Below are 72,089 nucleotides of genomic sequence, written 5' to 3' on the forward strand. Positions count from 1 at the left end.
AATAAAACAGTCTTTCCCATCCAGGAAAGGAAAATACAGATAACACGAGTACGTCAGTCCAAACTCACACTGAAGTCAACTTCTTTACCTCGTTAAAATGCTGGTCACCTCTCAAAGCCCAGGCTTCGGAATGAACTCCCCAAGTTCTTTCCTTCTCTGACAATTATTTGCTCATAAGGTTTACTACGGTCAAACCCAAGGGCACTGTCCCTGCTCACTAGGATTAGAGTAAACAGCAATTAAAGTCCAGTTCTTACATCCTTCCACTTGGCATTTTCTCCTGCCAAAGAAATAGCTAAATAGTAAGCGGCTGGGCATTTGTTTGGACTGACGTACTCGTGTTATCTGCATTTTCCTTTCCTGGATGGAAAGACTGTTTTATCTACCCCAGTGCTTAGTACAGCGCCTGGCACATAGTAAGTGCTTAACAAATACCACTAAAAAACAAAACAAAACGAAAAAACAGTGGCAAAGCCAGGATTAAAATCCAGATCACCTGATTCCCAGACATGGGCGTTTTCACTAGGCCATGCAACTGTCAATCCTTCATTCAATTGTATTTATTGATCACTTACTGTGCACAGAGCACTGTACTAAGCACTTGGGAGAATACAGTACAACAATAAACATACATTTCCTGCCTGTGAGAGACTGCAGTGTTTGAATCATGCTGGAAAAGTGAGTTTTAGTCAGTGATTTGCCCAGCACAGGGTTCTGAAGGCGGGTGAGGTAGATGACCTTCCCTTCCCCACAGCACCTGTATATATGTATATATGCCTGTACATATTTATTACTCTATTTATTTTACTTGTACATATCTATTCTATTTATTTTATTTTGTTAGTATGGTTGGTTTTGTTTTCTGTCTCCCCCTTTTAGACTGTGAGCCCACTGTTGGGTAGGGACTGTCTCTATCTGTTGCCAACTTGTACTTCCCAAGCGCTTAGTACAGTGCTCTGCCCACAGTAAGCGCTCAATAAATACGATTGATGATGATGATGACCTTCCTCTTTTCAAATTCTGCCCGAGCCTCCTATTTTTTCTGCCCCATGAACATGCAGTAATCAAAGCCTGCGTGTTCAGATCCCACCCTTCTCCTGCCTGTTTCCCATCAGAGTAGGCATCACTCCTCCATTTCTCCACCGAACAGAACGGTCGCCGCAGCGGGGTTTTTATGGACGCGTCGCCTTTTAACTGAAGTTTACCAAGCTGTACTCTACAGGTTAAAAACGCCTTCTATCCACCACAGACTCTGCTTCCTTTCAACTCCAGTTGAGATGCACTTGAGAGATGAATTAGAGGAGAAATGTTCTTCTGGGAAATCAAATGAAAATGTTAACAAGTCGCAGGCCACTTTCAAAAACCATCCGGATATTCACGCAGCATGACTGTTGGTTAGTTTTCGATCTCTCTTGGACACATCAAGAGATGGGAGGGAGAGGTTGGGGATGGAAGTAGCGTGGCTCAGTGGAAAGAGCCTGGGCTTTGGAGTCAGAGGTCGTGGGTTCGAGTCCCGGCTCCGCCACATGCCTGCTGTGTGACCTTGGGCCGGTCACTTCACTTCTCTGAGCCTCAGTTACCTCATCTGGAAAATGGGGACTAAGACTGTAAGCCCCGTGTGGGACAACCTGATCACCTTGTATCCCCTCAGAGCTTAGAACAGTGCTTTGCACATAGTAAGCGTTTAACAAATGCCATCATTATTATTATTAAGTCAGCCAGCGGCGGGTATTGGGTTGAGTGAGCAAGGGGACTTGGGAAAAATCTGGAAGTGAAAAAGCAGCAAGGTCAGATAGGGTCAGCTCAGTCCCGGCGTCTGTAGTTGTAACAGAGAAACTCTAGTGTTTTCCTCTGGGTTTGAAACTGGAGAACTGTATTATCTGTTCCGTGATTTTATCTGGGAAGCCTACAACTATTCTTTAGCAAACCTGCTCTGAATAATTCCTTCTCCACTTACTTCAAGGTGGGATTGTCCATCGAAGATTATACGTTCCCTGAAGGCGGGGAAACCAGGTATTCTGTCGCTCAAGCACTTCGCAAGGTGTTCTGCATATTGTAGGTGCTTAATAGGTTGGCATTTATTAAGCGCTTACTATGTGCAAAGCACTGTTCTAAGCGCTGGGGGGGACTACAAGGTGATCAGGTTTTCCCACGTGGGGCTCACAGTCGTCATCCCCATTTTACAGATGAGGTAACTGAGGCTCTGAGAAGTTAAGTGACTTGCCCAGGGTCACACAGCAGACATCATCATCATCATCATCAATCGTATTTATTGAGCGCTTACTATGTGCAGAGCACTGTACTAAGCGCTTGGGAAGTACAAATTGGCAACATATAGAGACAGTCCCTACCCAACAGTGGTCTCACAGTCTAAAAGGGGGAGACAGAGAACAAAACCAAACATACTAACAAAATAAAATAAATAGAATAGATATGTACAAGTAAAATAAATAAATAAATAAGTAGAGTAATAAATATGTAGAAACATATATACAGATATGTGGCAGAGCCCGGATTCGAACCCATGACCTCCGACTCCAAAGCCCGGGCTCTTTCCACTGAGCCACGCTGCTTCTCGTGCTTCTCTATCTTCTTAATAGATACCGTCACTTGTTGGTATCAGTTGTTGGTATCTCCCAGCACTTCTATAAGTGATAATTGTGGCATTTATTAAATTGTGTGCCAGGCACTGTACTAAGCGCTGGGGTGGATTCCATCAAATTGGGTTGGACATGGTTAGAGTCCCACATGGGGACAGTCTCCATTTTCCAGATGAGGTAACTGAGGCCCAGAGAAGTGAAGTGACTTACCCAAGGTCACACAGCAGATATGTGGTGGAGCAGGGATTAGAACCCACAACCTTCTGATTCCCGGGCCCCGGCTCTATCCACTAAGCCATGCTGCGAGGATGTGTGAGGAGGTAGCCCCACCCTTCCTGCCAGAAATGGAGATGATCTACATGTGAGCTACAGCCAGCATTCTGCTGGATTTGTTCACGATGAACTTGAGCGCGGCATTTATTAAGCACTTACTACGTGCTAGGCACTGTAATTGGGTTGGACACAGTCCCTGTCCCACAAAGGGCTCACAATCCCAATCCCCATTTTACAGATGAGGTAACTGAGGCCCAGAGAAGTGAAACGACTTTCCTAAGGTCACACAGCAGACAAGCAGCAGAGCCGGGGTCCTGCTCACTCACAGGCCCGGGCTAATTTCAAAATCATGATCAAAGCTTCCCTGATTTAGATCTAACGATGGGGAAAGCTTTAATTTGGGTGGGTTTGTTTAGCAAGGCATTTCCCAAGACAAAGCGAAACCAAGCAACACAGTCCCGAAGCAGGACCCTGTGGCTATGTTATTTTACTCCCAGGGTGGTGTGATGTGCAGGGCACTTGGAAGGGTCAGGGGAAACTCTGGAAGCCATCATCATCATCAATCGTATTTATTGAGCGCTTACTATGTGCAGAGCACTGTACTAAGCGCTTGGGAAGTACAAATTGACAACATATAGAGACAGTCCCTACCCAACAGTGGGCTCACAGTCTAAAAGGGGGAGACAGAGAACAAAACCAAACATACTAACAGAATAAAATAAATAGAATAGATATGTACAAGTAAAATAGAGTAATAAATATGTACAAACATATATACATATAAAGGAGCTCACGAAAACAGCTCCCGACTCATTTCCTTTTAGGACGAAGAATTCGGTAACCGACGGGCTCCAAAACCATCCGCATAAGCACGGCCGGCACTTTCAAATCATTGAAAATTCTGAGTGGCAAAGTCATGGCCCAACCCTGTGGTTCCCAGTCACAGGGAAGGACTAATCAGCACCTAAAAGAGGAAAAGAAAAAGGGTTTCTGCTGAAAATATCATTCCGTAGTTCTCGAATAAACCGATTTGTGGGCGCTGGGGAGGTGCAGGGTGGGGGGCAGCGTATTAAAAGATTTCTTAGAGCTGTATAATCCTTCCTTTATTACCGTGGCTCCAATTTAATATATTTTTTTTCCAGTGCTATCTATACTTATCCCACTAGTCAGGAAGCCCAAGTTTTCATTCCAGCTCTGCTACTGGCCTAATGTGTGACCTTTGGCAAGTCATCTAACTTCTCTGGGCCTCCGTTTCTTCGTCTTTAAAATGGGGGTAACATTCTCCCTATTACCTAGTCAGTCGACCAATCGTATTTATTGAGCACTTACAGTGTGCAGAGCACTGTCCTGAGCGCTTAGGAGAGCACAATATGACAGACGTCTCTATATCTACATCCTATTCCTTCTGTGGGACAGGGACTGTGTCTTAGATGATGATCTTTTATGTATCCCGATGCTTCTCATAATATTTGGCAGGTGGGAAGTTTTTTTTATGGTATTTGTTAAGTGCTTTCTAGGAGTCAAATGCTGTTCTAAGCGCCGGGGTAGATATAAGCTAATTAGGTTGGACACAGTCCCTTCAGCGCTTAGAACAGTGCTTTGCACATAGTAAGCACTTAATAAATTCATTATTATTATTATTATTTCCCACATGGGACCCATAATCTGAGTCGGCAGGAATCCAGAAGAACTAAGGCACAGATATAAGTGAAGTCACTTCCCCAAGGTCACACAGCAAGCAGTTGGCAGAACCGGAATTAGAACTCAGGTCCTCCGACTTCGAGGCCTGTGCTCTTTCCACTAGGCCTTGCTGCTATTCAGTGACCAGAACAGATAGCCTTTTAACATATGTGGAAGAACCTTCCTTGTTGTTGTTAAAACTCATCCAGGGATGGAAACCCTCCAGTCAACAACAAGAACTTCAAACACAAAGGACGGTGACATCCAGGGTCAATCAATTACCTCGGATTTCAGGATCCTCTCTCTTACCCCCAGAACAGTAATTGTTACTCATGTCTGGAAAGGATGACGATATCTCCCAGATCCAAACTGAATTAGGAGAAATTGCACCCAGCAGTAAGATAAATGCTTTGTAATAAGTGTGAGCAATCGAGTGGAGGGAGCAATTACTTTTATCTTTGCTACTGAGACTGCGTGCTGCCAAGTGTATTTATGCCGCTTGGCAAAGGCAGGATTTTAATTTCTTGGCAGAAGACAAGACTGCTCTTTTATAGCATCTAGTAAAAATATCTTGTTTTATAAACACTTACTCTACAGGATTTAACAAGCTCCAGGGGAGTTCAGCACTCTTGACTTTCCATAATTCTTCCAAGAAGAAATCTTTAGGTGGAGAGATGGCTTTTACATTGAAAGGGTCTTGGGGTCAAATCACTGTGGTTTCTGTACCTGGACTGGGGAAAGACAATGTGTTTTTGTTGTTTTTTTTTTTTAATGGTATTTGTTAAGTGCGTATTATGTGCCAGGCACTGAACTAAACGTTGGGGGTAGATATGAGATAATCAGGCTGTACATGGTACTTGTTAAGCGCTTACTATGTGTCAGTCACTTGTTGTAAGCACTGAGGTGGATAAAAGATAATCAGGTCAGGCATCATCCCTGTCGTACATGGAGCTCGCAGTCTAAGTAGGCAGGAGTAGGATTTAATCCCCATTTTACAGATGAGGAAACTGAAGCACAGAGAAATTAAGCGACTTCACCAACATCACAGAGCAGACCTGTGGTGGGGCTGGGATTGGAACCCAGTTGAACACAATTCACATCCCTTATGGGGCTCATTCTGTGTGTGTGTTTTGTTTTTTATATGGTATTTGTTAAGCGCCTCATGTGCCAGGCACTGTACTAAGCGCCGGGGTAGGTTACAAGGTAATCAGTTGGAAACAATCCATGTCTCGCATAGGGCTCACAGTCTTCATCCCCATTTTACAGATAAGGTAACCGAGGCCCAGCGAGGTAAAGTGACTTGCCCAAGGTCACACAGCAGACACGCGGCACTAATGCTTAGTGGACAGAGCATGGGCCCAGGAATCAGAGGACCAGGGTCCTCTAGTCCTGCTGTCTGCTGTGTGGCCTTGGGTAAGACACTTCACTTCTCTGTGCCTCAGGTACCTCATCTGTAAAATGGGGATTGAAACTGTGTGCCCCATGTGGGACAGAGAAGATGTCCAACCTGATTTGCCTGTATCCACCCCAGCACTTAGTACAGTTCCGGGTACATAGTAAGTGCTTAACAAATACTATTATTATTATTATTATTATTATTATTACAGTGGAATTCTGGATTCAGTTGGTCCCTTGGGTTTCCAGGGGATGTTGTGCTTGCAGACTTAGAGAAAATGGTGACACCTGTAGACTGTAAGCTTGTTGTGGGCAGGGAACACATCTGCCAACTCTGTTATATTGTACTCTCCCAAGCGCTTAGTACAGTGCTCTGCCCAAAGTAAGCACTCAATAAATGACACTGATTGATGGATACCTCCCACCCCCTTTATCTGTCTTCAATCGCTCATAAATGGTGTGCATTGAGTGCTTACTGTGGGCAGAGCATTGTACTAAGTGCTTACCTTCCTATTCAGGAGGACAGCGAGTATATTCAGCGGTATAATCACTCAGAAATGCTGGGGTGAGTGATTCGTAATCTTAAAAAATGTTTTTCAGTAGGGAGGCCAACAGACCAGCTTGTAAGTGAGTCTCTGGCAAGTTGTGCTAAACAGAAACAAAACCCCAAGTCCTAGCAACAAATGACCTTCCCATAAGAGAAAAAAACACTGAGCCTGGAGAGATTTGCTCCTCAGACACTGATCTTTGTTTGAGGGTCTAGTTCCCTCCCAGGCCTGGCTCTTGGCTGAGAATTAGGGGGCTTTGAAGGTAGGGCATGGATTGGGAACTGAGTCACAGCATGGCCTCGTGGCTAGAGCCCGGGCCTAAGAGTCAGAAAGACATGGGTTCTAATTCCAGCTCTGCCACTTGTCTGCTGTGTGACTTCGGCCAACCCACTTCTCTTCTCTGGGCCTCAGTTACCTCATCTGTAAAATGGGGATTACGGCTGTGAGCAACAGGTAGGCCAGGGACTATGTCCAACCTGATTGGCTTGTATCTACCCCCAGCGCTTAGTACAGTGCCTGGCATTCATTCATTCAATTGTATTTATTGAGCGCTTACTGTGTGCAGAGCACTGTACTAAGCGCTTGGGATGTACAAGTTGGCAACATATCAAGCTAATAACACTAATTATACTATACTAATCAAGCGCTTAGTACAGTACTCTGCACATAGTAAGCGCTCAATAAATACGATTGATGATATAGAGACGGTCCCTACCCAACAGTGGGCTCACAGTCTAGACACATAGTAAGCACTTAACAAATATTTATTAAAAAGCCTTTCCTGGGTAACAACAAGGGTCTTTGAAGATAAATGTGCCAGGTCGTTAAGGCCTGGTGCTAATTCTGTCATTTTAGTTAGGTTATCCTTGATTCATTCATTCATTCAATCGTATTTATTGAGCACTTACTGTGTGCAGAGCACTGTACTAAGCACCTGGGAAGTACAAGTTGGCAACGGTCCCTACCCAACAGTGGGCTTACAGTCTAGAAGGGGGGCTCACCGTCTAGAAGGGGACTGATAACCTGGTAACCACTCATGCAGGCTGTGAGGTTTGGTAGCCTAATTGAATACTTAGCATCTCAAACAAAGTTCTAACTTTAAATAACAGTCTAAAGTAGTAGCTCGGTCAGCTGTGTGGACAGACCCTTGGTTAGTGGTAGAAAAGCACAGTATTACTTAATTCCTTGTCCTCAGTTAGTACTTTGATTAATGGTTTGCAATGAATTTACTAATCTAACTGAGCACTCACTTGGGCCAATCTCTTCCCTTTGCCCATTTCCCCGCAACCCCTGGGTAAACATAAGTGGGGAACACATCACTGGATTTTATTTGCTGGGACCAGATTTGCCCCTTGATTCACCCCTGAAGAGCTTCCTGGGACAATAGCAAGTTTACCTCAAGTGCTGGAAAACTGGTCCTAAAGTAGGCTTTCATTCATTCATTCATTCAATCATATTTATTGAGCGCTTACTGTGGGCAGAGCACTGTACTAAGCACTTGGGAAGTACAAGTCAGCAACATATAGAGATGGTCCCTACCCAACAACGGGCTCACAGTCTAGAAGGGGGAGATAGACAACAAAACAAAGCATGTAGACAGGTGTCAAAATCATCAGAACCAATAGAATTATATCTCTATGCACATCTTTAAAAAAATAAATAGAATAGTAAATATGTACAAGTAAAATAGAGTAATAAATCTGTACAAATATATACAAGTGGGGAGGGGAAGGAGGTAGGGCAGAGAGGGGGATGGGGAGGAGGAGAGGAAAAAGGGGGCTCAGTCTGGGAAGGCTTCCTGGAGGAGGTGAGCTCTCAGTAGGGCTTTGAAGGGAGGAAGAGAGCGAGCTTGGCGGATGGGCAGAGGGAGGGCATTCCGGGCCAGGGGGAGGATGTGGGCCGGGGGTCGATGGCGGGACAGGCGAGAACGAGGTACGGTGAGGAGATTAGCGGCGGAGGGTGCGGGCTGGGCTGGAGAAGGAGAGAAGGGAGGTGAGGTAGGAGGGGACGAGGTGATGGATGGACAGCCTGGAAGCTGAGAGGGAGGAGTTTTTGCTTGATTCGTAGGTTGGCAGGCAACCACTGGAGATTTTTGAGGAGGGGAGTGACATGCCCAGAGCATTTTTATCATGGAACACTTACATGCTTGATAATAATAGTAGTTGTGGTGTTTGTTTAGTGCCGACTGTGTGCCAAGCACTGTACTAAGTGCTGGGGTAGATACAAGATAATCAAGGTGAACACAGTCTAAGTAGGAGGGAGAACAGGTTTTAAATCCCCACTTTGCAGATGAGGGAACTGAGGTCACAGAGAAGTGAAATGACTGGCCCAAGGTCACAGAGTAGACAAGTGATGCTGCTGGGATTATTATTATTTTTATTATTATGGCATTTGTTAAGTGCTTGCTATGTGTCAAGCACCGTACTAAGCTCTGGGGTAGATACAAGCAAATCGGGCTGGACACAGACCCTGTCCCACATGGGGTTTACATTCTCGATCCCCATTTTACAGATGAGGTAACTGAGGTGCAGAGAAGTTAAGTGACTTGCCCAAGGTCACACAGCAGACAAGTGGTGGAGAAGGGATTAGAAACTATGACCTTCTTACTCCCAGGCATGTGCTCTTTCCACTAGACCATGCTGGCTGCATGCATTTAGTACATTCTCAGGCCCTTAGGACAGTGCTCAACATCATCATCAATGGTATTTATTGAGCACTTACTGTGTGCAGAGCACTGGACTGAGCGCTTGGGAGGGTACAATACCTCAGAATTAGCAGGAATGTTTCTCACAACGAGCTTAGAGTCTTGAGGGAGACAGACATTAATATGAAGAAATAATTTATGATATACAACTTATAAACATGTACCATAAGTGCTGTGGGGTTGGAGGTGGGGCGAGTATCACATGTCCACACCAGTGATAGATGTGGTTCTCGGGCATTGTCTGCTCTGTGACCTTAGGCAAGTCACTTAACCCAACCAGAAGTCAAATCTCACCTTCTGAGGAAAGACACAAAGAATCCATGAACGCTTTATTCCCGACCCCTTCCACCCCAAAAAGTAGTCTTTTTTTTTTGAGAGCAATGTATAAATGCAACATTTCAGTTTGCCAGGGCGGTCTAGACGACTAATGCACCACTCAAGACCAAATTCTGAACCGTGACAATAGAAATCTCTCATCCCTGCTGCCAGGATGTTGTAAATTTCTGTAAAGGGGTTTTTTTTTGTTATCCAGAGGTGAGCAGTTGCGACCCTCAGTCCAGGATCTTCTCGCTAGTGAACGGAGATGGTATTTTCTCTCTACTGTGGCCAGACAGTGTGGGGGAGTAAAGTTTTGAGAGAGTGGGAGGATGGATTTTAGAAGTACTCTGAGGAGACCTTTTTCATCTTGATGGAGAGGAAAATAGCCAACATCCTGGAACAAGAAGGCAGTGATCAAATCCGGCTTAATCTCGCATGTGACACACTGTAAACTTGTTAGTGCTGATCTGCGTGTAATGAATCGTTCTAGGAAATCAAATCTCTTTGTCGGTAGCGCTTGCAGCTGTGTCCTGAAGCAGAAGTACTGTCTGTCTCATAGAGTGTGGATATTAAAAGGATTCCATCCCGTGTCGTTTGCCCAGGGTCTGAGGGCCGCTATTTGGGAAACTTGGCTTTGAACCATGGGAAACTGAAATCCTAGCTATTGTTCTCTCCGTGTGGGGTATTACTTCCTGACCTCTACCTCATAAAAGGGTTTAACGAACATCACTTCTGCCTTGTTAAAACCCATAATACCCAAATACCGCATATTTTCCGGTCTCCTTGCGGGTAGTAACAGAATGAAAATGTTCCTAGCAAAGATTCTTGTCAAAGGTTTCTTATTTGGTGGTTTACCCAAGCTGTACTGAAAGATCCAAACTTGAGTTTGGCTTTAAAACAGCATAAGTGGGATTGTAAGTGGGATCATCATCGTAATAATTGTTATATTTATTAAGCTCTTACTGTGTGCCAGGTAGTGTACTAAGAGCTGGGGTGGATACAAACAAATAGCGTTGGACACAGTCCCTGTCCCATGTGGGGCTCACAGTCTCAATCCCCATTTTACAGATGAGGTCATTGAGGCCAGAGAAGTGAAGTGATTTGCCCAAGGTCACACAGCAGGAGGTGGCGGAGCTGGGATTAGAACCCATGACCTTCTAACTCCCAGGCCCATGTTCTACCCACTATGCCAGGCTGCTTTTCATAGCCTGGTGTGCCTGTATTGAGCAGGGTTGGCTAGAAATGATGATCGGGGTCTGGGTTTCTGGTTATCTGCAGGGTCTAGCAGCTTTGATCGGCACTGCCTTTATGCTTAGGAGGAAGGTTGGACAATCAGCGTTCATTGGGAAGCAGCATGGCCTAGTGGATAGAGCCCGGGCCTGGGAATCAGAAGGACCTCCTACCTCACCTCCCTTCTCTCCTTCTACTGCCCAGCCCGCACCCTCCGCTCCTCCGCCGCTAATCTCCTCACCGTACCTCGTTCTCGCCTGTCCCGCCATCGACCCCCGGCCCCCGTCATCCCCCGGGCCTGGAATGCCCCCAATCCCTCTGCCCATCCGCCAAGCTAGCTCTCTTCCTCCCTTCAAGGCCCTACTGAGAGCTCACCTCCTCCAGGAGGCCTTCCCAGACTGAGCCCCTTCCTTACTCTCCCCATCGTCCCCCTCTCCATCCCCCCATCTTACCTCCTTCCCGTCCCCACAGCACCTATATATATGTATATATGGTTGTACATATTTATTACTCTATTTATTTATTTATTTTACTTGTACATATCTATCCTATTTATTTTATTTTGTTAGTATGTTTGGTTTTGTTCTCTGTCTCCCCCTTTTAGACTGTGAGCCCACTGTTGGGTAGGGACTGTCTCTATATGTTGCAATTTGTACTTCCCAAGCGCTTAGTACAGTGCTCTGCACATAGTAAGCGCTCAATAAATACGATTGATTGACCTTTGTTCTAATCCTGGTTCTGCCACTTGTCTGCTGTGTGACCTTTGGCCAGTCCATTCACTGCTCTGGGCCTCGGTGCCCTCACCTGAAAAATGGGGATGAATAATAATAATGATGTTGGTATTTGTTAAGCGCTTACTATGTGCAAAGCACTGTTCTAAGCGCTGGGGAGTCTACAAGGTGATCAGGTTGTCCCACAGGGGGCTCACAGTCTTAGTCCCCATTTTACAGATGAGGTAACTGAGGCACAGAGAAGTGAAGTGACTTGCCCAGAGTCACACAGCTGAAGACTGTGAGCCCCAAGTGGGACAGGAACTGGGTCCACCTTGATTAGCTTGTATCTACCCCAGCGTTTAGAACAGTGCTTGACACATGTAAGCACTGAACAAATACCATTACTATTGTACTATTTTGGGGCCTGGGATCTACAGGCTATCTTGAGGGGCAAAACCAACTCTTAAAACTGGAGTCTCTACTTTGGGTCAGTGAACTGTCTGCTACCGTAGGATGGAGTCGTTCACTTTGAGAGTTGCACCCAAATGGACCTAGGAAAGAGATAGTCCAGGCCACCTCCTCCTCCCCTTGACCCGAGGCTTGGAGAAGCGGGTGGCAGGCCTCTGCTTCTCGGCCACTCCCTTGCCACGTGGCCTGCCATGGCCCTGGATAATGTCTTTTCTAATGCCAACCTACTCCCTGTGCCTCCGTCTCATCTGTCTTGCCGCCGATCTCTTGCCCATGTCCTGCGTCTGCCTGGAATGCCCTCCCTTTTCCTAGCCAACAAACAATTGCTCTCCCCTCCTTCAAAGCCTTATCGAAGGCCCATCTCCTCCAAGAGGCTTTCCCTGACTACGCCCTCCTTTCCTTTTCTCCCACTCCCTTTGGCATCACCCTGATTCGCTCCCTTCAGAGTGAAGCAGTGTGGCTTGGTGGAAAAAGCAGGGGTTGGGAGTCGGAAGTTGCGGGTTCTAATCCTGGCTTTGGGCAAGTCACTTCACTTCTCTGGGCCTCAGTTACCTCATCTGTAAAATGGGGATTAAGACTGTGAGCCCCACGTGGGACAACCTGATCACCTCAGCGCTTAGAACAGTGCTTGGTACATAGTAAGCGCTTACCCCACTGTTGGGTAGGGACTGTGTCTATATGTTGCCAATTTGTACTTCCCAAGCGCTTAGTACAGTGCTCTGCACATAGTAAGCGCTCAATAAATATGATTGATGATGATGATTAACAAATACCATCATTAGTATTTAATCACTTCCCTCTCAGTCCTACTCCACTTATGTCTGTATCCATAATTTATTTATTTCTATTAATGTCTGTCTCACCCTCTAGATTGTACAGTGCTCTACACATGGTAGGTGTTCAGTTTGATTGATTGATTAAGGGAGGAAAGCACTTGGTTTTAAAATTCAGAGGGATGCAGAGAAATGTCCTTATCCATAGTGTCGTAGTGTCTCCGGCATACGGAGAGAAGATTCTTTCTCTTCTGGCAGGAGACGAGGGATGTTTCAGGTTTGTTTATTCCTGCTTAACCCTTTGGCAATTTTGTTGAAGAGCAGTTTGTTTCTGCTTTTTCTGTTGAATAATATCTTCCGTCCACACCACAAAAATCTTATACGCCCTACTCTGAAATCATGGGGTATATATATTACAAAATTGCAACATCCAAAAAACATATAAAAAAAAATCCTGAAGGATGACATATTCTTTAACTGAGCTGAGACCATAGCATAGTGAGGTGTGCATTTAAAAAGCAAACAGAAACAATATCCACTCCTCCCTAAAACAAAAATCAAAAAAAGAGATTGTTCTATCAACCCAACAAAGCACAAATAAAACTAATGCGTGGCCATGCTTGTGGATGAAAGTTAGGCAATTCTTCTGAAAACAGCTTTGTGCAGCCTTTGATTCTCAAATCTTTTGTGTGGTTTGATTCCCAGTTTTCCATCTGTCCCCTCACTTAACTTTCTGTAGCTCTTGGCCAAATGATGATGGAAATGATGGTTTAAATGTTCATATGTGGCAATAGCTAATTTCCCCCTCAAATACAAGTAGAGATGGTTTTAAAGTAAATAGAAATGAAGTGCTTGTGCTACCAAACAGCATTTTCTAAGGGAAAAAGACAAAGCTACCTTCAAAGAACTTTTTCCTTTCCACATTGTAAAAAAACTTAGAATTTACTCTGAAGAGGGTAGAAATTTTCCCAGCTGTTCTTATTTAACTCCTGTGAAGTAAGTCCTATCTGCAAATTATTCTAATTATTTGTCTCCCCTGCTGAACTGTAAGCTTCTTGAGGTCAGGGATGGGATCTGCTAACTCTATTTTACTCTCCCAAGCCTTAGTACAGTGTTTTGCGAACAGTAGACTCTCAGTACTATTAACTAATGGATTAGGTTTGATCAGGAACTACTAACTCCATTTCACAGAGAAAATGTTTCCTCTTTGAGGCTCAAATCACTCTGGAGTTGTAAGTTAGACACTTAAGAGACTCAGGTCATTTCATTTTAATAGGTTTTAGCCTCTGAGAAACTTTACAGTTCATGGCTTACTTTTAAGACAAAATTGTTACGTTCCTTCTCCTGTTATGAAAGTTCAGAGTTCCAAAACTGCCCCTGGCAGCCATTCAGATTTAAGCCGCTTTCTGGGTTTGGTGAATAATCAGACTAATGGAAAGTAAAGTTTTCATCATAAAACTGGGTTGTCTGGTAGGCCATAATTAAAAGAATGAATTTCTGAGGTAACACAATTTCCTTTTTTCCTCCCTAAAAATAAACCTAAACTATGCGTGTCTTTTTGGCCTTCTCACATTTATCCTACTCCCCTGGATATTTTACCCAACACACTGCTGATTTCCAAAAGCAATAAAACCAAAGGAAACAGGCAGTTCTTATTCCCCGCTCTGAATTTTGAATAACATCATAAGGGAGTCAAAAGTCCTTTCTTAATAATCTTTTTTTTATTGAAGAAACTTTGTCTTGTTTCAGTCACAGATGGACCAATACCTCGATTCTGTACAGTTTTTCATGGAACAGAGGCTAACACTTTAAAATCCACCAATGAGATGTGCATTATGTTTAGGGTCACAACATGTCACTGACTTATGTAAAAACAGCTGCCAAATCTCAAAGATCGACATATCAGTAGGAAAGGGCAGGATTGCACCATATGGTTTGAATCCCTGAATGATGAACCATTTCCCAAAAACCGAGACCTCAAAGGGAAGCAATCAATCGATGCATATATGCCAGACCACCACTCTCTCTACTTTCAAAGCGTTGTTGAGATCACGTCTCCTCCGAGAGGTCTTCCTTGATGAAGACCGCTTTTCCCCAGCGTGTTCTCCCTTCTGCGTCACCTATGCTCTCGAATCTGTGTCCTTTGTATGTCTGATATGCATCCCACCCCCCAACCCCACAGCATGTGACAGATCTTTAAATTCTATGTTATAAATTACTTATTTAATCATATTAATGTCTGTCTCCCCATCTACACTGTAACCTTATTAAGGGCAGGGGACATGTCTGCTAATTCTGTTGTATTGTACTTTCCCAAGCATTTAGTGTGGTGCTTTGCACAGAGTAAGTGCTCAGTAAATGGTTTTTGAGCGCTTACTGTGCACAGAGCATCATACTAAGTGCTTAGGAGAATAAAATACAATAGAGCTGGTAGACACGCTCCCTACCCACAACAAACATACAGTCTAGGGGTCTAGACAGTCTAGATCTTACAGTATAGAACGCTGTCAAATGTTAAAAAAAGGTGTTTTCACATGGCCTTGCCACAAATCCACGCCAAGCTTTCCCCTCCTTCCACTGGACCATAGCTTCCAAAGCAGAAACCAGCTTCCTTCCTACGACCAATGTAAAGTGCCACAGGTTAGGGTAAATCGGCACCCAGAGAGAGCTTCAGCATTCCTTGGTGCCTCAATGTCTGACTGTTCACCCTCCCTCCTTTGTCAGCCCCTGGTTTACAAAGCACGAGGATATACTCTTATCCCAGGGCTCCACTTGAAAGAGCATTCTTCCCCCTTGTTATTTTCCTTTCTAACCCCAAAACACACAAGGGATGAAGACACGCGTGAGGGATGAACCCATCTAGTTTGTAAAAAAGAAAGTTCCTTGCATTCAGGCTGCGCCGTTCATCCTCTTGATATTTGACGCTTGTTATTTTCCACTGCTCAGGCTGTCAGTTTGCTTAATAGAGATTTACAGAGCTGTCCTTCGCATCCAGAGAGGAGAGACAGCTGGTACTAAATTCCTTTTGTGCGGGCAGGTGGGGCCGAAGAGGCGGTTGCACATCGAGACAGATCTTGGTCGTGTCGACGTTTTTGCCATCCGTGGTGCTCTTCCGTCCACGGCGTTCGGCTCTGTTTGCGAATCTCCCGCTCCAAGGCAGCAAGGACTGACCGGACTCCCACAAATGTGGCTGCTGGGCTGCTGCTCTCCTTCCCCAGAAGTCCACTGTGAGGTTATAATAATAATAATAATGACGGCATTTGTTAAGCGCTTACCATGTGCGAAGCTCTGTTCTAAGTGCTGGGGGATCCAAAGTGATCAGGTTGTCCCACATGGGGCTCACAGTCTTTATCCCCATTTTACAGATGAGGTAACCGAAGCTCAGAGAAGTTAAGTGACTTGCCCAAGGTCACACAGCAGACATGTGGCGGAGCCGGGATTAGAACCCACGACCTCCGACTCCCAAGCCCGGGCTCTTTCCATTGAGCCATGTTGCTTCTCAGTGTTACTTAGGGCCTTCCTTCCTGAGGTTTCTAAAGTGCGTTTGCCCTCCTTACTTCTGCAGGACTCTTCAGCTTGCTGGGTATCCTGTCGTCATCCGTTCTCATGGGCATCACCCAGCGGAACTGTGTAATGAGCTTTGCTTCTAGGACCTCTTCGTGAATGGCCCTTGACTTGTCATATAATGCAGAGTGTGGCTCGGAGGTGGTGAGGCTGATGAAACGGCTCAAGAAGCCAGTGGGCCTCTTGAGACTGGTCTGGGTCGCTTAGCCAAACAAAAGATTGGGCATTACTGCAGCTTTGTAGACCTTTGGCTCGGTGGGAATCGTCTGCCTCGTTGTCACCAAACTACCAATAATGACGATCATTGTAAAGTGCTTTCTAGGTGCTGAGCACTGGGGTAGATACAAGTTAATCGGATTGAACACAGTCCCTGTCTCACTTGGGGCTCGCCATCTAAGTGGGAGGGAAAATGGTATTTAATCCCCATTTTTCAGATGAGGAAACCGAAGCACAGAGGAGTTGTGACTTTGTCCAAGGCCACACAGCAAATGACGGAGCCTGGATTAGAACCCAGGTCCCCTGACTCCGAGGCCTGTGGTTTTTCCACTACGCCACAGGGCAATCTCCTAAAAACTACGCTGGGTTACTATTTTTTTGTCTATCTGTGCGTCGTTAGATCATATTCTGCCTAGGTTACGGTATTCCGTGATGGGATTGAGTCTTCCACTGCCAGTGAAAAATATTTGATTGCTTGTCTGGATTTCCACATTTGGGCAAATACAAACTTCAGTTTTCTTAAGGGATATCAATCTGGAAGATTAGGTACTGACTCTATGAAGCAGTCTGTAATGATGATGGTATTTGTTAAGCGCTTACTATGTGTCAAGCACTGTTCTCATCTGCGCCACATGTATATTATCAAATATGGGATGATGAAAACCAAGGGAGCCCATTCTTTCTCTCATTATGTAATGTGGACTGTGAGGGTAGATGTAAGCCTTGAGCCCAAAAGAAACTAGCTCCCAACCTCACCAATATACAATCCATCATTTAACTCTAGAACAGTTAGGCATCTTAGAGGAGCAAACCTCATTATTACTCTGAATACTGTCATCACTTCTCCTTTGTGATTCTCATGCAGTAATTGTAATAATAATAATAACTGTGGAATTTGTTAAGCACTTTCAAGCCAAACACTGTACTAAGCGCTAGGGTAGATACAAGATAACCAGGTCGGACACAGTCCCTGTCCCATGTCGGGCTCACAGTCTAAGTAGGAGGGAGAACAGGTACTGGATCGCCTATTACAGATGAGGAAACTGAGGCACAAAGAAGTTAAATGACTTGTCTCAAGTCACACAGGAGGCAAGTGGCAGAGTCAGGATTAAAACTCAGAATCTCTAACTCCCAGGCCCTTGGGGGGAAAGAGAGAGATGTGGGAGGGTTTACTTGCAGAATTTAAATGTCACCTATGTGAGTCCTACTAATGGGAAATCCCCAAATTTAAATCAACTTTGAAATTTTATGTTCAGCTATTATCTTTGAGCCTAACAATTTCTATTTTTAAAACTTGAGACCCGTCCCTGAAACTCGGCTTACCCAGCAGTCGTTTCAGATGCGTTTTCACCTCTAAGTATGCACCTTTGTTGTTTTCTGTCTAAAAGATAAGGACAATATAACCTTTCATGAGCAGTTACAATAAATCATTATCAAAGAGAATTTGCCATCTTCATGATCATGGGCTTGGCTGGGAAAAGTAAAATTCAGGAGCTGGATGCATTCTAGGTGAAAGGAGGAAGCAGTATGGCCCAGTGGAAAGAGCACGGGTCTGAGTGTCAGAAAACCTGGGTGTTCATTATTCCCAGCCTGGAATTTGCATGCTGGGTGACCTTGGGCAAGTCACTTAACTTCTCTGTGCCTCAGTTTCCTCGTCTGTAAACTGGAGATTAAATGCCTGTTCTCCCTCCATGTGGGACAGGGACTGCATCCAAGCTTGTGTCTATCTACCCTGGTGTTTAGAGCAGTGCTTGACAATCTTGGCAATCAATCAATAGTATTTGTTGAGTATTAACTGTGTGCAGAGTACTATACTAAAAATTTGGGAGAGTACAATGCAACAGAGTTGACAGACACGCTCTCTGCCCACAGTGAGCTTACAGTCTAGGGGACAGAATAAGCGCTTAACAAATACCATTAAAAGGGGAGTTGTAAGACGGAGGAGAGGGCAGAGATGTCTTCTCTCTCCCTACCTCCTGGGTAACACATTACCTGGTTCGTTGGAGAGGGTGAAATCCAGTGTCTTCAGGATGTTCCTCAGAGTTTTGGGGGGCAGGAAATCCATTGTCTCTGGGTTACTCCTCAAGGTTTCAGAGAACAGGAAATCCATGGTCTGTGGGGAGTTCCTCGGAGATTGGGAGAGCCAGAAATCCATTTTCTTTGGGGTGTTCCTAAGAGTTAAGTCTCATTATGAGTTGTCTTGTGCCCATGTCCCCATTAAGCTCACCGTGGACAGGGATCAACCTCTATTGTACTCTACCAAGTACTTAGTAGAGTGCCCTGCCCAGAATACATGCTCAATAAATAATATTAATTGGTTGATTTAGAAGATGTCTCTCACACCCGCTCTTTATCTTAACCACCAAGTCTGAATTGGGGAGGTTGCGTTTTTGAATTTCGGATGAAGTCCAACAGCAAAATGCTGAATCTATCAATGACTGGACAATTCTAGCAAACCCTGTGGTTATCGGGAATGTAGATGAAGACTGTAGTACCAAGTTAATTCCCTGATATTCATCTAGAACACCTACACAAACAGGAAAGCAAACAAGGCATAAAATCATCTTTAAGCCTTGTTTCTAAATGCTGTAACAGTGATAGAAAGACACACTTAAATACAAAACACATTCATTTAAACACCCCCAAGGTGTTTCCACAGATAAAAATGTCCACTCCTAGATAGTCCGAGGTTTTATATACAACAGCTCTGATTAAATATATCTTCTCTCATCCGATTGCACACATTGTTTCTAACTGTAGCAGCACAACAGGTTAAGATGGAACAGCCAGTGACTATTTAGAGTTTTAAGCAAATTACAGGACAATATGCATTCTTAAGTTCCCACAAGAAGCTTCAGAATGGAGAGAACCGAACCTTGCTCCTGTGTATCTGGATCCTTAGGTGTGGTTTTCTGCAAGGCCTCGTAATTCCCTCGCTGTAGAAAAATTTCCGGGATCTTTTTGATGATTTTCACGCAGTGCTTCGCCCGGGAACCGTAGCCCATCCCGTTGCTTTGACCATTTTCTTCCCCTCAAGAGGGCTTCAGAGCGCATTCTCCCAGTAGCCTTCCTGGATCTCCCTCCGAGGAACCCCTTCAAAGGAGTCTTCCCGAAGTGTCTAAGAGCGCTTTGGAACTCCCCTCTTCCAGGGGTCATTCTGCGGCTTTGGACTGCACGGGGAGGGAATTCCGGGGGGCTTCTTGGGGTCTAAATGAAATCTGACAGCACAGCACAGACCGCACCAGGCGTAGCACGGAGGGCCGGAGGATCGCAAAGACCCACGGGTTGATGATGGAGTTCATCGATAAAAATCTCAGCACTCGCAAATCCCAGTTTCCCTCCTTTATGGAAGTTTTATTCATGTAGGCGTAAATCTGTAAGAGGAAAGGGGAAACACGGAGATTGTTCAGGGGTCGCTCATCAGGGGGGCCCTGGTGCATCTTGTGACAACTTGGGCCCTGCAGTTCAGGAGGGTCCCCGGAGTAGTAGGGGGAGTTTTGACATAGCAGGGGGGCTATCTGACATAGTAAAGCCTAAAACTAGAGGAACAGCAAAACCTCGGCTTACAAAACCACCTCGCTGTCTCAGTTGGTGTTTCTAACTGGTCGGCTAAACCGACCAGTCTCCCACCCTTTTATTTTTATAGTATTAGTTAAGGGCTTACTCTAGATCAAACACTGTTCTAAGCGCTGGTAAATTAGATCCCGGCTCCGCCAACTGTCAGCTGTGTGACTTTGGGCAAGTCACTTAACTTTTCTGTGCCTCGGTTACTTCATCTATAAAATAGGGATTGAAACTGTGAGCACCCCCGTGGGACAACCTGATCACCTTGTAACCTCCCCAGCACTTAGAACAGTGCTTTGCACATAGTAAGCGCTTAACAAATACCAAAAAAAAAAAAGATACAAGTCAATTAGACTGGATGCAGTCCCTGTCTTACATGGGGCTCACAGTCTAAATAAGAGGGAGGTTACACGGTCATCAGTTTGTTCCACGGGGGCTCACAGTTTTAATCCCCATTTTACAGATGAGGGAACTGAGGCCCAGAGAAGTGAAGTGACTTGCCCAAAGTCACCCAGCTGACAGTCGGCGGAGCTGGGATTTGAACCCATGACCTCTGACTCCAAAGCCCGGGCTCTTTCCACTGGGTCACGCTGCTTCTCCAATTACCACTTAACAACAGGAGAACAGGAGATTATTAATAATAGTAATGATAATAATAATAATCGTAGTATTTGTTGAGCACTTACTATGTGCCAGGCACTGTAGTAAGCACAGGTTGGATACAGTCCCTGTCCTGCATGGGATTCACAGTCTAAATGAGAGGGAGAACAGGAGAACAGAGTCCCAGAGAAGTGAAGTGACTTGCCCAAGGTCCCACGGCAGACAAGTGGCAGAGCCGGGATTAGAACCCAGGTTCTTCTGACTCCCAGGCCTGGGGTCTAGCCACTAGGCTATACTCCTTCGAAGGTCCTGGGTTCTAACTACCTAACAAACAGCATGGCCAAATGGACCTTGGGCAAGTCACTTCACTTCTCTGGGCCTCAGTTACCCCATCCATAAAACAGATTTAAGACTGTGAGCCCCACGTGGACTGTGTCCAACCCGAATACCTTGAATCTACCCCAGCTCTTAGAGGAGTTCCTGACACATAGCACTTAATAATAATGGTATTTGTTAAGCGCTTACTATGTGCAAAGCACTGTTCTAAGCGCTGGGGAGGTTGCACGGTCATCAGGTTGTCCCACGGGGGGCTCACGGTTTTAATCCCCATTTTACAGATGAGGGAACTGAGGCCCAAAGAAGTGAAGTGACTTGCCCACAGTCACCCAGCTGACAGTCGGCGGAGCTGGGACCTCTGACTCCAAAGCCCGGGGTCTTTCCACTGGGTCACGCTGCTTCTCCAATTGCCACTTAACAATTGCCACAATTATTATTATTATTATTCCTAGGCCCGTGCTCTTCCCACTGGGCCATGCTGCTTCTCTGCAGTGCTCTCTGCCGACATCTGGCACTGGGGAGAGAGAAAGGGCCCCAGGAGTTGCCCTTCCTCTAAGGACCAGGGCCAAGAAAGAGCGGGGAGGAAGTCTGAAGACCGGAAACAGACTTGGCCAACGGCCGTGCCTTAGTTCCATCATATGTCACCTCGGCGGCATGTTGAACCAAAACACAAATCCTTCTCTGACTGCTCTGTCCCTGCTCCATCGCCCCCGCCTCTCCCATGCAGCCTGACGAGCATCATCTTCCTCTGGCTTTTCTCCTTCCTAACTCCCCCTCCCATTTTTCAGACGGCTCCGGCCACACGTGAATGAAAGCAGACATAAAACACAGACAACATAAGTTTTTAAAAATCCCCTTTCCAGGAAAACTGTTTTATAAACAGTACTGCTGCATTTTTTTTTTACTATGAATCGTTTGTGTTTTGGAGGTCATCTGTAATGGACAACTAAGAGAACTAGAGAATCAATCAATCAATCAATTGTATTTATTGAGCGCTTACTGTGTGCAGAGCACTGTGCTAAGCGCTTGGGAAGTACAAGTACAATAAATACGATAAGTACAAGTACAAGTACAATAAATACAATAAGTACAATAAATACGATTGATGATGAAGTTGGCAACATAGAGAGCCAGTCCCTACCCAACAGTGGGCTCACAGTCTAGAAGGGGGAGACAGAGAACAAAACAAAACATATTAACAAAATAAAATAAATAGAATGAATATGTACAAATAAATTATTACAAGCCAACAGGTTGGACACAGTCCATGACCCACATAATTGTAGTATCTGTGAAGTGCTTCCAATGTGCCAAGCACTGTATTAAATAATGTGATAGGTAGAAGATCATCATGTCCCACATGGAGATCACAATCAATCAAGCGTATTTATTGAGCGCTTACTGTGTGCAGAGCACTGTACTAAGCGCTTGGGAAGTACAAGTTGGCAACATATAGAGACGGTCCCTACCCGACAGTGGGCTCACAGTCTAGAAGGGGGAGACAGAGAACAAAACCAAACATATTAACAAAATAAAATAAATAGAATAGATATGTACAAGTAAAATAAATAAATAAATAGAGAAAACTAGTGTATGTCCCCAGGTTACAAGAGTACTTACCAACAATAATTATTCTGATTCCGATAGCAAGGGGAGAGGAGGGGGAAGAAACAAGGGGAGAGAAAATGCCTTGTCTTTTTCTTAGACTGGATTAGATGGCGTAGTGGAAAGAGCCCACTTCACTTCACTGGGGCACAGAGAAGTGAAGTGACTTGCCCGAGGTCACACAGCACACAAGTGTCGGAGTCAGCATTAGAACCCAGGTCCTTCTGATTCTCAGGCCCGTGCTCTATCATCTAGGCCACGCTGTTTCTGCTTCTGAAGTCCAATCAATCAATCAATCAATCAGTCAATCAATGTAAGCTCATTGCGGGCAGGGAATGTGTCTTCCACCTCTTGTTCTGTACTTTTCCAAACTCTTAGTGCAGTGCTCTGCACGCAGGAAGCGCTCAATAAATACCATTGACGATGATGACTGGGGTCAGCGACTGGCCTGCTGTGTGACTTCAGGCAGTTCTCTTAACTATTCTGTTCCTCAGTTTCCTCCTCTACAAAGTGGGGATGATACCTCCCTGCTCTCCTTACTCCTTCGATGGTGAGCTCCCCCCCATAAGAAAGAGACTGCTTTGGATCAAATTATCTTCTACCTACTCCAGTACTTAGCCCAGTGATTGGGAAGCACTATGGCCTAACGGATAGAGCCCGGGACTGGGATTCAGAAGGACCTGGGTTCTAATCCCAGATCTGCCACTTGTCTGCTGTGTGACCTTGGGCAAGCCACTTCACTTCTCTGGGCCTCAGTTGGAAAATGGGGATTGAGACCGTGATCTACCCCACCTCTTAGTGCCTGGCACACAGTAAGTGCTTAACAAATATCATCAGGAAAAAAATAAGTATTGCAATGTTAGTGCCTTGGCAGAGGGGATACAGAAAGGTTTGGCAGCGGGAAGGGATGAGAATCGGAGAGCTTGATGCTAGTAGCGAAGGAGATCAGACCTACGACAATGAGTTAAATATATTTCTCCCTGATGCTTAGTACAATTCTCTGCACATTGCAAGGACCTAATAAATGTCATTTCTTTCTCATGCAATAGCCTACTCCTTTATCTGATCAGACAAATCTCTGAGAGGTTTCTGTAGCTGAGAGTCTGGGAGGGATGCATTCAAATAATAACGGTGGTAATGATGGCATTTGTTAAGCGCTCACTGTGTGTCAAGCACTGCTCTAAGCGCTGAGGTTGATACAAGCTAATCATCATTTTGGACCCAATCCCTGTCCCACATGGGGGTCATGGTCTTAATCCCCATTTTTACAGATAAGTGACTTGCCCGAGGTCACACAGCACACAAGTGTTGGAGTCAGCATTAGAACCCAGGTCCTTCTGATTCCCAGGCCCATGCTCTATCATCTAGGCCACACTGTTTCTGCTTCTGAAGTCCAATCAATCAGTCAATCAATCTTTTAGACTGTGAGCCCACTGTTGGGTAGGGACTGTCTCTATGTGTTGCCAATTTGTACTTCCCAAGCGCTTAGTACAGTGCTCTGCACATAGTAAGCGCTCAATAAATACGATTGATTGATTGATTGATTTACTGAGCGCTTACTGTGTGCAGAGCACTGTACTAAGCACTTGGGAAGTACAAGTTGGCAACATATAGAGACAGTCCCTACCCAACAGTGGAAGTCCAGTGAGCCTTGCCTGCAAAGCTCTTTAGGCATTTATTAAGCGTTCACTCCAAATACTGTGCTAGACTGTGAACCCGTTGTTGGGTACGGACTGTCTCTATATGTTGCCAACTTGTACTTCCCAAGCGCTTAGTACAGTGCTCTGCACACAGTAAGCGCTCAATAAATACGACTGAATGAATGAATGAATGGGCTAGGCCTTAGGGTAGGTACCCCAATAGAGAACTACCAATCCACGGCATTTAAGACACAGCCCCTGCCCTCTGCTGAAGATCAGTCAAGCTTCATAGAAACTTCTGGGTCTGAATGTCTGTTGAATTAACCTCTGCTGAGCTCCCTGCCATGTGGTGGAAACCAAAAAGAAACTAGATCTTCAAAGTCCAGATTGCAACGAAGACAGTTTACTAGAAATGAGTCAGAATGATAGCCAATAGCCATGCGGCTTTATTGGTTTAGTAGGGAACAGGCTAAATGGGGTGAAGCAGCCACACAACACTAGAATTTCTGTTCCCTGTCACGAGAGCAAACTAAAGGGAAATGAAATGATGGTGTAATGAATGAAGCAACACTGTACTCTTCTGTTTCTTTCAAGATTCTGGGTCTCTGATCGTTTTAGGGGACTACTTCAAAGTTGTACTTTGCAAGTAAATTGCAGAAATCTTGTCAGAATCAGGTGGCCACAGCCAGACACCCTTAACTTTTATCTAAACTAAAATACAGATGGTGAATGCACCAGTATTGACAAAATTGGTTCCTGCCTGCCGAATAATTCAGATGGCATGGAGTATTAATCCCTTCAAGGCCCTGCTGAGAGCTCACCTCCTCCAGGAGGCCGTCCCAGACTGAGCCCCTTCTTTCCTCTCCCCCTCGTCCCCCTCTCCATCCCCCCGTCTTACCTCCTTCCCTTCCCCCAGCACCTGTATATATGTATATATGGTTGTACATATTTATTACTCTATTTATTTATTTATTTATTTATTTTACCTGTACATTTCTATCCTACTTATTTTATTTTGTTGGTATGTTTGGTTCTGTTCTCTGTCTCCCCCTTTTAGACTGTGAGCCCACTGTTGGGTAGGGACTGTCTCTATGTGATGCCAATTTGTACTTCCCAAGCGCTTAGTACAGTGCTCTGCACATAGTAAGCGCTCAATAAATACGATTGATTGATTGATTGATTGTGGATAGCAGATGGCAGTAAGGTCTCACGGAAGGAGCATGGGAACCCAGGAGATCTGGATTCTAGACCCAGCTCAGCCACTGGTAGGACCTGTGACCATGTCCAAGTTACTTAATCGCTCTGTGCCTCAGTTTCCCCCTCTGAAAATTAAGGCCAACTGCTCTCCCTCCCTCTTAAATCGTGAGCTCCAAAATGCCTAGGGTCCGATCTGATTATCAAATCTATCACAGCTCTTAGGACAAAGTAAACCGTAAATAAATGGCATTTTTTTTAAAGTGAGTTAATTATGGAAAATTATGGAAAACTAGTGTTTGTCCCCAAGATTCTGAGGTGATTTGGGGCAGGCTGTCCGTGTCCCCAGTGTTTTCCTGAGAGGGTTGCGTCTTTCCTAGCCTGAGCGCTATTCCGATTTCCGTCACTTATCTGCTGTTTGACCGTGGGCACTTTTTGGTGCCTCAGTTCCAAAATCAAAATAGGGATTCAATACCTGTTTCTCCTCCTATTTAGACTGTGAGCCCCATGTGGGATCATCATCATCATCAATCGTATTTATTGAGCGCTTACTATGTGCAGAGCACTGGACTAAGCGCTTGGGAAGTACAAATTGGCAACATATAGAGACAGTCCCTACCCAAGAGTGGGCTCACAGTCTAAAAGGGGGAGACAGAGAACAAAACCAAACATACTAACAAAATAAAATAAATAGAATAGATATGTACAAGTAAAATAAATAAATAAATAGAGTAATAAATATGTACAAACATATATACAGGTGCTGTGGGGAAGGGAAGGAGGTAAGATGTGGGGGGATGGAGAGGGGGACTCATATCTTCCCCAGCACTTAGTACAGTGCTTGGCACATCGCGCTAAACAAATACTTGATTCTAGGTTACTGGTGGGTTTTGCAGAGCCACTCACTCTCTTTGCCCCGTTAGTCATGTTTCTGTTGGGAGTGTCAAGGGCAAGTAAGCAGGCCGGGGTAAGACCCCAACAATTCATCCGGAACAGCTTTCCTTGAGCTTGTGACATCGTAAGGGCCTCGGGTTCAATCGCTAAGGCTTGGGCATGTTGGTGCTGGTTGCCCCAGTCCTTGTGAGTGCCAACCGGGGCAGAAGGGAGACCAGGGCGTGACCTGGGAAAGTCCTAAATTCTAGGTCATCATCATCAATCGTATTTATTGAGCGCTTACTGTGTGCAGAGCACTGTACTAAAGCGCTTGGGAAGTCCAAGTTGGCAACATAGAGAGACAGTCCCTACCCAACAGTGGGCTCACAGTCTAAAAGGGGGAGACGGAGAACAAAACCAAACATACTAACAAAATAAAATAAATAGAATAGATATGTACAAGTAAAATAAATAGAGTAACAAATATGTACAAACATATATACATATATACAGGTGCTGTGGGGAAGGGAAGGAGGTAAGATGCAGGGGGATGGAGAGGGGACTCATATCTACCCCAGCACTTAGTACAGTGCTTGGCACATCGCGCTAAACAAATACTTGATTCTAGGTTACTGGTGGGTTTTGCAGAGCCACTCACTCTCTTTGCCCCGTTAGTCATGTTTCTGTTGGGAGTGTCAAGGGCAAGTAAGCAGGCCGGGGTAAGACCCCAACAATTCATCCGGAACAGTTTTCCTTGAGCTTGTGACATCGTAAGGGCCTCGGGTTCAATCGCTAAGGCTTGGGCATGTTGGTGCTGGTTGCCCCAATCCTGGTGAGTGCCAACCGGGGCAGAAGGGAGACCAGGGCGTGACATGGGAAAGTCCTAAATTCTAGGTCATCATCATCACCATCAATCGTATTTATTGAGCGCTTACTGTGTGCAGAGCACTGTACTAAAGCGCTTGGGAAGTACAAGTTGGCAACATATAGAGACAGTCCCTACCCAACATCATCATCAATCGTATTTATTGAGCACTTACTATGTACAGAGCACTGTACTAAGCGCTTGGGAAGTACAAATCGGCAACATATAGAGACAGTCCCTACCCAACAGTGGGCTCACAGTCTAAAAGGGGGAGACAGAGAACAAAACCAAACATACTAACAAAATAAAATAAATAGAATAGCTATGTACAAGTAAAATAAATAAATAAATAGAGTAACAAATATGTACAAACATATATACAGGTGCTGTGGGGAAGGGAAATTAGGTGCCAATTGGATCTTTCTTCTGGCTCAGGGAACTCAGGCTGTGTACTTTCCGTGGGACAATCTCTGCCCCCAAGCCCCCCCGGACCTACGCAGGTGTGGTCACTGTTTTTCTACTCCTCGAATTGCCTTTTCTTTCAGCTTTGAAGGTAGGCGGAATTTCAAAAAGTGGGGGGGAAAATACCTACAATCTTCAAAACTCCCTGTTGATGGTACAGCTGATAGTTCGGCCACTTGACGTAAGGATCTATCTCAGACGGCGGCCCTCTCTCCGCAGAGCGTTCAGACTGGTTTGTGAACTTAAACCACATCGGCTTTCAAACAGTGTCAGTTAGAGGTGAAGCCTGAGGGAAAAGTGGGTTCAGTAAGGGCAGGCACTTTGTTTTCTATTTTCATCGTATTGTTCCCGAATACTGAACACTTACTGTGGGCAGAGCACTTGGGAGAGAATTGGTAAACATATTCCCTGCCCACAATGAGTTTATAGCGTAGAGGTGGGAAAATAGCAGCGGGGCTCAGTGGAAAGAGCCTGGCCTTGGGAGTCAGAGGCCATGGGTTTGAATCCCGCCCTGCCCCTTGTCGGCTGTGTGACCTTGGGCAAGTCACTTAACTTCTCTGGGCCTCATCTGTAAAATGGAGATAAAGACTGCGAGCCCCCCAAGGGACAACCTGATCACCTTGTACCCTTCCCAGTGCTTAGAACGGTGCTTTGCACATAGTAAGTGCTTAACAAATGCCATCATTATTATTACTGGGGACAACCTGATCACCTTGTATCCTTCCCAGTGCTTAGAACGGTGCTTTGCACATAGTAAGTGCTTAACAAATGCCATCATTATTATTATTACTAATGGTAAGGATCGAGTGCCTCCTGAGTTCAATGCACCATACTAAGCACTTGGGAAAGTTCAGAAGAAGCATGAGGCATATCCGTTTACTACTAATAATAATAATAATGATGATGGTATTTGTTAAGCGCTTACTATGTGCCAAGCACTGTTCTAAGCGCTGGGGAGGATACAAGGTGATCAGGTTGTCCCACAGGGGGCTCGCAGTCATTATCCCCATTTTACAGATGAGGCCCAGAGAAGTTAAGTGATTTGCCCAAGGTCTCACAGCCGACAAGGGGCAGAGGTGGGATTCGAACCCATGACCTCCAACTCCATTTACTACTACTACTACTAATAATGATGATGGTATTTGTTAAGCGCTTACTATGTGCCAAGCACTGTTCTAAGCCCTGGGGGTGGGGGGGGATACAAGGTCATCTGGTTGTCCCACTTGGGGCTCACAGTCTTAATCCCCATTTTACAGATGAGGTCACTGAGGCCTAGAGAAGTTAAGTGACTTGTCCAAAGTCACACAGCTGAGAGTTGGCGGAGCCAGGATCTGAACCCATGACCTCAGACTTCAAAGCCCATGCTCTTTCTACTGAGCCACGCTGCTTCTCCAATGGGTATTGAAGAACCATGACCTTTTTGGTATATTTTTTTTAATGGTATTTGTTAAGTGCTTACTTATGTGTCAGACACGGTTCTGAGTGCTGGGGTTGGTACAAGTCAATTAGGTTGAAACAGTCCCTGTGCAACATTCATTCAATCATATTTTTTGAGCACTTACTGTGTACAAAGCACTGTGCTAAGCGCTTGGGAGACACATTCCCTGCCCACAACGAATCCCACCATGGGGCTCATAGTCCAAGTTGGAGGGAGAACCAGTATTGTATTGTACTCTTTCAAGCCCTTAACAGAGTGCTCTGCACAGAGTAATTGCACAATAAATACCACCGATTGATGGACTGGTGAGAAACAGTTGTGTTTTTTGTTTCTTCTGAGCCCTTATCTCCTCTGGTTTGCCGGGATGTGCTGGTTTGCCAAGCCATTGGTTTGCAGGAATGCCCCACATTTCACTATTGTTTCTGTTACACTCATGTCTGTTACGACTCACTTCCTAATAAACCATAAAATCTGACCCCCACAGCAAAGCATAATTTGTTTGCTATTTTCCCCTTCATTTTATGCCTTTGTTTCAGCCACCTTGTAGTGTACATCTCACCACCTAAAGGACGGAACTGCAAAAAAGTCTCCAAGTGGACATTTTAGTAGAAACAGAAAGCATTAATAACCTATTTTGTGCAAAGCACTGTATTAAGTTCTAGGGGAAAAAAACCTGGATGAGAATTAGTCACAATTCCCTGGCCTCCAAGGGCTCGTTTTAGTTTGGAACTTGGTCTACCCTGCCCTCCACCACCAATTTTCTGGGTGCCAAGACCACCCTTGTCCCACCTACAACCATAAGTCAATCTACCAATCGATCCATCGGTGGCATTTACTGAGTGCTTATTATGTGCCGAGCACTGTACTAGGTGCTTGGGAGGGTAGAATATGTTGGCAGACCTGAACCCTGCCCTCAAGGAGCTCACCACACACTGTTTTCACTCCACTCACAGAGTTTAAACTACGCTTCATTTCATAGACGGCTTGCTGCCCAGAACTGCCCTTCTTAGACCAAAATTAAACTTCTTTCCTTCAGTTATGGAAGGACTGACATTTAAATTTTTCCTTCAGTGCTCTATAAGAATGGTGGCATTTATTAAGCGCTTACTGTGTGCAAAGCACTATTCTAAGCACCATCATGTTCAAGGAGGAGGAAGGGAGAGGGGGAGAGGAGGGAACTGAGGGATCCAGGATCCATCCTTATCATAGATGGCACAACTCCCAGCGGGGTTTTCAGTCCTGGTTTTTGGGGTGCAGCTTGATTTCTCTGTTTGGATTGGACTGGGGATTTTGCAGTGCTGATACCAAAGCTATTCTGCAGGCAGTCTTCTATGCCTCCTCCTCCTCCCCCTCACCGCAACCCACTGCGCTCTTCTTTTGATTAGAGTTTTCTTACTCTGACATCCGTGAATCAATCATAATAATAATCGTGGTATCTGTTAAGTGCTTACTATGTACCAGGCATTGGGGTGGATACAAGGAAGTCGGTTTGGACACAGCCCCTGTCCCGCATGGGGCTCACAATCTCAATCCCCATTTTACAGATGCGGTAACGGAGGCACAGAGAAACGAACTGACTTGCCCAAGGTCACACAGCAGACAAGTGTCAGAGCCGGGATTAGAACTCGAGACCTTCTGACTCCCCAGGCCCATGCTGTATCCACTAAGCCGGGCTGCTTCTCTATCTGAGAGCGTCCCCATCCCACACGGTACTCCCAATCTACCTTATCCCTATTTTACTGGGGTGATTCGACAGAGAAGGTGGGGGTTAATTGGGTGAGGCTTCCTGGAGGAAGCGGTTTTTCAAAAAGTTTCTGAGTTGACTAAGGTAAAATTCTCTTGCATTGCTCTTCATGGGAAAAACAAAAACGAAAACTCATCTCAGTGAAACTGAATCAACAGTTGCTTAACATAAGGGGCAATGTCTTCATTTGTACACTTGGTGCAAAAACAGTTTGGGATGTTTTTGGTCTCTTGCATAAATTCTTAATGAAGGCTCCAACCCCTGGGATTTCATAAGCAGCATGTGTGTCTGTCTCTCTTACTCGACGACAATTTTGAAAGCTTTAACGAGGATATTACTTTGTGGATAATCAAATTGGGCCGGGTCCTCTAGCCGTTGTGACAACGTAAGACAGATTCAGGGTCTCTCCGTGGGAGAGGATGCTCGTTTGGGTTTTACCTCGTCTGACCCAGAGAGACCGTGAACCATCGAAGATTATCTTCACCCTCTGACTGCAAGATGGGCCCTGAGATCCCACCACCCTATTTAACCAGCTGAGAAGCAGGAACAGACCTACATTTGAGCACTCGATGGCTTCACTTCAGGAGCCCTAAGTCTCAGCCCTGGGGAGATAAGCATCTCTGCCACAAACACCTCCAGACACAGCAGCGAGCTGTGTTGCGCTGAACTGTAAGATAGTCTCGTGGTTCTTTTCATTCAACTGGAGAAGTAGTGGAAAGCGCCTTAGAGTCAGAGGACCTGGGCTCCAATTCCCACTCTTGTTTGCTTGCTGTCTGACCTGGCGCAAATTATTTCACTTCTCTGGGTCAGTTCTCCTGTCCATTCGATCAGATTTATTGAACTCTTAAAAGCGCTCAGTGCAGTGTTCTGCACACAGTAGGAGCTCAATAAATACAATTGAATAAATGTGCAGAACACTGTACTATGTTCCTGCTTAGACTGTGAGCCCCCCATGGGACAGGAACTGTGTCCAACCTAATTCATTTGTATCTACCCCAGTGCTTAGAACAGTGCCTCATAGGCAGAAAGCGCTTAACAAATACATTAAATACATCCACCAAGCTAGCTCTCTTCCTCCCTTCAAAGCCCTAATGAGAGCTCACCTCCTCCAGGAGGCCTTCCCAGACTGAGCCCCCTCCTTCCTCTCCCCCTCCCCATCCCCCCTCCCCTCCCCACAGCACCTGTATATATGTATATATGTTTGTACGTATTTATTACTCTATTTTATTTGTACATATTTATTCTATTCATTTTATTTTGTTAATATGTTTTGTTTTGTTCTCTGTCTCCCCCTTCTAGACTGTGAGCCCGCTGTTGGGTAGGGACCGTCTCTATATGATGCCAATTGTACTTCCCAAGCGCTTAGTACAGTGCTCTGCACACAGTAAGCGCTCAATAAATACGACTGAATGAATTAATTAATTAATTAATTAAAAACAAACAAAAACTGAGAGGCTCACCAGAAGATGCCACTTCTCAGACCTTAGTGGTGTAATTTATTTATATTAATGTCTGTCTCTCCCACTAGGCTGGAAGCTTATTGTGGGGCGGGAACGCGAATGTTACACTGTCCTCTCCCAAGCATTTAATACAGTGCTCTGCACACAGTAAGTGCTTAGTACACAGGACTGACTGGTGTGAGCTCTCTATTGATGAGAGTAATACGCTTGAGCACAAGATGTCTGGATAAGTAGGGAGAAGGCAGTGAGCCTGACTCTCCCATATTTCAGGGGGGAAGGAGGTTTAGCACCATGAGATGCATACCCCAAATCCCTGCTGCGTTCCCAGTTTGTTATGTTGGCCCTCCAAGTCCAAGGTACCCGATTGCAGATGTTAGTGGTGTTTGAGGTGGGAGGGAAGTGGGGCAGCTGCTTTGGGGACATTCATTCATTCACTGGTATTTATTGAACACCTACTGTGTGCAGAACACTGTACTAAGCACTTGGGAGGGTACAATAAAACAATAAACAGATACATCCCCTGCTCGCAGTGAGCTCAAGGTCTAGAGGGAGCGGACAGTGGGGGACAGGACAAAGTGAAGGGCTGGAGTGACCCTCCCTCTGTCTTTCTTCATCACCCCTCCCAGCCCCGCACTTCTTATGTCCACATCTCTCATTTATTTACTTCTATTCATGTCTGTCTTCCCCTCTAGACTGTAAGCTTGTTGTGGGAAGGGAATATGGTTTATTTACTCTTCTATTGCACTCTCCTTAGCTTTTAGTACAGTGCTCTGCACGCAGTAAGCGCTCAATAAATATAATTGACCGACTGACTGATTGTGCCCATGCCCTGCCTGCAGCTTTGGGATTGACTGATTGATTATTGTATCTTTTAGACTTCTTTTTTTAAAAAAATGGTATTTAATCACTTACCATGTGTCAAGCACTGTTCTAAGTGCTGGGGTAGAGAGAGGTTAATCAGGTAGGACATAGTCCCAGTCCCCCAGGGCTGCCCACCCGCCCCCAGAGGTGCCCACACCCCCGGGAGATGCCTCAGATTGCACCCCAAATCTTAGGGGAGGGAGAAGGGGGAAAGAGCAGTTCTGACATACTGTGGGGGAAGGAGGAGATAAGCCTTTGACTGATTATGGTAGTTATAGGGCTTATGATGTTCTGTAGTAAACATATATGAAGGTGGATTTGACGATGAGAAAAATAAGGCTTGTCACCACACAGGTTTTCTCAGCAAGGCTGGGGCTGTCTCAAAGACGGTTTCTGAAGGTTTCCCTTTTTCCCAGACGGAGCCCCCTTTTTCCTCTCCTCCTCCCCATCCCCCCGTCCTACCTCCTTCCCTTCCCCACAGCACCTGTATATATGTTTGTACAGGTTTATTACTCTATTTATTTTACTTGTACATATTTACTATTTTTTTTTTGTTAATGATGTGCATTTAGCTTTAATTCTGTTTGTTCTGACGACTTGACACCTGTCCACATGTTTGGTTTTGTTGTCTGTCTCCCCCTTCTAGACTGTGAGCCCGTTGTTGGGTAGAGGCCATCTCTATATGTTGCCAACTCGTAGTAATAATGATGGCATTTGTTAAGCGCTATGTGCAAAGCACTATTCTAAGCGCTGGGGGGATACAAGGTGATCCGGTTGGTCCACGTGGGGCTCACAATCTTAATCCCCATTTTCCAGATGAGGTAACTGAGGCCCAGAGAAGTGAAGTGACTTGCCCAAAGTCACACAGCTGATAAGTGGCGGAGCCGGAATTAGAACCCATGACCTCTGACTCCCAAGCCCGGGCTCTTTCCACTGAGCCTCGCTACTTCCCAAGCGCTTAGTACAGTGCTCTGCACACCGTAAGCCGTCAATAAATATGATTGAATGAATGAGATCTAAGATGTGAGGGATTCCTTTCCCCGGCACTCCTCCCCATTGGAGAAGCCTGGCCCCTGGCCCCCACCTCCCACAATATTCATTCAATCGTATTTATTGAGCACTTACTGTGTGCAGAGCACTGTATTAAGCGCTTGGGAAGTACAAGTCGGCAACATATAGAGACCGGTCCCTACCCAATAATGGGCTCACAGTCTAGAAGGGGAAGACAGACAACAAAACAACACATGTAGACAGGTGTCAAAATTGCCAGAACAAATAGAATTAAAGCTATACGCACATCATTAACAAACTAGAACAGTAAATATGTACAAGTAAAATAAATAGAGTAATAAATCTGTACAAATATATATACAAGTGCTGTGGGGAGGGGAAGAAGGTAGGATGAGGGGGATGGGGAGGAGGAGAGGAGGCATGGTCTCTCCGTGCAGCTGGTCAGAGAAATCCACATTTCCCATTGTTGGCATCTCCAGGTCAGGGCACCACCCACAGTCCAAGAGGTCAACGGTGACTAGCAACACAACCACACAAACACACACACTGTTACACACATACAAACACCTCCCCCCACACCCAGGTAATGGACAGCAAAGTGGGCCTAGGTCAGGGAAGCAGCATGGCGTATTGGATAGAAACCTGTCCTGGTAATCAAAAGGTCCTGAACTCTCATCCCGGGTCCGCCACTTGTCTGCTGTGTGACCTTAGGCAAGTCACTTCACTTCTCTGTGTCTCTATTACCTCACCTGTAAAATGGGGATTAAGACCGTGAGCCCTATGCGGGACAGGGACTGTATCCAACCCAATTTGCTTGTATCCACCTCAGGACTCAATAATAATAATAATAATGGCATTTATTAAGTGCTTACTATGTGCAAAGCACTGTTCTAAGTGCTGGGGAGGTTACAAGGTGATCAGGTTGTCCCACGGGGGGCTCACGGTCTTAATCCCCATTTTACAGATGAGGTAACTGAGGCACAGAGAAGTGCCTCAAAGTCATACAGCTGACAATTGGCAGAGCTGGAATTTGAACCCATGACCTCTAACTCCAACTGAGCCACGCTGCTTCTCCAATACAGTGCCTGGCACGTAGTAAGCGCTTAACCAATGCCATCATTATTACTACTGTTTACCTACCAGCTGACACCAATTTCAGTAAAAGGAGTCCGTAAGATAACCTAATGATTCTCATCTTGATCTAACAGGATAACCTACTTACAAAACGGCACTTAAAGGTCAGGCTGTTTTCTTATTAAGCAGTGACTTGATACTTCCCATTTGAGGACTCTAAAATCCTTTCTCTTTACAGCAGATAAGCTCCACATCCCCTGGGAATAGGGTCGGATTGGACCACGCGGCAGGTTGGGTTTTGTTTTGCGGGGAGGGGTCCCTCCGCTCTGAAGGCACAGATGGAAGTGTCCCTATTTGCCCTGTCCGTGCCCATATTCTTTGGGTCCTTTCTGTGTTGGCTAATGTGTATAATTGGCATCGCCCTGCAGTTACGAATCCGCGTCACTGGATATGACTAAGGCCGGATGAGGAAAAAACGAATAAGATGTGTAAATAAAATGTAAAAGCCATCATCTGGCAGTAATGGGGATCGGATGAGGAGGGGAAAGAAAACCGTGGTGTCCTTTGTAGTTTAGTAGATTTTGCCTAAAATGCCCCTGTGGTGAGTCTCATGGTCGGAGGCTAGCTTCCGATCCTGTGTATATATACCTGTATATATGTTTGTACATATTTATTACTCTTTATTTATTTATTTATTTTACTTGTACCTATCTATTCTATTTATTTTATTTTGTTAGTATGTTTGGTTTTGTTCTCTGTCTCCCCCTTCTAGACTGTGAGCCCACTGTTGGGTAGGGACTGTCTCTATATGTTGCCAGCTTGTACTTCCCAAGCGCTTAGTACACAGCAAGTGCTCAATAAATACGATTGATTGATTGATTGACCCCTCTGAGAGGGTGCCCCAAATGGAATGCCCGTCTACTCTCTGATCTGGACCCCACTCCGCCCCCCAACACACCCCCCACACACACACACACACACACTCACACGCACACACATTCACAAATGGTTTTTTCTATACCCCGAAGAGCTGGGCATTCATTCATTCATTCATGAGAAACAGTATGGTCTAGCGGATAGGACACAAGCCTGGGGGTCGGAAGGACCTGTATTCTAATCCCTGCACTGCCACTTGTCTGCTGTGTGACCTTGGGCTGGTCACTTGACTTCTCTGTGCCTCAGTTACCTCATCTGTCAAATGGGGATTAAGACCGTGAGCCCCACCTGGGACAGGGACTGAGTCTAACCTGATAACCTTGTATCCACCCCAGCGCTTAAAACAGCGCTTGGCACATAGTAAGCGCTGAACAAATACCATCATCAACATCATTCGATCGAATCTATTGAGCGCTTACCGTGTTCAAAGCACTGTACCAAGCGCTTCAACAGAGGCGAGCGGCCAGTGGAGGCTAGCAGCAACTCGCAACGGTTCATTAGTTAATGATGGTGCTTGTTAAGTGCTTACTAAGTGCCAGGCACTGTACTAAGCGTTGGGTGGTTGGGCAACCGTTTGACCTCAACTAGAGGTCACCCGGGTCACGAGGCTCCCAGATTCATTGTCGTATTTATTGAGTGCTTACTGTGTCACAGCCCAGTACTCAGGGCTTGGAAAGTACAATACAACAAATAAAGAGAGACAATCCCTGCCCACAACAGGCTCACAGTCTAGAGGGGCGGAGATGGACATCAATACGATAAACAGGCAACATTATAAATCAATAGAATTATAGATATCTACATGTATACATAAGTGATGTGGGGCGGGGAGTGGGGGGAAGAGCAAAGGGAGTGAGTCAAGGTGATGGGGAGTGAGGGGGAGAAGGGAACTGGCCCCTGGGGATTCTGCAATTTCCCCTTGGGGAGTCCCCAGTAGTGAAGCAGCGCAGGTTAGTGGCTAGAGCCCAGGCCTGGGCATCAGAAGGTCACGGGTTCTAATCCAGCCTTCGCCCCTCACCTGCTGTGTGACCTCGGGCAAGTGACTTCACTTCTCTGGGCCTCAGTTAATCTCATCTGTAAAATGGAGATGGAGACTTCTAGACTGCGAGCCCGTTGTTGGGTAGGGACCCTCTCTATATGCTGCCAACTCGTACTTCCCAAGCGCTTAGTACAGTGCTCTGCACACAGTAAGCGCTCAATAATACGATTGAATGAATGAGGTTATGAGCCCCAGGTGCGCCGGGGACTGTACCCAACCCGATGCGCTTAGTACAGTGCCTGGCCCGGAGTCAGCGCCTAACAAACCCCACAGTTACCATCATTAGTGTTATCTCCTGGACAGGGGACCCGGAGATGGGAGCAGGGAAACAGAGAGAGGAAGGATGTAGACGATTGCCCCAAGAAATTTGGAAACGAACGGGCCGGGTTGCACCAGTTGGGTGTGGGTACCCTGGGGATGGAGTGCGTGTGCTGGAGGGCAGGGGAGACGGACTCACCGTGAAAGGGAGGGAGCAGACGGCGAAGGTGATGGTCATAATGGCCAGGAGGATGAGGTGGTCGGCCTCTTGGGCCACGGAGGCCCACTGGCCTTTGCTCGCCCGGAGGCCGCGGTGTCGCCGCCGATGCATGCGGACCAGGCTGAGCCCGAAGCTCAGGTTGCAGGCCAGGACGGACACGATGAGCAGCAGCAGTAGGGTGGCATAGACGTGCAGGAAGCCGGTATCCTGGGGGTCCAGGAAGCACCAGGTCCCAGGGCAGTACTGCCCAAACTGGGCCACGTCGACCAGCAGCAAGGAGCTGAAGCCCAGCGACAGGGCGTAGGCCACGGGCAGGACCAGCAGGCCTCGACGGCGGGTCACCCGGCGCTGGTAGAAATACGGGTGGCCCAGGGCCAGGCAGCGCTCCAAGGCCATGGCGAAGAGCAGCAGCATGGTGACCAGGCTGAAGAAGGTCATGGCGAAGGCGAAGTACCTGCACAGCCTCCGGGCGGGTGCCAGGGCCTCCAGGGTCCGGTTGCGCGCGTAGGAGGTCAGCACCACGGGGCTGATGGCACAGGTGCCCAGCAGGTCGGTGACCACCAGGCCTGTCACCAGCACGTGGAAGAGGGAGATGGGCTGTCGACGGCGGGCGGGCCAGGGCTCGCCCACCCGGGCCCCTCGCCACCAGCGCTGGGACAGCAGGGCCAGGGCCACCAGGTTGCCCAGGACTCCTGCGGCGAACATCACCGCGCTGATGGCCGGGCTCTCGTCGCCTGCCAGCCACTGTCGACTGGCACAGTCCTTCGGGGGCGACGACGAGGAGGAGGAGGAGGAGGAGGAGGAGGAAGGGGGGTTCATGGTGGAGAGGGGCGAGGCTGCCCCCTTCCCACCCATCCGGGGGGCCTGGGCGCTGAGGTTCGTGCCACCCCCTGTGCCACCCCCTGTGCCACCCTCTGGGGCGGCTGCAGCTGCTCCTCCGACGCCTCTCTGCTTCTCGCAAGCCCGGGCACTGGGGAAAGGGGGCGGGGAGGAGGAGGAGGGGAGGAGGAGGAGGAAGGGGAGGAGGAGGAGGAAGAGGAGGAGGAGGGACAGCCTGGGGCCGGAGTGGGGAGGAGGAAAGAGCTCAAAGAACCACAGTCGCCCCCAGGGCTGCCCACCCACCCCCAGAGGATGCCCCAGCTTGCACCCCAAATCCTAGGAATATGGGACATGTCCATTCTATTTATTTTATTTTGTTAGTAGGTGTGGTTTTGTTCTCTGTCTCCCCATTTTAGACCGTGAGCCCACCGTTGGGTAGGGGCTGTCTCTAGATGTTGCCAACTTGGACTTCCCAAGCGCTTAGTCCAGTGCTCTGCACACAGTAAGCGCTCACTAAATGCGATTGATTGATTGATTGATAGGGGAGGGAGAAGGGGGAAAGAGCACTTCTCCAGATCCAGGTCCGGGAATCAATCAATCAATCGTATTGATTGAGCGCTTGCTGTGTGCAGAGCACTGGACTAAGCGCTTGGGAAGTACAAGTTGGCAACATATAGAGAGAGTCCCTACCCAACAGTGGGCTTACAGTCTAAAAAGGGACAGCAAAGGGAAGGGAAAGGGACAGCAGCAGGAACCGTCTCCTCCGGAAGGGTCCTTCCCCCTTGGGCACCTCCAGATGCCCACCCCGAGCTGCCCACCAGCCAGAGGAGAAAGACAGGTCAGGGCTGGAGAGAGGAAGTCCAGGGGCGCGGGGCACCGAGGGCGCACAGACAAAGCCTAAGGACACAGCCCTGAAAGTGGCACCGCACATTGGGCACGGCGGGGAGGGTAAGAGACTCCTCACCGTACCTCGTTCTCGCCTGTCCCGCCATCGACCCCCGGCCCCCGTCCTCCCCCGGGCCTGGAATGCCCCCAATCCCTCTGCCCATCCGCCAAGCTAGCTCTCTTCCTCCCTTCAAGGCCCTGCTGAGAGCTCACCTCCCCCAGGAGGCCTTCCCAGACTGAGCCCCTTCCTTCCTCTCCCCCTCGTCCCACTCTCCATCCCCCCCATCTTACCTCCTTCCCTTCCCCACAGCACCTGTATATATGTATATATGTTTGTACATATTTATTACTCTATTTATTTATTTTACTTGTACATATCTATTCTATTTATTTTATTTTGTTATTATGTTTGGTTTTGTTCTCTGTCTCCCCCTTTTAGACTGTGAGCCCAATGTTGGGTAGGGACTGTCTCTATATGTTGCCAATTTGTACTTCCCAAGCGCTTAGTACAGTGCTCTGCACATAGTATGCGCTCAATAAATATGATTTATTGATTGATTGATTCAAGGCCCTACTGAGAGCTCACCTCCTCCAGGAGGCCTTCCCACACTGAGCCCCTTCCTTCCTCTCCCCCTCGTCCCCCTCCCCATCCCCCCATCTTACCTCCTTCCCTTCCCCACAGCACCTGTATATATGTTTGTACGTATTTGTTACTCTATTAATTTTACTTGTACATATCTATTCTATTTATTTTATTTTGTTAGTACGTTTGGTTTTGTTCTCTGTCTCCCCCTTTTAGACTGTGAGCCCAATGTTGGGAAGGGACTGTCTCTATATGTTGCCAACTTGTACTTCCCAAGTGCTTAGTACAGTGCTCTGCACACAGTAAGCGCTCAATAAATACGATTGATGATGATGATGATGAAGAAGGTTCAGGGAAGAGCGGGCTCACTCTGATGAAAATTCCCAAGAAGAGGCACTCTCTTTGCTAATCCCAATCGCTGCAATCCTAAAGGAAGCAGCAGAGCCCGGGTTTGGGAGTCAGAAGACCTAGGTTCTAATCCCGGATCCTCCACTTGTCTGCTGTGTGACCTTGGGTAGGTCACTTAACTTCTCTGGGCCTCAGTGACCTCATCTGGAAAATGGGGAGCAAAAGTGTGAGCCCCACATGGGACAACCTGATCATCCTGTATCTACCCTAGTGCTTAGGACACTTTTAGACTGTGAGCCCACTCTTTTAGACTGTGAGCCCACTGTTGGGTAGGGACTGTCTCTATATGTTGCCAACTTGTACTTCCCAAGCGCTTAGTACAGTGCTCTGCACACAGTAAGCACTCAATAAATACGATTGATTGATTGATTGATTGATTGAACGAACAGTGCCTGGCACGTAGTAAGCGTTTAACAAATACCACTACTATTATTACAGGGAGCAAAGTCATGGATTAGGAACTCATTGTGGGCAGGGAATGTCACTGCTTATTGTGGGATTGTACTTTCCCCTGTGAGCTCGTTGGAGACGGGGAATGCCACTATTTATTGTATTAATAATAATAATGATATTTATTGCTGTATTAATAATAATAATAATGATGATGAGGAATGTCACTATTTATTGTTGTATTATTCATTCATTCAGTTGTGTTTGTTGAGTGCTTACTGCACACAGAGCACTGTACTAAGCGCTTGGAAAGTTCAATTCGATATTATTATTATTAATAATAATAATAATAATGGTATTTTCGCTATTTATTGCTGTATTATTAATAATAATAATGAGGAGGAATGTCACTATTTATTGTTGTATTATTCATTCATTCAATTGTGTTTGTTGAGTGCTTACTGCACACAGAGCACTGTACTAAGCACTTGGAAAGTTCAATTCGATATTATTAATAATAATAATGGTATTTGTTAAGCACTTACTATGGGCCAAGCATTGTTCTAAGCACTGGGGCAGATACAAGGTAATCAGATTGTCCCACGTGAGGCTCACAGTCTTAATCCCCATTTTACAGATGAGGCAACTGAGGCACAGAGAAGTGAAGTGGTTTGCCCAAAGTCACACAGCAGACAAATGGCAGAGCTGGGATCAGAACCCACGACCTCTGACTCCCAAGCCTGGGCTCTTTCCACTAAGCCACGAAGCACTTGGTATAGTGCTCTGCACACAGAAAGCGCTCAATAAATACCATCAGGTGAATATGCTAGAGTCCCATCCAGAAATTCCGCATCTGTGGAATTCCATCAATCAGTCCTATTGACTGAGCGCTTACTGTGTGCAGAAACTGTACTAAGCGCTTGGGTGAGTATTTTATAACAATATAATAGACAGTCCCTGCCCATAAAGAGCTCCAAGTTTTCGTGGCTGTTTCACCAAAACCCAGAGTTTCAATCCAGCATGCTCCGCCACTTGTCAGCCGTGTGACTTTGGTCAAGTCACTTCACTTCTCTTGGCCTCAGTTCCCTCAACTGATCAGGTTGTCCCACGGGGGGCTCGCAGTCTTCATCCCCATTTTGCAGATGAGGGAACTGAGGCACAGAGGGGTTGGGCGACCTGCCCAGGGTCACGCAGCTGACAAGTGGCGGAGCCGGAATTTGAACCCACGGCCTCTGACTCCAAAGTCCGGGCTGTTTTCCACTGAGCCACGCTGCTATGTGCCGGGTACTGTACTATGTACTGGGGTAGATACAAGCTCACCAGGTTGGACACAGATCATTTAATTCCGTTTGTTCTGACGATTTTGACACCTTTCTATATGTTTTGTTGTCTGTCTCCCCCTTCTAGACTGTGAGCCCGTTGTTGGGTAGGGACCGTCTCTATATGTTGCTGCCTTGTACTTCCCAAGCGCTTAGTACAGTGCTGTGCACACAGTAAGTGCTCAATAAATACGAATGAATGAATGAATGAATGAACTGTAAAATGGGGATTAAGACTGTGAGCCGCAAGTGGGACAACCTGATCACCTCCTGTCCTCCCCAGTGCTTAGAACAGTGCTTCACACACAATAAGCACTTAACAAATATTACTAGGCAGAAACACCCAGCCAAGCGGCTCTAAAGTAAAACATCCAAATGCTCAGTGTAGCTCTTCGGCATTTAGGAGCCTATTTTTACTGCAGTTTCTAATCGACTATTGGAAAACCATTTCTGATTTCACTTGCCACCGTGAGACGGAGACCTGATTAACTTGTACCCACCCCAGGGCTGAGTACAGTGCCTGGCGCATAGCAAGCGCTTAACAAATATCTTTTTTAAAAAAAGTTACTTGCTCAAGGTCACACAGCCAGTGGAGCTGAGACTAGAACCTATCCCTCCTCATCCTTTATGCTTTCCACTAGGCCATGGTGTCTAGCGAAGAAGGACAGAATTGCCCACTGGGTCATTCGGAAGTTTTGGTCTGTTGCTAATGTTCTTAATAGGCAGAGTAACACAGTAAAACCTTGCATCATTTTATGCCTAATAATCAATCACTAGTATTTCATTGGTGCCTATCGTGTGTTGAGACTGTACTAAAGTGTACAGTTGAGTTAGTGTACAGTACTCTGTACACAGTTGAGTCTCAGTAAATACTCTTGATTGATAGTGAACTGTGATCAGAAGGTCAGGATTGCTTAGGGGAGGATTTGCTGGAGGGAAGGTGGTTCTGAAAGGGAAATAATAGAATAAGCACCTGCTTTTATCTTTCAGTCCATCGATCATTATTGTAATCGTAAAAATAATGTTGTACTTGGGAGAGTACAACAATGTTGTGTTGTTACCTTCACAACATCACCAAAATCCACCCCTTCCTCTCCGCCCAAACTGCTACCGCATTAATGCAAGCACTTATCCTATCCTGCCTTGATTATAGTATCCGCCACCTTGGTGACGTCTCTGACTCCTGTCTCTCCCCACTGCAGTCATCATCATCATCATCAATCGTATTTATTGAGCGCTTACTATGTGCAGAGCACTGTACTAAGCGCTTGGGAAGTACAAATTGGCAACATATAGAGACAGTCCCTACCCAACAGTGGGCTCACAGTCTAAAAGGGGGAGACAGAGAACAAAACCAAACATACTAACAAAATAAAATAAATAGAATAGATATGTACAAGTAAAATAAATAAATAAATAAATAAATAGAGTAATAAATATGTACAAACATATATACATATATACAGGTGCTGTGGGGAAGGGAAGGAGGTAAGAAGGGGGGGATGGAGAGGGGGAGATGGAGAGGGATGGAGTCCATACTCCATTCTGCTGCCCGAATCATTTTCCTTCAAAAACGTTCAGACCGTGTTTCCCCCCTCCTCAAGAAACTCCAGTGATTGCCCATCCACGTCTGCATCAAACAAAAACTCCTCACCATTGGCTTTAGAGCACGTAATCACCTTGCCCCCTCCTACCTCACCTCGCTACTCTCCTGCTACAACCCAACCCGTTCCTCCAAAGCTAAGCTTCTCACTGTTCCTCGATTTCATCTATCTCGCCCCCGACCTCTCGCCCCCATCCCACCTCTGACCTGGAACACCCTCCCTCCTCATATCGGATAATTGCTCTTCCCCACTTCAGAATTTATTGAAGGCAAATCTCCTCCAAGAAGCCTTCCCTGACTAAGCCCTCCTTTCCTCTTCTTCCACGTCTTTCTGCGTCTCCCAGACTTGCTCCTTCATTTATCCTCTTTCCCATCCCCACAGCACATTCGTATATCTCTGTAATTTACTTATTTACTTATCTATTTATTTATATTTATGTGTCTCTCTCCCCTCCTTTAGACCGTGAGCTAGCTGTGGGCAGGGAATGTGTCTATTTGTTGTTATATTGTACTCCTCCAGGTACTTTGCACACAATCAATCGTATTTATTGAGCGCTTACTGTGTGCAGAGCACTGTACTAAGCGCTTGGGAAGTACAAGTTGGCAACATATAGCCCTGGATATAGTCCTTCCTCTCCCCCTCGTCCCCCTCTCCATCCCCCCCATCTTACCTCCTTCCCTTCCCCACAGCACCTGTACATATGTATATATGTTTGTACATATTTATTAATCTATTTATTTATTTTACTTGTACATATCTATTCTATTTATTTTATTTTGTTAGTATGTTTGGTTTTGTTCTCTGTCTCCCCCTTTTAGACTGTGAGCCCACTGTTGGGTAGGGACTGTCTCTATATGTTGCCAACTTGTACTTCCCAAGCACTTAGTACAGTGTTCTGCACACAGTAAGCGCTCAATAAATACGATTGATGATGATGATATAGAGACAGTCCCTACCCAACAGTGGGGTGCTTTGCACACAGTAAATACTCTATGAATACGACTGAATGAATGAATGAGCACAATATAACAGGCACATTCCCTTTCCTCAGAGTCATTAATATAACTAAATAAATTATAGGCACGTACATAAATGATGTGTAAAAAATCAGAACATGAATGCCCAGCAGCAGTTTAAATAACAGCTGTGGGTAGTGAAATTACAAGGGAAAAACCATTGAGTTTTTCAGTGGGGGAGTTGAAATGCCCAAAGGTCACAGATCTCAGTGCATAGATGATGCGGAAGGGAGAGGGAGCCGAGGAAAAGAGGGCATAATCAGGGAAGGCTTTTTGGAGGAGATGTGACCTTAATGTATGCACTTTGCATCGGGCTGTCCCCTTGCCTGCCCAGGGGCATGACTGGCAGGAACAAGGGAGTGTGTGGGCTATTAGTGAGCAAACCACTATCACTCTAATCCTAGTCCTCTCCTCACATTCTTGGACCTGAAGTCTTCGGACCAAAGCTCATCTGTGAAGGCCATTCCATCCCTGGGGATTTATGAACCTGTTTGATCGTTTCTCATTGAGGGCAGGGAACGTATCTGCTAACTCTGTGGTATTGTACACTCCCAAGTGCTTAATCAATCAATCAGTAGTATTTATTGAGAACTTAATAAGTGCAGAGCACTCTTCTAAGCACCTGGGAGAGTATAATACCAGAGAATTAGCAGACACGTTCCCTGCCCAGAATGAGCTTACAGTCTAACAACCATAATAATAATAATGATATTTGTTAAGTGCTTACTATGTGCCAAGCACTTTCCTAAGCAATGGGGTAGATGGAGAAGCAGCGTGGCTCAGTGGAAAGAGCACGGGCTTTGGAGTCAGAGGTCATGGGTTCAAATCCCGCTCCGCCAATTGTCAGCTGTGTGACTTTGGGCAAGTCACTTAACTTCTCTGTGCCTGAGTCACCTCATCTGTAAAATGGGGATTAAGACTGTTAGCCCCCCGCGGGACAACCTGATCACCTTGTAACCTCCCCAGCGCTTAGAACAGTGCTTTGCATGTAGTAAGCGCTTAATAAATGCCATCATTATTATTATTCTTACAAGTTAGTCACAGACTTAATCCCCATTTTACAAATGAGGCAACTGAGACACAGAGAAGTAAGTGACTTGTCCAAATTCACACAGCAGACAAGCGGCGGAGCAGGGATTAGAACCCAGGTCAGTGCCTTGCACACAGTACATGCTTGACAAATACCACTATTATTATTATTATTATTATTATTATTAAACACTCATTTCCCCAGTCTTCATACTTCGTGATTCTATAAACGTCAATCCTGGCCTTTCACACACCTTTACCTTTCTGGATTGGCTCCCAAACACTTTCAGTCTTTTCTCCTGTGGAAACAGTCCCCAAACCCACAAACAATATAATTGGCTCTCTTCACTTCTGCAGAGTTTCGGAGGACAAAACAGATTACAGGAAATATGTTGAATTTCTTGGTGACGATTTTATTTGTTTTAGGCCATCTGAAATTCACAGAGATTTGGCTTTCGGTCAGAATATCCAAGCTGCAGAAGGGGGGAGATCTGGGGTGTTTCTTCCTGCTGGCCATGCCCCTGGGACCTTCGGACACGGACTTTATGTCCGGATAAAGCTGCTCCAGCTGCGGCAGAGGGAAGACCTTCCCAACGCCCCAACTCCCACCTTCCGGGCCCTACCCCTCCATCCCCATTCCACCTCGCCTGGACATGTCAGACGAGGCCAGGCACATGCCAGCCTAACCACAACAGAGAATAAGTCCGTCCAAGGTGACTCAAAACTGATCTAATTTTTCCCAGGATGTAATGTAATCGAATATCACAAGAGAAGCTGCCGTTTAATGCAATTTTTTTAAAAAATCACCTCAATTAGTCCTAGAATTGGAAATTAATGAAATTTTTTTGACTCCTCCCTTCTCTCCTGGGGCCTTCCCCCTGTATTTTTCCAAATATCGGACACTAACTAGTTCATCATTTCTGTGGTAGGTTCAGGGATGGGGGTGAGGGGTGGGGTTCAATAAATAGGATAGATTGATTAGGCGGGATGAGGGGTAAAAAGTGGCGGGGGGCCAGAAGTCCTTTCCGTGATTTGTCCCTCACAAACTGTCCTTCTCCCCTGGAAACTACGCAGTTGGTTGAAGATTAATCGTTTCTTACAGTCAGTTGGAATTATAGGATTGCTATTCTCATCACCCTCCTAAGAACTGAAACTGACTCTTCCGTCCATAAATATAACAGACAGCGCTATTTCTTATGAAAACAGTCATCAATTAATAATATTTACTGAGTGCCTTTCAGTACATGGGAAAGTACAGTAGAGAAAGAAGACATGATCCCTGCCCTTAATTAATCATTACAAAGTCATAGAGTGTGCAACTGTGTGGCTGGTCCTGAACCTTCAGCAAATGCTCTGTAAGAATTCTGCTTTTCTAGTGGATTCAATTTTCTTTATTGAGGGGACTTGGATCCTGAGCTTTTTTTCTGCCTTTGAATTAGTGCAGTGCTAAGCACCTAGTACGGTGCTCTGTACACAGTTAGTGCTCAGTAAATACCACTGACGGATTGATTGATTAGAAGATGTGCAGACTCCTAGTTCAACTTTTTGGTTTGGAGGAAATAAAAAAAAAACCACAAATGAAAATGTGACAGATTTTAAACGCATGAACTGTATGAACAAAAATAACTCTGGGTGTGCCACCAGACAGAAAGGCTGCCTTTGGCATCTCTTTGGCATCAGTGGGATGACAGGGTTGCCAAACCTGGGAAGGTAAGCAAATGCCACTCAAGTTACCCATCATTCATTCATTCAATTGTACTTATTGAGCACTTACTGTGTGCAGAGCACTGTACTAAGCGCTTGGGAAGTACAAGTTGGCAACATATAGAGACAGTCCCTACCCAACACAATCTAGAAGGGGGAGACAGTCATTTCTGTGCATGCGGGGCAAAGCTGGGATCGTTTTAGTCACACCTCGCCTCTGGCTCAGCCCAGAGGGGATCCCCCTTTTCCACCTGGCTGGCACTTAATTGGCAAATATAACTCTGTGGGGAATGCTTAGGCGGTTTAACAATTACACTTTTAAAAATAAAAAAATCTGAGAGGTCCACAGAAGACGGTTAAGGAATTTTAAAATGTTGCTAGCGTGGAGTTGCGCCCCCGAGGAGTCCGAAACAGTCATCACAGAAGCAGCGTGGCTTAGTGGAAAGAGCCCGGGCTTGGGAGTCAGAGGTAGTGGGTTCTAATCCCAGCTCTGGGACTTAGCAGCTGTGTGACCTTGGGCAAGTCACTTAACTTCTCTGTGCCTCAATTACCTCATCAGTAAAAAGGGGGTTAAGATTGTGAGCCCCGCGTGGGACAACCTGATTACTTTGTATCTACCCCAGCGCTTAGAACAGTGCTTGGCACATAGTAAGCGCTTAACAAATACCATCATTATTATTCATCACTAAGCGCTGGGGAAGACCCAAGGAATCAGGTTGGACAAAGTCTCTGTCCCTCCTCAATGAAAACTCCTAAATTACAGTGTCTAGCATTAACAGGATCCGTTCCTTCTACATTGCATTTCACGGCCTCGTTCTCCCTCTAGAGGTGCAAAATTCAAAGGTTTTGGGAGTTTATAATTTAAAGCTTAATACTTCCATTTCTGAAAGAGCAAATGACTCGGAGAAAAACACGCAGAAGCAAACAGGAGAGTTGTATGGTTTCTTAAAACTTTTAAATTGTAGAATTCTTTCCTATTTTTGAGAAGCATGATACAGTGTTTGGTACATAGAGCTTAACAAGTACCGTGATCATTATATGAATATTATATTATAATATTAATACTATATTATATTATTAATGTTAATAATGGTATTTGTTTTATTAATATTATATTATAATATTAATATAATATTATCAATAATAATGGTATTTGTTTTATTAATATTATATTATAATATTAATATTATATTATATTATCAATAATAATAATGGTATTTGTTAAATGCTTACTACATGCCAAGCACTGTTCTAAGCACTGGGATAATAATAACGATAGCATTTGTTAAGCGCTTACTATGTTCCAAGCACTGTTCTAAACGCTGGGAGGGATTCAAGGTAATCAGGTTGTCCCACGTCGGGCTCACAGTCTTCATCCCCATTTTACAGATGAGGTAACTGAGGCACAGAGAAGTTAAGTGACTTCCCCAAGTCACACAGCAGACAAATGGCAGAGCCGGGATTAGAACCCATGTCCTCTGATTCCCAAGCCCGGGCTCTTTCCACTAAAACACGCCGCTTTTCTATTATTATTATTATTATCATTATTATTTGAACCCATTAGCCATTTCCTGCAACAACAGAGAATTTTTTATTTCTGTTCCAATCAGCCGATGGTATTTATTGACTACCGACTGCACAGAGAGCACTCTACTGAGCACTTAGGAGAGTAATGGAAGTAAAAACCACAATCTTTCAAGTTTATGCTCCATCTAACATAATTCACCAAGCCAGTTTGACATTTTGCTTCAAGTTTCCTGACAGGATAAGAATAGAGGATTGGCTTTTAGGGATAAACTGCCATGACCCTTATCAGGCAGAAATAGGATGAAGGAAGAGTGCACGTGTGTTTGTGTGTGTTTGTATGTGTGTGTGTTATTAAGAATGTTAGCCTAGTGGATAGAGCATGGGCGTGGGAATCAAAAGGATCTGGATTCTAACCCCAGCTCTGTCATTTGTTCGCTGTATGACCTGGGCAAGTCATTTCTCTGTGTCTCAGTTACCTCATTTGTAAAATGGGGATTAAGACTTTGAGCTCCATGTGGGACATGGTCTGTATCCAGTTTTGTATCTACCCTAGTGATTAGTACAGTGCCTGATGCATAGTAGATGCTTAACAGATACCATTAAAAGAAAAGGCTTGGCACATGCATGCTCTTGAGCGCTTACTGTGTGCAGAGTATTCAATCGTATTTCTACTGTAGAGTACTGTACTAAGCGCTTGGGAGAGTACAGTATAACAATAAGCAGTCACATTCCCTGCCCACAAGGGTTTATATTCTAGAGGGGACACATACACACACACACACACACACACACACACACACACACACACACACACACAGAGTCTTGTCTGGACTGTCATCTCCCTTTTCACTCCCAACTTGAGTTACCAAAGAAAGCTGACTGACTTGAACTTTACTACTTTTCTTGGCCCCCTGCTCACTCCCCGACTCATGGGCCCCTGGAACACTCAAAGGGTGGAACTGAAAAGAAGGAAGGGCTACATTAGCTCCTCTAAAGAGTGTAACAGTAGTGGCAATTTTCCAAACAGTAAAGAAATCCATGCATTTTTTTCATTCGCATTTCACTCGAAGGCAAAACGTTTAGTGGAAAATGATGTTTACTGATTGACTTATAAAGCCCCGGTTCTCTTATTATCTAGACAGTTATGTCATAATGTATCTTCCCAAGGGCTTCGAAGATACAACACCACTATTCCACATATAAATGGATATTCCCCGGCAGATTCATGTACCAATTAAGGACAAAATAAGACCTATGTTCAAACACAGCTCCATGCCCACGGAGGATAAGTGGTGAATCCATAATTGAGCTCGTCGCCGGTTACCAAGTTCAGATGCTACTAAGCTCCATAAACTAGGCAGCCTACAGCTCACTTCCTGCCCCAAATTCACTTGTGAATTAAGGGTCGAGTAGATGTTTTCTTGCCTGTGGTCGGAGGCCCCGGATATGGCTGCTAAGTATCTGTAGCTTCAGTATCTCTACCTCATCAAATAATGTTCGAGTTAACACCTCTGTGTGGGGGAGAGGGCGGGGTCCTGAGCTGCTTCCATTTTTAGTTCAGTATCACCAAAGGTAGTCAAGAGTCTTTTTCTGGTAATAGACACCCACACAAACCACGAGTCTTCAGGGAAGATTAACCCGCTCTCCTCTCTCCCCCTCCTCTATCCAGGCCTCACGCTCAGACCCCACTGGTAAGGGAAAGCTGAAGGGCCACACAGCACCCCAATTCTGCGGTAGTGGCGATTTGTACAGTGCTCTACACACCGTAAGCGCTCAATAAATATGACCGATTGGTTGACAGGGCAGGGAGCTTCTGAGGGCAAGGGGAATTGTTTATGGTGGGGAAAGGCTTCAAAAGAAAGCCATTTTCCTCTTTGGCAGAGTTGGGACTGTAATAATAATGATGGTAATGATGGTATTTATTAAGCGCTTACTATGCAAGCACTGTTCTAAGCGCTGGGGGGATACAAGGTAATCAGGTTGTCCCACAGGGGGCTCACAGTCTTAATCCCCATTTTACAGATGAGGTAACAGGCACAGAGAAGTTAAGTCGCTTGCCCAAAGTCACACAGCTGACAATTGGCGGAGCCGGGATTTGAACCCCTGACCTCTGACTCCAAAGCCCGTGCTCTGCAGGGAACGTGTCTACCGCCTCTGTTCTATTGTACTCTCCCAAGTGCTTAGTATAATGTTCTGCACACATACGAAGTGCTCAGTAAGTACCACTGTTAATCGATTGATCGACTTTGAAGGAGGTACTGACCCCTTGTTACCACTGTCCACTACATCCCCGCAGGCAGCTCTTGGTTCCAGCCCACTGCCATTCACTCAGTGGAGTGATGCTCCCTTGAGTTCAATAATAATAATAATAATTTTGGCATTCTGTGCGCCAGGCACTATTCTAAGCGCTGGGGTGGATACAAGAAAATCTGGTTGGACACAGTCCCCGTCCCATATGGGGCTCTCATACTTAATTCCCATTTTACAGCTGAGGTAACAGAGGCACAGAGAAGTGAAGTGACTTGCCCGAGGTCACACAGCAGACACACGGAGGAAGCCGGGATCAGAAGCCAGGTCCTTCTGATTCCCGGGCCCATTCTTTTATCCACTAAGCCATGCTGCTTCAGTGAGTAATGTCGAGGCAAACTGAGAATATGGGGTGTCCGAGACTCCATCTCCCCTCCCCGAACCTATATCATTTAGTCCTCTAAGCAGAGCATTATGTGAGTTGAAGAAACTCAACGATGCTACTCAATGCCCTAGCCACATAGTGGGGATGAGCTAATGAGGCATCACTGGATTTTTGAGTTAGCAGTCATTACGACAAGTAATAGTCCAGCCTTGTCTGAAGGCTATCCGCCCTGTAAACAATCATACGGTGAGGTGATATGCTAGGCCAACTACGGTACAAAGCCATTTCCTCATCCATTTCTAAATGCCTTTTCAAAAATCAATGGCAATTAAAGTGCAAAAGTAAAACACCGAATCCCATCATTCCGAAACAAAGGACGTAATTCTATCGCAAAACAAGTCCGAGACGACAACGGGAAAAGTCAAAAGCAATAACCAAGCTGCGTGGTCGGTTACGGAGCGGCACAGGATGAAGGATCCGGGACCGCTACGTCTTCCCGAGGTCACATCCTCACGAATGCCTTAAGGACGAATCGTTAGTCATGGCCACGCTCATACTAGCCCACGGTAGCAATGTGGTTACGTTGATGATCTTGCATCGGTTTAACCAGGTGAACTAAGAGAGCACAACCTCATCTGAGGGCAGGCTGAGGAGCGGCTGTTCTGCAGCACCACCAATTCCTCTTAGCAAGAAGCCTTCGGAATAACTTGTGAAAAAACTTGCGAAATACCGATGTCCTGAAAATGATGAAAACCCACGGGTCGATGATTGAGTTCACAGAAAGAAACCTTAAGGCAGTGAGATCCATTGACTCTTCCAGAGTTGTATCCATCATCTTACTGGAAGGCACAAACGCTCTGACGTAAGCCCGGGCCTGCTAGGAAGAAAAGATCCCATTAGAATCCCGAAGCGCTCCCAGGATTAATAGTATCAGGGAATACCGGCTGACTCGAACTCACTTCTGGACCGTAGCAGGTACCTCTGAATCAACCGCTCATCCAGCGGAGAATCCAAGTCTCCCCTTCCCTGTTTCCTGGTCTTGGACATTATCCGCTTCAGGCCTTAAGTGAGAGGGGCAGCCACTCAGGGCACCCTATCAGAGGGGACGGCGGAGTGTGTCTGTTGATTGTTCTCTCGTGCTCTCCCAAGCACTTAGTACAGTGCTCTGCACACAGTCAGCCCCCAACAAATAAAATGGACTGCCTGACTCTGAGAGGATTTTCCACTCAGAATTTTTGAGTCCAAGAAGTCTTGAGATCCACTCATTCCCGGATTGAGGTTCGTTAGTAGACTGCATTTATCATTTGTGCTTATTGTCGCTGTATTCCTGGCAAAGGTATCATCATCAATCGTATTTATTGAGCGCTTACTGTGTGCAGAGCACTGTATGGGGAAACTGTACCTTCCCCAAAGGTATGGGGAAACTGCCGCGAAACATTCCGCACGGTGTCATTTTGTGAAGCTTTGTGCCCAGAGTAGCACATCCAGGGACAGGTATGTTGAGCCTGTCACCATAGGGAGGGTGGTCATTCATTCATTCATTCATTCAATCGTATTTATTAAGCGCTTACTGTGTGCAGAGCACTGTATTAAGCGCTTGGGAAGTACAAGTCGGTAACATATAAAGATGGTTCCTACCCAACAACGGGCTCACAGTGGAGAAGGGGGAGACAGACAACAAAAGAAAACATTCATTCATTAATTCAATCAACAAAGCATTCATTCATTCAATCATATTTATTGAGCGCTTACTGTGTGCGGAGCACTGCACTAAGCGCTTGGGAAGCACAAGTCGGCAACATATAAAGACGGCCCCTACCCAACAACAGGCTCACTGTCTAGAAGGGGGAGACAGACAACAAAGCAAAACATTCATTCATTCAAGCGTATTTATTGAGTGCTTACTCTGTGCAGAGCACTGTACTAAATGCTTGATTCAATTCACTTGAATTTACACCCAGTTCCTCAGCGAACTTTTCATCCCCACAGCTTTGGCTCAAATATCTGAAGACAGCCCTGCTGTTGTTTCTCTAGCAGAATCCCACTTGCGGCTAAAGGGATTACACACATTTTTCTGTGCTTTCTTCAGCGTATTTATTCTCTTCTCCCTTTTGCTTCCCTATGTCTCCCTCTGCAGTAATTCCTCAGTACATTTTTGTGAAATGCCTTTATCCCATGGTAATAGTTGCTCCTTCAATCTCCAATACAGGCCTCCTGTTCGGTTCAAATACTTCATTGTTTAGTTCTTAAAACAATGGATATTCTATTCTCGTATAGCTCATTACGCGGACACCGATTTTGAAATGCAGTCAAAAGGTTTTTTGGGGTTTTTTTTATAGGTATCTCAAGCGCTTTTTAGACTGTGAGCCCACTGTTGGGTAGGGACTGTCTCTATATGTTGCCAATTTGTACTTCCCAAGCGCTTAGTACAGTGCTCTGCACATAGTAAGCGCTCAATAAATACGATTGATGATGATGATGATGATGAAGCGCTTACTATGTGCCCTCTAGACTGTAAACTTAATCCCGGCTCCGCCAATTGTAATCCCGGCTCCGCCAACTGTCAGCTGTGTGACTTTGGGCAAGTCACTTAACTCCTCTGTGCTTCAGTTACCTCATCTGTAAAATGGGGATTAAGACTGTGAGCCCCCCGTGGGACAACTTGATCACCTTGTTATCTCCCCAGCGCTTAGAACAGTGCTTTGCACATAGTAAGCGCTTAATAAATCATCATCATCATCGTGGGTGGGCAATGCGCCTTCCAACTCTGTTCTACTGTACTCTCCCAAGAACTTTGTACTGTGTTCTGCACACATTAAGTGCTCAATAAATAGAACTGATTGAATGATCGATTGCCAGGCACTGTACAAAACACTGGGATATCTACAAGTTAATCAGGTTGGACTCGGTCCGTGTCCCATCTGAGGCCCACAGTCTTCATCCCCATTTACAGAAGAGGTAACTGAGGCACAGAGAAGTGAAGTGACTTGCCCGAGGTCACACAGCAGACAAATGGTAGAGCCGGGATTAGGACCTAGGTCCTCTGACCCCCAGCTCCATGCTCTTTCCACTAGGCCATGCAGCTTCTCATTTAGAGTAGAAAGTTATTGGAGAAATAGGGAAATTGATTCCAAAAACACAGCCTGAGCACTCTTAACCCCCATTTTACAGATGAGGTAACTGAGGCCCAGAGAAATTAAATGACTTGCCCAAGGTCACACAGCAGACATGCCGTGGGGGATAGAGCAACGGCCTCGGAGTCAGAAGGTCATGGGTTCTAATCCCTGCTCTGCCACTTGTCTGCTGGGTGACCTTGGGCAAGTCACTTCACTTCTTTGGGCCTCAGTGACCTCATCTGTAAAATGGGGATTGAGACTGGGAGCCCCATGTGGGGAAGGGACCGTATCCAATCCGATTTGCTTGTGTCCACCCCAGCATTTAGTGCAGTTCCTGGCACATAATAAGCACCTAACAAATGCCATGATTATTATTATTATTATTGTTACATGGCAGAGCCAGGATTAGAACCCAGGTCCCTCTGATGCCCCAGACCAGTGCTCTATCCACTAAGCCATTCTGCTTCTCACAGGAGAAGGAGGAAGAACAGAGAAGGGCTGGGGCAGAAATAAGGGGAGGGTGAAGTTGTCTAATGAAATATATTTAAAGACTTACTCTTCCCTGCAAAATTTAATGGTATAAATCTTCATGGCTGCCTTTGAATTCATTTTCAGATATAACACTACTATACACATATAATAATAATAATAATAATAATAATGGCATTTATTAAGCGCTTACTATGTGCAAAGCACTGCTGTAAGCACTGGGGAGGTTACAAGGAGATCGGGTTGTCCCATGGGGGGCTCCCAGTCTTAATCCCCATTTTACAGATGAGGGATCTGAGGCCCAGAGAAGTGAAGTGACTTGCCCAAAGTCACACAGCTGACAATTGGCAGAGCCAGAATTCGAACCCATAACCCCTCACTCCAAAGCCCGTGCTCTTTCCACTGAGCCATGCTGCAGCCTTTAGTATGTTTTCTTGGTAATAATAATAATAATAATAATAATAATAATGATGGTATTTGTTAAGCACTTACTATGTGCCAAGCACTGTTCTTTTGATTTAGATATGAACCAGAGAAGTCCTCTTCCCGCCTTATGTGGTTGACTTTCTCTTTTCAATCACACATGTGGAATAAGTGTTAGGAGGGCACCATCTGATGGATCTGGTGATGCAAGATTCCCGAAATGGCTTTTCCAGAATTCCCTCTGGAGAACACAGTCTCCAAAACCAGGGGACCAAGGGACCCCTCATAATAATAACAATAATAATAATAAGCATTTGTTAAGCAATCACTTGTCCCCCTCGTCCCCCTCTCCATCCCCACCATCTTACCTCCTTCCCTTCCCCACAGCACCTGTATATATGTATATATGTTTGTACATATTTATTACTCTATTTATTTATTTTACTTGTACATATCTATTCTATTTATTTTATTTTGTTAGTATGTTTGGTTTTGTTTGGTTTGGTTTTGTTCTCTGTCTCCCCCTTTCAGACTGTGAGCCCACTGTTGGGTAGGGACCGTCTCTATATGTTGCCAACTTGTACTTCCCAAGCGCTTAGTACAGTGCTCTGCACACAGTAAGCGCTCAATAAATACGATTGATTGATGTGCAAAGCACTGTTCTAAGCACTGGAGGGGATACAAGGTGATCAAGTTGTCCCCCGTGGGGCTCACAGTCTTAATCCCCATTTTACAGATGAGGTAACTGAAGCTCAGAGAAGTTAAGTGACTTGCCCAAGATCACACAGCAGACATGTGGCGGAGCAGGGATTCGAACCCATGACCTCTGACTCCAAAGACCGTGCCGTTTCCACTGAGCCACGCTGCTTCTCTTCTTTAAATGGCATTTGAGCCCCTGTCTCCGAAGGCTGAATTCAGCAATGGCTCTAGTCACAGGGTAAAAAAAAGACAAAATTTTAAAAGTGTTGGAGTTGGGAGGAGGGGATTGTTGAAGAGGGGGATCAATCAATCGTATTTATTGAGCGCTTACTGTGTGCAGAGCACTGTACTAAGCGCTTGGGAAGTACAAGTCGGCAACATAGAGAGACGGTCCCTACTCAACAGTGGGCTCACAGTCTAGAAGATCAATCAATCAATCAATCAATCGTATTTATTGAGCGCTTACTGTGTGCAGAGCACTGGACTAAGCGCTTGGGAAGTACAAGTTGGCAACATAGAGAGACGGTCCCTACTCAACAGTGGGCTCACAGTCTAGAAGATCAATCAATCAATCAATCAATCGTATTTACTGAGCGCTTACTGTGTGCAGAGCACTGTACTAAGCGCTTGGGAAGTACAAGTTGGCAACATAGAGAGACGGTCCCTACTCAACAGTGGGCTCACAGTCTAGAAGATCAATCAATCAATCAATCAATCGTATTTATTGAGCGCTTACTGTGTGCAGAGCACTGGACTAAGCGCTTGGGAAGTACAAGTCGGCAACATAGAGAGATGGTCCCTACTCAACAGTGGGCTCACAGTCTAGAAGATCAATCAATCAATCGTATTTATTGAGCGCTTACTGTGTGCAGAGCACTGTACTAAGCGCTTGGGAAGTACAAGTTGGCAACATAGAGAGACGGTCCCTACTCAACAGTGGGCTCACAGTCTAGAAGATCAATCAATCAATCAGTCGTATTTATTGAGCACTTACTGTGTGCAGAGCACTGTACTAAGCGCTTGGGAAGTACAAGTTGGCAACATATAGAGATGGTCCCTACTCAACAGTGGGCTCACGGTCTTAGAAGATGCAACTAAACACATCTTAGTTTATTTTATTTTTTATTTATTTTACTTGTACATTTCTATCCTATTTATTTTATTTTGTTGGTATGTTTGGTTCTGTTCTCTGTCTCCCCCTTTTAGACTGTGAGCCCACTGTTGGGTAGGGACTGTCTCTATGTGATGCCAATTTGTACTTCCCAAGCGCTTAGTACAGTGCTCTGCACATAGTAAGCGCTCAATAAATACGATTGATTGATTGATTGATTGATCTTAGTCCCACCACAAGTGTCCACGGGTTTGCCTTTGGGTCACCGAAGGGGCTCCCCAAGCTCTCACTGGTTCAAGATGGCAGATCGGCTCACCCCCAGTTGTCTACCACCTGAACCACAGCTAAAGAGCCGAATCCCAAAAAGTTTGGATAACCACTCCAAACTGAGCAGCAGCACGGCCCAGTGGATAGAGCCCGGGCCGGGAAGTGAGAAGGAGCACTTAGAACGGTGCTTTGCACACAGGAAGCGCTTCGAGGTCATGGGTTCGAATACCGACTCCACCACATGTCTGCTGTGTGATCTTGGGCAAGTCACTTCACTTCTCTGGGCCTCAGTGACCTCATCTGTAAAATGGGGATTAAGACTGTGAGTCCCACATGGGACAACCTGATCACCCTGTATCCTCCCCAGCGCTTAGAACCGTGCTTTGCACATAGTAAGCGCTTAACAAATGCCAATTATTATCATTATTATTATTATTAACAAATACCATCATTATTAATCCCCGCTCCGCCACTTAATAATGACGGCATTTATTAAGCGCTTACTATGTGCAAAGCAGTGTCCTAAGCGCTGTCTGCTGTGTGACCTCGACCAGCCTCTTCACTTCTCTGGGCCTCAATGATCTCATCTGTAAAATGGGGATTAAGATTGGGAGCCCCAGGTGGGGCTGGTTCGAACTGGATTAGCTTGCATCTACCCCAGCACTTAGTACAGTGCCTGGCACGTAGTAAGCGCTAGAGCTCGTTCATTCATTCAGTTGTATTTATAGAGCACTTACTGTGTGCAGAGCACTGTACTAAGCGCTTGGAAAGCACAATTCAGCAACAGGTAGAGACAACGCCTACCCAACTCTTGTTGTGGGCAGGGAACGTGTCTGGTAATTCCACTGCGCTGTACTCTCCCAAGCACTTAGTACAGTGTTCTGTGCAAAGTGCTCAATAAATACTACTGATTGATTGATGCCGGTCTACTTGCTTTGTTTCGTTGTCTGTCTCCCCTTTCTAGACTGTGAGCCCATTGTTGGGTGGGGATTGTCTCTATCTGTTGCTGAAATGTACTTTCCAAGCGCCCAGTACAGTGCTCTGCATACAGTAAGCGCTCAATAAATACGACTGAATGAATGGATGATTAACAAATGCCATTAAAACCAAAGAAAAAAGAAAGTGCATGACTGCATGACTGTTGACGTGGCCAAGCTCAACTACATTTAGTGGCCCGCACTTCCTACAGTGTGGCCCAACTTCAGCATCAATTCGTGGAGACAACGGGCTAGTAGAGAAACATTTACGCTTATCATCATCATCATCATCATCAATCGTATTTATTGAGCGCTTACTGTGTGCAGAGCACTGTACTAAGCGCTTGGGAAGTCCAAGTTGGCAACATATAGAGACGGTCCCTACCCAACAGTGGGCTCACAGTCTAAAAGGGGGAGACAGAGAACAAAACCAAACATACTAACAAAATAGAATGAATAGATAGGTATAAGTAAAATAAATAAATAAGTAGAGTAACAAATATGTACAAACGTATATACATATATACAGGTGCGGTGGGCTTATGTTGTTTTGGCTTATGTTGTTTTGGGAATGACCTTTATCCCTCCATCCTGTTTTTTGCTCTCTCATTCTGTCATTCCGGCCCTTTCTGAGAATCCGGGAGCTGCGTAGTAGGGGACTAAGTGCTTAGTACAGTGCTCTGCACACAGGGAGAGCTCAATAAATACCATTAATTTGATAGATGGATTCTCTCTCTCCTCTGGGGCCTAGAAGGACTCGGGTCCCACGTGGGTCGGGCTTCCCTGAACAAGAAGGGAAGCAGTGTGGCTTAGTGGAAAGAGCGTGGGCTTGGAAGTCGGAGGACGTGGGTTCTAATTCCAGTGCCACTACTGCTGTGTGACCTTGGGCAAGCCACTTCACTTCTCTGTTTCTCAGTTACCTCATCTGTCAAATGGGGATTACTCAATCAATCGTCTTTATTGAGCGCTTACTGTGTGCAGAGCACTGGACTAAGCGCTTGGGAAGTCCACGTTGGCAACATATAGAGACAGTCCCTACCCAACAGTGGGCTCACAGTCTAAAAGGGGGAGACAGAGAACAAAACCAAACATACTAACAAAATAAAATAAATAGAATAGATATGTACAAGTCAAATAGAGTAATAAATATGTACAAACATATACACATATACAGGTGCTGTGGGGAAGGGAAGGAGGTAAGATGGGGGGGATGGAGAGGGCGACGAGGGGGAGAGGAAGGAAGGAAGACTTGTGAGCCCCACGTGGGACAACCTGATTACCTTGTGTCTACACCAATGCTTAGAACTGCATACTAAGCACTTAACAAATACCATTATTATTATTATTATTATTGTTACTAAGAAGACAAGCATCAAGATGAATAGATTTTAATTGATGCAACCCGTTTCCCAGGTTTCAGAGAGGCACTGTGTATTGAAACAGAAGCATTTACCTGTCATCGACCTAATGGGTTCTGCTTTTAAAATTTAGTATTCTTTCCCTGCACGAATACACCGTTTGCATGGTTAAGAAAATGATTCCAACTGCACCTGGTAACATGTTCCACCCCTGCCCCGAAAAATGTGATAAATCCCACCATCTACCTACCAGTTTACAAATATCAACTGGTTCTTTTCTCCCAGGAGTCATCAGACAGCAAATATAATCATATTTGGGGGGAATTGACTCATTTCCTTTAGGCACTGGATCAGTGAGTCTGTATTCTGGGGCTAAATTATATTTGCCGGACAATGAATCTGGATGACTGCTTTATAAGCCACAGAGCTCACCAGTTTCCACAAAGCGTTACCTTCATCCAGAATGTATATTTGTGAGTTGCAACAAAATAAGCCCAATTTGGTCTCTTCCCTCCTCCCAGGCCCTCTTCACTGTGGCTTAGATGTGCAAAATCTGTGAAATCTTTATCTCCTAAGCACTTTGATACTCACTCCACACCTACGCTCACTGCACTCCCGTACATATCTTTATATTTTGTTGCTACCCCCATGAGCAATTTCTTTTCATGCCTGTCTCCCCCTTGCCCCTTGGGGGCAAAGATTGGGTCTGTGGTACTGTCCCAGGCACTTAGTAAAGCGCTCTGCACCCAGTAGACGCTCAATAAATACCACTGATTCGACTGAAGTATTGCTTCTAATAATTAAACCGAATTTTTGCAGTGCCCCCCAAGGCGAAACTGACCAGATTCTGTGCTCTTACCATAATCGGTTGGCAAAACTCGGGTAATAGTGGTACTTGGCGCATAGCGGATAAAGCACAGACCTGGGTAATAATAATAATAATAATAATCGCACTTATTAAGCGCTTACCCCCATTTTACAGATGAGGTCACTGAGGCACGGAGAATAATAATAATAATGGTATTTGTTAAGCGCTTACTCTGTGCCAAGCACTGTTCTAAGACACAGGGTCATCAGGTTGTGATGATGATGAGGGCATTTGTTAAGCGCTTACTATGTGCAAAGCACTGTTCTAAGCGCTGGGGGATACAAGGTGATCAGGTTGTCCCACGTGGGGCTCACAGTCTTAACCCCATTTTACAGATGAGGTAACTGAGGCACAGAGAAGTTAAGTGGCTTGCCCAAGGCCCCACAGCTAAGTGGCAGACCCAGAATTCGAACCCATGACCTCTGACTCCAAAGCCCGTGCTCTTTCCACTGAGCCACGCTGGGTGTCAGAAAGTCATGAGTTCTAATCCTACCTCTGCCACTTGTCTGCTGTGTGGCCTTGGGGAAGTCACTTCACTTCTCTGGGCCTCAGTTCCCTCATCCGTAAAATGGGGATGGAGACTGTGAGCCCCACGTGGGGCAGGAACTGTGTCCAACCCTGAATCCACTCCAGCGCTTAACGCAGTGCCTGGTGCATAGTAAGTACTTAACAAATGCCATTATTATTATTATTATTATCATTATTATTATGTCCCTGTCACCTAAGCAAGCCCTCTCCACCTCTGCAAAGAATCAAAGCTCACCCCCTCGACTTGCAAAGTTTTCCAAATGGGAGGGAACCGAATCGAAAGCGTTTCATTCGTTCATTCATTCAATCGTATTTATTGAGCGCTTACTGTGTGCAGAGCACTGTACTGAGCGCTTGGGAAGTACAAGTTGGCAACATATAGAGACAAAACCTACCCAACAACGGGCTCACGGCCTAGAAATTTCGAGGAACTCAAGCTTCCATGCGTTTGCCGACTCGATGCCACGCACCGCAATTATTAATCGTACTTATTGAGCGCGTATTGGGTGCAAAGCACTGCACTAAGCATTCGACACAGATTTTCTAAAAGCTGCCCAGCGCGCGCTTTCCTCGTGGCTTGTCCACTCGTTCGCCTGGACGCAGGTATCAATCCACCCGGGGGGGTCTTTATTTATTTATTTATTTTACTTGTCCATATCTATTCTATTTATTTTGTTTTGTTAGTATGTTTGATTTTGTCTCCCCCTTTTAGACTGTGAGCCCACTGTTGGGTAGGGACTGTATCTATATGTTGCCAGTTTGTACTTCCCAAGCGCTTAGTACAGTGCTCTGCACACAGTAAGCGCTCAATAAATACGATTGATGATGATGATGATGCAGAGCACTGTACTAAGCGCTCAGGACTGAGCCCCCCTTCTGCTCCTCCTCCCCATCACCCCTCTCCCTCCCTCCGCGCTCTATCCCCCTCCCCTCCCCACACTTGTGAGTAATAATAATAATAAATAATGATGGCATTTGTTAAGCGCTTACTATGTGCCAAGCACTGCTCTAATCAGGTTATCCCACGGTAATCAGGTTGTCCCACGTGGGCTCACAGTCCTCATCCCCCTTTTACAGATGAGGGAACTGAGGCCCAGACATATCTATTCTATTTATTTTATTTTGTTAATATGTTTGGTTTTGTTCTCTGTCTCCCCCTTCTAGACTGTGAGCCCACTGTTGGGTAGGGACTGTCTCTATATGTTGCCAACTTGGACTTCCCAAGCGCTTAGTACAGTGCTCTGCACACAGTAAGCACTCAATAAATACGATTGATTGATTGATTGGAGTGACTTGCCCAAAGTCCCACAGCTGACAAGTGGCGGATTCCATTTATTTTATTAATGATGTGTATATATCTATAATTCTATTAATTTATTTTGATGCTATTGATGCCTGTCTACTTGTTTGGTTGTCTGTCTCCCCCTTGTAGACTGTGAGCCCGTTGTTGGGTAGGGATTGTCTCTATCCTTTGCCACACCGTACTTTCCAAGCGCTTAGTACAGTGCTCTGCACACAGTAAGCGTTCAATAAATACGATATAATTGAATGAATGGATGCATATGATAGAAGAGAATTAGCAGACATGTTCCCTGCGTGGAAGGAGTCTAAAAGGGGGAATTTAGGCAGTTACCCGTCTAGATTGGGGGGTCCCGGAAAGTTTGCAAAAAGGGATGTTCCAAGGCCATTTTCCCTCCCTTTTCCTCTCCCCCCGGGCCCAATTCTGGGGTGCGGAGGGAGGGGCCCCCATGCTCCAATAATAATAATAATAATAATAATAATAATAATAGCCCATTGCTGGGTAGGGACCGTCTCTATATGTTGCCAATTTGTACTTCCCAATCGCTTAGTCCAGTGCTCTGCACACAGTCAGCACTCAATAAATACGATTGATTGATTGATTGGAGTGACTTGCCCAAAGTCCCACAGCTGACAAGTGGCGGATTCCATTTATTTTATTAATGATGTGTATATATCTATAATTCTTTTGATCTATTTTGATGCTATTGATGCCTGTCTACTTGTTTGGTTGTCTGTCTCCCCCTTGCAGACTGTGAGCCCGTTGTTGGGTAGGGATTGTCTCTATCTGTTGCCACATCGTACTTTCCAAGCGCTTAGTACAGTGCTCTGCACACAGTAAGCGCTCAATAAATACGATATAATTGAATGAATGGATGCATACGATAGAAGAGAATTAGCAGACACGTTCCCTGCGCGGAAGGAGTCTAAGAGGGGGAATTTGGGCAGTTGCCCATCTAGATTGGGGGGTCCCGGAAAGTTTGCAAAAAGGGATGTTCCAGGGCCATTTTCCCTCCCTTTTCCCCTCCTCCCGGGCCCAATTCTGGGGTGCGGAGGGGGGGCCCCCACGCTCCCATAATAATAATAATGATGATGATGATGATAATAATAATAATAATAATAACCCATTGCTGGGTAGGAACTGTCTCTATACGTTGCCAATTTGTACTTCCCAATCGCTTATTCCAGTGCTCTGCACACAGTCAGCGCTCAATAAATACGACTAACTGAATGAATACTAATAGCGGTATTTGGGGAGCGCTTACTAGTCATTCAATCATACTTATTGAGCGCCGACTGTGTACAGAGGACTGGACTAAGCGCTTGGGAAGTACAAGTACTACGTGCCAAAGCACTGTTCTAAGCCCAGGGGGTGGATAGGATTGAAGCAGCGTGGCTTAGCAGAAAGAGCCCGGGTTTGGGAGTCAGAGGATGTGGGTTCTAATCCCACTCCCCCACTTGTCTGCCGTGTGACCTTGGGCAAGCCGCTTCACTTCTCTGGGCCTTAGTTACCTCAGCTGTAAAATGGGGATTAAAAGTGGGGGCCCCACGTGGGACAACCTGATTACCCTGTATCCACCCCTGTGCTTAGAACAGTGCTTGGCACATAGTAAGCGCTTCACAAATGCCATCATTATTATTATTATTACCCCAGCACTTAGAAGAGTGCTTGGCACATAGTAAGGGCTTAACAAATACCATCCTCATCATTATTATTATGATTATTACCCCAGCACTTGGAAGAGTGCCTGGCACATAGTACCTGCTTAACAAATACCATCGTCATTATTATTATTATTACCCCAGCACTTGGAAGAGTGCCTGGCACATAGTAAGCGCTGAACAGATACCATCATCATTATCATTATTATTATTATTATTACCCCAGCACTTAGAAGAGTGCTTGGCACATAGTATGTGCTGAACAAATGACATCATCATCATTATTATTATGATTATTACCCCAGCGCTTAGAAGAGTGCTTGGCACATAGTAAGGGCTTAACAAATACCATCCTCATCATTATTATTATGATTATTACCCCTGGACTTAGAAGAGTGTCTGCCACATAGTAACTGATTAACAAATACTATCCTCATTATTATTATTACCCCAGCACTTAGAAGAGTGCCTGGCACATAGTAAGCGCTTAACAAATACCATCATCATCATTATTATGATCATTACCCCAGCACTTAGAAGAGTGCCTGGCACATAGTAAGTGCTGAACAAATACCATCCTCATTATTATTATCATCATTATTATTGCCCCAGCGCATAAAAGAGTGCCTGGCACATAGTAAGCGCTAAACAAATGCCATTATCATCATTATTATTATGATTATTACCCCAGCACTTAGAAGAGTGCCTGGCACATAGTAAGCACTTAACAAATATCATCATTATCATTATTACCCCAGCACTTAGAAGAGTGCCTGGCACATGGCAAGCGCTTAACAAATATCATCATTATCATTATCATTATTACCCCAGCACTTAGAAGAGTGCCTGGCACATGGTAAGCGCTTAACAAATATCATTATCATTATGATTATTACCCCAGCACTTAGAAGAGTGCCTGGCACATGGTAAGCGCTTAACAAATATCATCACTGTCATTATTATTACCCCAGCACTTAGAAGAGTGCCTGGCACATGGTAAGCGCTTAACAAATATCATCATTATCATTATCATTATCACCCCAGCACTTAGAAGAGTGCCTGGCACATGGTAAGCACTTAACAAATATCATCATTATCATTATCATTATCAGCCCAGCACTTAGAAGAGTGCCTGGCACATGGTAAGCGCTTAACAAATATCATCATTATCATTATTACCCCAGCACTTAGAAGAGTGCCCGGCACATGGTAAGCACTTAACAAGTATCATCACTATCATTATCATTATCACCCCAGCACTTAGAAGAGTGCCCGGCACATGGTAAGCACTTAACAAGTATCATCACTATCATTATCATTATCACCCCGGTACTTAGAAGAGTGCCTGGCACATGGTAAGCGCTTAACAAATATCAGCATTATCATTATCACCCCAGCACTTAGAAGAGTGCCCGGCACATGGTAAGCACTTAACAAGTATCATCACTATCATTATCATTATCACCCCAGCACTTAGAAGAGTGCCTGGCACATGGTAAGAGCTTAACAAATATCATCATTATCATTATCACCCCAGCACTTAGAAGAGTGCCCGGCACATGGTAAGCACTTAACAAGTATCATCACAATCATTGTCATTATCACCCCAGCACTTAGAAGAGTGCCTGGCACATGGTAAGCGCTTAACAAATATCATCATTATCACCCCAGCACTTACAAGAGTGCCTGGCACATGGTAAGCACTTTACTATCATTATTATCATTATCACCCCAGCACTTAGAAGAGTGCCTGGCACATGGTAAGCGCTTAACAAGTATCATCACTATCATTATCATTATCACCCCAGCACTTAGAAGAGTGCCCGGCACATGGTAAGCGCTTAACAAGTATCATCACTATCATTATCATTATCACCCCGGCACTTAGAAGAGTGCCCGGCACACGGTAAGCGCCGAGCAAATACCATCTTCATCATGATGATGATGCTCATCTTTACGATGATGGTGATCGTTGTTGCTCCGTTCCCAGGCCCGGAGGGTGCCAACCCACGGTCCCGCCCGGCCCCCGGGGGCGACTCACGATGAAGGGCACGGAGCAGATGGTGAAGAGGACCGTCATGAGGGCGAGGAGCAACAGCTGGTCCAGGGGGGCCGAGGCCTGGGCCCCCCGTGCCCCCCGTGCCCCCCGTGCCCCCTTGGCCCTCTGGTGCAGGCCGTACAGGGCCCGCATGGAGCCCACGTTGCAGGCCACGGTGGCTAGCAGGGGCAGGCCCATGAGGCTGGCATAGAGGGCGGAGAAAGCGACGGTCGAGCCGGCCCCGGGGTCCGCCTCCCCGGCGGCCATCTGGATGAAGCACCAGGTGCCCGGGCAGTACTGCACGAAGCGGCCGACGCCTGCCAGGGGCAGGGCGCAGAAGGCCCCGCAGAAGGTGCCCACCGCCGGGGCCACCAGGGCCCCCCGGCCCGGGGTGACGTGCCGCCGGTAGAAGAAGGGGTGGCCCAGGGCCAGCCAGCAGTCCAGGGCCATGGCCAGCAGCTGCAGCATGGAGGCCAGCCCGAAGAAGGCCATGGAGAAGGCGAAGAGCGGGCACAGCAGGCCCGGGCCCGGGGCCAGCGCCCGCAGGGACCGGTTCTGCGCGTAGGTGGCCAGCACCATGGGGCTCACCACCGTCTTGCCCAGCAGGTCGGTGACGGCCAGGCCGCCCACCAGCACGGCGAAGGCCGAGGGGGGCGACGGCTCCAACCGGCCTCGGTGCCCGTGGAGGCCCAGGAGGCCCAGTGCCAGGCCGTTGCCCACCAGGCCGGCCCCGAAGAGGGCCCAGCTGGGGGCCGACGACTGCCCAACGCTCACCCGGGACGAGTTGGCACAGCTGTACATGCTGCCCACACCCCCCCCCCAAAAAAAAACCCGGCTGGACGGTTTGGGTGGCAAGGGGCTCAGGGTGGGCAGGAGGGCGGCCCGCTTTTGAGGAGTGGATGGGGACGGGCCTGGCAGAAGGGCTCCACCCCTCCTAGACACAGAAAAAAAAACAGGAGGAGGAGGAGGAGGAGGAGGAAGGGGCGGACGTGCCCAGCCCCCCAACCCGGGGTCTCCCTGCGGCCAGGTAATAATAATAATGATGCTATTTGTTAAGCGCTTAATCTGTGCCAAGTACTGGTCTAAGACACCAGGTCATCAGGTTGTCCCACGCGGGGCTCACAGTCTTCACCCCCCATTTTACATAATAATAATAATAATGGTATTTGTTAGCACGGAGAATAATCATAATGATGGTATTTGTTAAGCGCTTCCTCTGTGCCAAGCACTGGCCTAAGACACCAGGTCATCAGGTTGTCCCACGCGGGGCTCACGGTCTTCACCCCCCATTTTACATTATAATAATAATGGTATTTGTTAAGCGCTTACTCTGTGCCAAGCACTGGTCTAAGACACCAGGTCATCACGTTGTCCCATGCGGGGCTCACAGTCTTCACCCCCATTTTACATAATAATAGTAATGGTATTTGTTAAGCGCTTACTCTGTGCCAAGCACTGGTCTAAGACACCAGGTCATCAGGTTGTCCCACGCGGGGCTCACAGCCTTCACCCCCCCATTTTACATAATAATGGTATTTGTTAGCACGGAGAATAATCATAATGATGGTATTTGTTAAGCGCTTACTCTGTGCCAAGCACTGGTCTAAGACACCAGGTCATCAGGTTGTCCCATGTGGGCCTCACAGTCTTCACCCCCCATTTTACATAATAATAATAATGGTATTTGTTAAGCGCTTACTCTGTGCCAAGCACTGGTCTAAGACACCAGGTCATCAGGTTGTCCCACGCGGGGCTCACAGTCTTCACCCCCCATTTTACATAATAATAATAATGGTATTTGTTAAACGCTTACTCTGTGCCAAGCACTGGTCTAAGACATCAGGTTGTCCCACGCGGGGCTCACAGTCTTCACCCCCCATTTCACATAATAATAATAATGGTATTTGTTAAGCGCTTCCTCTGTGCCAAGCACTGGTCTAAGACACCAGGTCATCAGGTTGTCCCACGCGGGGCTCACAGTCTTCACCCCCCATTTTACATAATAATGGTATTTGTTAGCACGGAGAATAATAATAATGATGGCATTTGTTAAGCGCTTCCTCTGTGCCAAGCACTGGTCTAAGACACCAGGTCATCAGGTTGTCTCATGCGGGGCTCACAGTCTTCACCCCCCATTTTACATAATAATAATAATGGCATTTGTTAAACGCTTACTCTGTGCCAAGCACTGTTCTAAGACACAAGGTCATCAGGTTGTCCCATGCGGGGCTCACAGTCTTCACCCCCATTTTACATTATAATAATAATGGTATTTGTTAGCACGGAGAATAATAATAATGATGGTATTTGTTAAGCGCTTACTCTGTGCCAAGCACTGGTCTAAGACACCAGGTCATCAGGTTGTCCCATGCGGGGCTCACAGTCTTCACCCCCCATTTTACATAATAATAATAATGGTATTTGTTAGCACGGAGAATAATAATAATGATGGTATTTGTTAAGCGCTTCACTCTGTGCCAAGCACTGGTCTAAGACACCAGGTCATCAGGTTGTCCCACGCGGGGCTCACAGTCTTCACCCCCATTTTACATAATAATAATAATGGTATTTGTTAGCACGGAGAATAATCATAATGATGGTATTTGTTAAGCGCTTCCTCTGTGCCAAGCACTGGTCTAAGACACCAGGTCATCAGGTTGTCCCACGCGGGGCTCACAGTCTTCACCCCCCATTTTAAATAATAATAATAATAATGGTATTTGTTAAGTGCTTACTCTGTGCCAAGCACTGTTCTAAGACAACAGGTCATCAGGTTGTCCCACGCGGGGCTCACAGTCTTTTTACCCCCATTTTACAGATGAGGTCACTGAGGCACGAAAAATAATAATAAGGATGGTATTTGTTAAGCACTTACTTCGTGCCAAGCACTGTTCTAAGACACCAGGTCATCAGGTTGTCCCACGCGGGGCTCGCAGTCTTTTTACCCCCATTTTACAGATGAGGTCACTGAGGCACGGAGAATAATAATAATAATGGTATTTGTTAAGCGCTTACTCTGTGCCAAGCACTGTTCTAAGACACAAGGTCATCAGGTTGTGATGATGATGATGGTATTTGTTAAGCGCTTACTATGTGCAAAGCACTGTTCTAAGCGCTGGGGGGATACAAGGTGATCAGGTTGTCCCACGGGGGGCTCACAGATGAGGCTCAGAGAGGTGAAGTGACTTGCCCAAGGTTGTCCCACGCGGGGCTCACAGTCTTAACCCCCATTTTACAGATGAGGGAACTGAGGCACAGAGAATAATAATGGTAATAATGGTATTTGTTAAGTGCTTAGTGTGCCAAGCACTGTTCTAAGCGCTGGGGGAGATACAAGCTCATCAGGTTGGCCCAGGTGGGGCTCACAGTCTTAACCCCCATTTGACAGAAGAGGGAACTGAGGCACAGAGAAGAGAAGCGGCTTGCCCAAGGTCACACAGCAGACAAGGGGCGGAGCCGGGATTAGAGAAGCAGCGTGGCTCAGTGGAAAGAACCTGGGCTTTGGAGTCAGGGGTCATGGGTTCGAATCCCAGCTCCGCCCATTGTCAGCTGTGTGCCTTTGGGAAAGTCACTTCACTTCTCTGTGCCTCAGTTCCCTCATCTGGAAAATGGGGCTGAAGACTGTGAGCCCCCCGTGGGACAACCTGATCACCTTGGAACCTCCCCAGCGCTTAGAACAGTGCTTTGCACATAGTAAGCGCTTAATAAGTGCCATCATTATTTATTTATTTATTTATTATTAGAACCCACGGCCTCCGACTCCCAAGCCCGGGCTCTTTCCACTGAGCCACGCTGCTCCTCCTCTAGATGAAAATAATCATAATAGCATTTGTGAATCAATCAATCAATCAAGTGTATTTATTGAGCGCTTACTGTGTGCAGAGCACTGGACTAAGCGCTTGGGAAGTCCAAGTTGGCAACATATAGAGACAGTCCCTACACAACAGTGGACTCACAGTCTAAAAGGGGGAGACGGGGAACAAAACCAAACATACAGAACAAAACCAAACATGTTAAGCGCTTACTTTGTGCTTAGAACAGTGCTTTGCACATAGTAAGCGCTTAATAAATGCCATTATTATTATTATTATTATTATCCAGAAATGCCACCTGGGGCAGAACTGGTTGGCACCCGGGTGCTCTCACCTGCTCCGCCTTGCAACGGGGTCAGATCCTTTTCCACTACTGCGAGGAGTCCAAAAAATCCACTGCCAGCCGGCTGGTCCTTGCCCAGCACTAAAGAAATAAAAGCAGCTCACTGCTAGACATCTGGAAGTGCACAGAAGTGCCGCAGTTTCCCCTTCATTCATTCATTCAGTCATTCATTCAGTCATTCATTCAGTCAATGGTATTTATTGAGCGCCTACTGTGTGCAGAACACTGGACTAAGCGCTTGGAAAGTACAATACAGCAATAAAGAGAGTTCCTGCCCACCACGGGCTCACAGCAGGGCGAGGGGGCGGGGAGAGAGACAGACACCAATACAAGCAAACAGGCATCAATAGAAATAGAATTGTAAACATATACATAAGTAATAATATATATGTATATATGATGATGATGATGGCCTTTGTTAAGCGCTTACTATGTGCAAAGCACTGTTCTAAGCGCTGGGGAGGTTACAAGGTGATCAGGTTGGCCCACATGGGGCTCACAGTCTTCATCCCCATTTTACAGATGAGGGAACTGAGGCACAGAGAAGTTAACTGTGAGCCCACTGTTGGGTAGGGACTGTATATATGTTTGTACATATTTATTACTCGATTTATTTATTTATTTATTTTACTTGCGCATATCTATTCTATTTATTTTATTTTGTTAGTATGTTTGGTTTTGCTCTCGGTCTCCCCCTTTTAGACTGTGAGCCCACTGTTGGGTAGGGACTGTATATATGTTTGTACATATTTATTACTCGATTTATTTATTTATTTATTTATTTTACTTGCACATATCTATTCTATTTATTTTATTTTGTTAGTATGTTTGGTTTTGCTCTCCATCTCCCCCTTTTAGACTGTGAGCCCACTGTTGGGTAGGGACTGTATATATGGGCGCTTCCCAAGTGCCCAAAGTCACACAGCTGACAAGTGGCAGAGCCGGGAGTTGAACCCAGGACCTCTGCCTCCAAAGCCCATGCTCTTTCCACAGAGTACATATTTATTACTCGATTTATTTATTTATTTATTTTACTTGTGCCTATCTATTCTATTTATTTTATTTTGTTAGTATGTTTGGTTTTGCTCTCGGTCTCCCCCTTTTAGACTGTGAGCCCAATCAATCAATCAATCAATCAATCGTATTTATTGAGCGGTTACTGTGTGCAGAGCACTGTACTAAGCGCTTGGGAAGTACAAGTTGGCAACATATAGAGACAGTCCCTACCCAACAGTGGGAGCCCACTGTTGGGTAGGCACTGTATATATGTTTGTACATATTTATTACTCGATTTATTTACTTATTTATTTTACTTGTGCATATCTATTCTATTTATTTTAGTTTGTTAGTATGTTTGGTTTTGCTCTCGGTCCTCCCCTTTTAGACTGTGAGCCCACTGTTGGGTAGGGACTGTATATATGTTTGTACATATTTATTACTCGATTTATTTATTTATTTATTTTACTTGTGCATATCTATTCTATTTATTTTATTTTGTTAGTATGTTTGGTTTTGCTGTCT

The 72,089-nt window shown here is 45.8% G+C and overlaps 2 protein-coding genes across 2 annotated transcripts; both read right to left on the reverse strand.

Moving 5' to 3' along the window:
- Nucleotides 1-19,634: 19,634 nt before the first annotated feature.
- PTGER2 (prostaglandin E receptor 2) lies at nt 19,635-38,517 on the reverse strand. Its single transcript, XM_038756920.1, has 2 exons — nt 37,642-38,517; nt 19,635-19,856 (listed from the first exon to the last, which is right to left on the reverse strand). Exons 1-2 carry the CDS (start codon nt 38,515-38,517, stop codon nt 19,635-19,637), a joined length of 1,098 nt encoding a protein of 365 aa, XP_038612848.1.
- A 13,070-nt stretch (nt 38,518-51,587) lies between these two features.
- Nucleotides 51,588-67,214, reverse strand: PTGDR (prostaglandin D2 receptor). The gene is made up of 2 exons (XM_038756788.1): nt 66,417-67,214; nt 51,588-52,452 (listed from the first exon to the last, which is right to left on the reverse strand). Exons 1-2 carry the CDS (start codon nt 67,212-67,214, stop codon nt 52,210-52,212), a joined length of 1,041 nt encoding a protein of 346 aa, XP_038612716.1. The 3' UTR covers nt 51,588-52,209.
- Nucleotides 67,215-72,089: the final 4,875 nt, after the last annotated feature.

The sequence above is a fragment of the Tachyglossus aculeatus genome, chromosome 14, assembly GCF_015852505.1.
Source record: "Tachyglossus aculeatus isolate mTacAcu1 chromosome 14, mTacAcu1.pri, whole genome shotgun sequence".
NCBI classification, from domain to species: domain Eukaryota; kingdom Metazoa; phylum Chordata; class Mammalia; order Monotremata; family Tachyglossidae; genus Tachyglossus; species Tachyglossus aculeatus.

Coding starts and splice junctions, on each gene's coding strand:
- PTGDR (XM_038756788.1), bottom strand. CDS start 67,214: ATGTACAGCTGTGCCAACTCGTCCCGGGTGAGCGTTGGGCAGTCGTCG. Junction 52,453..66,416: donor TCTGCTCCGTGCCCTTCATC/GTGAGTCGCCCC, acceptor TCTTCCTAGCAG/GCCCGGGCTTACGTCAGAGC.
- PTGER2 (XM_038756920.1), bottom strand. CDS start 38,517: ATGGGTGGGAAGGGGGCAGCCTCGCCCCTCTCCACCATGAACCCCCCT. Junction 19,857..37,641: donor TCTGCTCCCTCCCTTTCACG/GTGAGTCCGTCT, acceptor TTCCTCTTACAG/ATTTACGCCTACATGAATAA.